Source organism: Drosophila mojavensis, unplaced genomic scaffold, assembly GCF_018153725.1.
Source record: "Drosophila mojavensis isolate 15081-1352.22 unplaced genomic scaffold, ASM1815372v1 contig_72, whole genome shotgun sequence".
Taxonomy (NCBI): domain Eukaryota; kingdom Metazoa; phylum Arthropoda; class Insecta; order Diptera; family Drosophilidae; genus Drosophila; species Drosophila mojavensis.
The window spans coordinates 2083745-2155833 of NW_025318897.1; the positions used below are offsets into that span (position 1 = coordinate 2083745).

The 72089-nt window shown below is 39.6% G+C and overlaps 2 protein-coding genes, 3 long non-coding RNA genes and 1 pseudogene across 13 annotated transcripts; 3 read left to right on the forward strand and 3 right to left on the reverse strand.

Annotated features, from left to right (window-relative positions):
• Positions 1–7932: 7932 nt before the first annotated feature.
• LOC26528548 lies at positions 7933–8975 on the forward strand. Of its 5 annotated transcripts, XR_001448871.3 has the most exons (4): positions 7933–8062; positions 8153–8563; positions 8631–8823; positions 8884–8975. It is a non-coding gene; the product is annotated as an uncharacterized LOC26528548 (long non-coding RNA). The 5 variants fall into 5 exon arrangements; XR_006357422.1 differs by having other exon boundaries at positions 8121–8563; positions 8631–8903; XR_006357419.1 differs by having other exon boundaries at positions 7935–8062; positions 8631–8903.
• A 15634-nt stretch (positions 8976–24609) lies between these two features.
• On the forward strand, positions 24610–52252 carry LOC6586716 (autophagy-related protein 101). 3 transcript variants are annotated; one of them, XM_002012290.4, is made up of 4 exons: positions 24610–24706; positions 24904–25095; positions 47561–47639; positions 51067–52252. In XM_002012290.4, the coding sequence occupies exon 4, from the start codon at positions 51402–51404 to the stop codon at positions 52056–52058; it is 657 nt and encodes a 218-aa protein (XP_002012326.1). In that variant the 5' UTR covers positions 24610–24706; positions 24904–25095; positions 47561–47639; positions 51067–51401; the 3' UTR covers positions 52059–52252. The 3 variants fall into 3 exon arrangements, 2 of the variants coding, with proteins under 2 accessions (XP_002012326.1, XP_032589270.1); XM_032733379.2 differs by having other exon boundaries at positions 24619–24706; positions 24830–25095; XR_006357454.1 differs by lacking the exon at positions 24610–24706 and having other exon boundaries at positions 24744–25095; positions 51067–51186; positions 51420–51469.
• On the reverse strand, positions 31013–32341 carry LOC122757431. Of its 2 annotated transcripts, none has more exons than XR_006357457.1 (2): positions 31745–32341; positions 31013–31688 (listed from the first exon to the last, which is right to left on the reverse strand). It is a non-coding gene; the product is annotated as an uncharacterized LOC122757431 (long non-coding RNA). The 2 variants fall into 2 exon arrangements; XR_006357458.1 differs by having other exon boundaries at positions 31013–31701.
• LOC116804700 lies at positions 36074–37653 on the reverse strand. The gene is made up of 2 exons (XM_032733378.2): positions 36257–37653; positions 36074–36201 (listed from the first exon to the last, which is right to left on the reverse strand). Exons 1-2 carry the CDS (start codon positions 37409–37411, stop codon positions 36190–36192), a joined length of 1167 nt encoding a protein of 388 aa, XP_032589269.1. The 5' UTR covers positions 37412–37653; the 3' UTR covers positions 36074–36189.
• LOC26527364 lies at positions 38401–40229 on the reverse strand. 2 transcript variants are annotated; one of them, XR_006357456.1, is made up of 3 exons: positions 39893–40229; positions 39691–39837; positions 38401–39310 (listed from the first exon to the last, which is right to left on the reverse strand). It is a non-coding gene; the product is annotated as an uncharacterized LOC26527364 (long non-coding RNA). The 2 variants fall into 2 exon arrangements; XR_006357455.1 differs by lacking the exons at positions 39691–39837; positions 39893–40229 and adding an exon at positions 39368–39498.
• Positions 52253–63211: 10959 nt separating the features above from the next.
• Positions 63212–65423, forward strand: LOC26528210 (annotated as a pseudogene).
• Positions 65424–72089: the final 6666 nt, after the last annotated feature.

The following is a 72089-nucleotide window of genomic DNA, read 5'->3' on the forward strand; positions in this document are numbered from 1 at the left end:
AAAATAATCTGAGTTTACAACCCGCAATCACTTAAACTCAACTTGACTAAAGCGAGAGCCCGAAAGTATGCACTACTTTTAATAACTGCTACTTCACTCCAGCAGCTAGGTTGCTGTCTTTGCTAAGGCTTAGCAACTCACCAAGGTTAGTGAGCAGCTGATTGCTCGATGCAATTTCCAGCACTACTAACAGCTGTTAGAGTGAATGCACCTGATTTTTCTTATTGCGCAAGTGTGACGCCTAAAGTAACAAAATTTACGCGCCCACAAAAAGACAAGGAAAGGAAAGAAGCCCTGACGCCAAAACACTGACGCTATCGCCCCCCCTCTCTTGCACCACCGAATTATACCGCTTGGGAATTCCACGAACCGCCGCGCAGTAAGTCTCTGGTAGTTTTTTGAGGTCGCTGGGTACGCCGCGCCCACAGCAAACACGTTGACTTCAGTTCTTTCCACTTTCACAGGGGAAAACACAGTTCAAGCTATTGTCTACGATGGACCACGATGACATCGACCGCACTCCGTGAAAACGCAACTCGAACTCCGCGCTTGAATGTGTGTGTATGTGTGTGTGTGAGTCCGTCGATTTGAATTTAGATGCCACACCGCTGCAGTTCGTGCGCCGTATTGTTGAAACTACTACCGGAAAGCAATGCGTTGCGTACATGAGCCAAGCGGAAGGATTACGCCACAAATACTAGTGTGTACGTGTGTGTGTGTGTGTGTCTGTGTGTGTTTTTTTATACTCATTCACGAAAGTGAATCAGTATATTGGTTTTGTGCAATGTCCGTCTTGCTGTCCGTCCGTCCGTCCGTCCGTCCGTCTGTCCGTCTGTCCGTATGAACGCAATCTATTTCGGTGCTATTGAAGCTAGAGACTTGAAATTTGGAACACATACTCGTGTATATCTCCGATTTATAAAGTGTTAAAATTTTCCCGATCCGCCCACTAGGGGCTTGGCAAATCAGAAAATGCATTTTCCGATATGCTAGAAATCATGTTAGTTGAAAAGCCAGAAAGCTGAAATTTTGTATGTAGGTCTGCGTCGACCACCCAAGATCACGAGCTATGGCGGATATATCTCCGCCCATTGGGGGCGTGGCAAATCGGATAAAACTGTATCTCCAAGATTTTTACAGCTAGAGCGCTGTAACGTCAGCTAATGTTATGATTCTATAAAGTCTAAAGACAAAATTATAAGTCTACGCCCATTAGGGGCGTGGCAAATCGGACCTGAAGATATAGTGTTTTTTTAAATTCTGCTATATTTTGGACACTATTGATGCCAGAGACCTCAAATTTTGTATATATACTCGGGCTGATCACCCAAGACCAAAATGCTCTTTCGGATATATGTCCGCCCACAGGGGGCGTGGTAAACCGCAAAAGTTTATATCTCCTAAAGTATAATAGCTAGAAGCTTCAAATTTAGATAGTTAAGTCACCAGTAGCCTCCTCTATCGATGACCCAAAAATAATTTATTCGGCGTGGCATATCGAAAAATACCTTGTAATTCTCACATTTTTTGAGGGTAAGCATTCCAACTTTGCAGTTAGGGTACCACATTACATTCTAAGAATTGACCACAAATGAGGTGTCTACGTCCAGTAGGGGCGTGGCAAATCGGAAAAACTGTATTTTCTACAGTATTAAAGCGAAACTTAACTACTAAATTGTTGATGGGATGTGAATGAGTATTCCGCAGTCGGTAACGTCCGACTGCAACGTTCTTAATTGTTTTATTTTAGCTTACTTTATATTTTTTAAATTTCAGTAAAATGTTTCTTTCCGTATTATGAATATCTATTAAGCTTCTTTATATGTACAAATACATAAATACTATCCAAATTTGAACCTTCACTTTCGTGAATGAGTATAAAAACTATAGACAACCTGTGCAGTGGTGATGTGGAAGAGTGCAAACTCTTAGCAAATGGATCGTACGAAATTAAAACAAAATCAATGTCAACTCATACAGCTCATCGCATTAGATACAACAATTACAATACAACAAATGTAGAAGTGTCTGAACACAATACACGAAACTATTCCAAAGGTGTCATATATTGCAACAATCTCCGCGAAGTTCAAGAAGTAGTACGGCAAGAACTCAAACAAGACAAAGTTATTGAAGTTAAAAAAATTCGAATACGACAACAAGATAAACTACAAGAAACCGGCTTACTTTTAGCACAATCGACCTACCAACAGACATTAAAATTGGCTATCAAAAAGTCAACATACACCCGTACATTCCACTACCCTACCGATGCCGCAATCGTGATCGAATTGGACACCCAAGTTGGGTGATCCAACTAAATTTTGTACAAGCGAAAAAATGTGCTCCAACAGCAAAACCTGTATAAACTGCAAAGAGGGCTATCTACAGAACCATCAGCACAGCAACTTTGACCCCAAATGCCCTACCTTTATTAAACATAAAACAAGTAAGAAAGCTCTAGTCGAGACTGCTCGACTACGAGATCCCCTGAACCCTTGGAGCAATAGATATTTCAATACTTTTTCGCGACTTTCAGCTTACACAAGAAACACGCACACACACACACACGTACGCAAACACAGGCATACATACACACACACGCATACAGACACACATACACACACACACGCATACATACACAAACGCATACACACACATACACACACATACACAAACACATACACACACAAGCAACCACGCATAAACACGCATGGGCTGCAGTGTGCGCTTACTATGAGAACTTAATTGTTTAATAACTTTTTTTATGGACGTACGATCTTCATGAAATTTTTAGATTATGATTATAACATGAATATGCATGTAATTACCAAAGCACAAGTCTCTAGTATTTGAAATACGCTTTTTACAAAAGTGAGGGTGAGGGGGAGAATTTAGAGGTGGGGGGTAAATTTTAACAAAAACCGAAATTGTATAAATTGCATATAGGCATACATTAAAAATTTGGAGTCTCTAGCAATAAAGGTGTAGAAGATATAATTTTATAACTGGGTTTCGATAAGGTTTTTTATCGATAAAAAAAGATCGAGATGAGTTATCGATTTTTAATGATAAACTTGATATGCGCGCTGTAATTACGGACATTTTAAAAAAAATTTGAAGTCTCTAGCTCTTATATCTTCTGAAATCGACGCGTTCATACATACGGACAGACGGACAGACGGACAGACAGACGGACAGGGCCAAATCAACTCAGCTCGTCACCCTGATCAAGAATATATATACTTTGTGGGGTCTGCCACGCCTCCTTCTCCCTGTTACATACATTTCAACAAAACCATTATACCCTGATTTCCCATTGAAAATGGGTTCAGGGTATAAAAATTCAAGCCATACGTACAATCGAAAAGACAACAATTAAAGAAGCTCTACAAATATACAATGAAAGACACAGACTCCCACAATCATCTTACGCCGCAACAGCTAAATTACCATCCCAACAAAACCATGCGCAGCAACCCAAAAGAAAACTCGTACAATACGAAGAAGACATCAACTTAAGCGCCTCAACATCAACAAAAACTCAAGCCACAAAATTAAACACACCATCTCAATTATCAACAAATCTAGAATTAGAATTAAAAAAAAATAAAATAAAAATAAAAAAAAATAAAAAAAACAATATCCCAACTGAACGGATACATTTGACTATGATGGTGTTTAGTTGCGTATTAATCTTTATTCTTCTGAGCCTGGGTTTATATACCCAGACTCATGCATAATTTCAACCCTTAAATCTAATGCGTCTATTGCTGAGTGTGTAAGGCTCAGCATTGGTCTATTACATATTCGTATCTTATCGCAGAGTTTGTAAGGCTCCGCGTGGGTCTATTAGCTATTCTTATCCTATCGCTGAGGTTGTAAGGCTCAGCGTTCGTCTCTTACATATCTGACTCTGGAGTTGCAAGGGTTGGTGTCCATTTATCTATTTATAGAGTCTGTACATGTGACCCTTTCTTTTCCCAGCGCACTACCTGCTAGTCGTAGAGTGCGTCGGAGGCATGTATACGATCTTCGTATATTCATATGCTCATGCGTGAACACCAACACTAGCAACTACCCTCAAACCTAAAACCCCAAAAAAAATTACAATAAGTCTATACACAATTCAACCAGTATAGATAACGATTCCGACATGATTACTGAAGACATCTTAGAATAACTTCTAATAATATCTTCTATCCTGGCATACTGTTGCGGGCTGAGGTGCGGGCGCCCAATGGACATCACGGATACCTCAACAACTACGATCAGTTACAACTATTAATTAAAATATTCTCCCCACAAATATTAAGCCTTCAAGAAACTCATTTTAAAACCACCTCAACAATCTCTACCCCAATCAACTACACCATCTACACCAAGAACACATTAACGATCGCTTCCGGAGGCGTAGCTCTACTCCTTCACAATAGTCTAGAACACAAAGTAATCCCACATAATCAAGATTTTGACTCTATCGAAGTTGAAATCCTATTTAAAACCCCATTCAAAATAATCTCGTGCTACATACCGCCCTAAACAAAATTTACCACATCCCAACTAGAACTTTTCCTTCAAAACACAAATAAGCCAAAAATAATAACTGGTGACTTCAACAGCTGGCACTAAATGTGGGGTTCAAAGACCAACCACAAAAGAGGCAAAACGCTAGCCAATTTTATAACTTCCTCCAACCTTATCCTTCTCAATGACGGCACCCCAACACACCTCAGTACACACGACATACTCACTCACCTAGACCTCACCCTCTGCTCCACCGAACTAAAGCTCGAAAGTAGCTGAGAAGTGTCAGAAGACCTCCACGGTAGCGATCACTCGCCCATAATTATTAAACTATTCATGTCAAACCCCACCGACAAACCCAATTACAGACCACGATTCAAAACTCACAGCGCAAACTGGCCACTATTTTCAAAATGCACTGCTGCAGTGTGGGCAACATTATAAGAATTTATTTGTTGAATAATTTAATTTCTAGACGTACAATCTTAATTAAACTTTCAGAGCGTAATTATGTGGAAAGATGTATGTACATTCCAAAGCACACGTCTCTAGTACTTGAAATACGCCTTTTACAAAGGTGAGGGTGACGGGGTGGATATAGGGGTGGGGGGTAAAATACAACAAAAATCAAAATTATATAAAATACATATGAGTCCACATTTAAAATTTGCAAGCTCTAGCTCTAAAGGTGTAGGAGATATAATTAAATAACTAGCTTTCAATAAGGTTTTTGACCGATAATAAAATATCGGAAGTTGTTATCGATATATAGAGAAAAACTCGATATGCGCGTGATATACACGGACCTTGGAAACAAAATTTCAATTCTTTAGCTCTTAATCTTCTGAAATCGACGCGTTCATACATACGGACAGACGGACAGACAGACGGACAGGGCCAAATCGACTCAGCTCGTCGCCCTGATCAAGAATATATATACTTTGTGGGGTCTGCCACGCCTCCTTCTTCCTGTTACAAACATTTCAACAAAACCATTATACCCTGATTTCCCATTGAAAATGGGTTCAGTGTATAAAAATTGTATCCCACAAGGGTACAAAACCAGCATAATTATCCCAATACTTAAACCATCCCCACCAAAATCCGAATTAAGCTTTTACCGACCAATTTCATTAAACTCCTGCTTATCTAAAGTTCTTGATAAAATTGTTGCAAAAAGACTGTGGTGGTTTGTCAACAGCAGCAAACTTATATACAACAGTCAAGTCGGTTTCAAAAAAGGCAAATCTACTGTAGATAGTCTACTCTTTCTAGACCATCTCATATGTAGAACGCTCTCAAAAAGAAAACACGCATCAATCGTCTCCCTTGACTTCACAAAAGCATTTGATAAAATAGGACTACACACGATACTCGACCAACTCAAAACATGGAACATCGGACCCAATATTTTCAACTACGTTAAAAATTTGACAAACTTTATGACAAACAGAAAAAAACATAACAAAACAAGTAAGAAAGCTCTAGTCGAGACTGCTCGACTACGAGATCCCTTGAACCCTTCTAGCCAGTGTTTAAAAAGCTGCGAACAGTTTTCGCAGCTCTGTTATTACTTGAACTGTTGCTGCGAGCATTTTCGACAGTCGCAGTCGCAGCAAAAGCAAAAACATTTCTTGATCAGCAGCGCAGCGCTTCGGGAATCGACAGCTTCGGCAGTTTTGAGAATGCTAGAACTGTTGCTTCGAGCATTTTCGACAGTCGCAGTCGCAGCAAAAGCAAAAAACAATTCTTGATCAGCAGCGCAGCGCTTCGAACTGCGTTCACTGGCGACAGTCGCAGTCGCAGCTAGAGAAAAACTGTCGACTGCCGAACAGCACAGCAGACAGCTTCCACAGTTTTTGCTTTGCTTTGTTTTGGTAACTTTTGTAACTGTAATTGCCGAAGTCACTTGCGGCATACTTTGTAGCAATGAAACAGATCGTAGGCGTAGTCTTGTATTAATGTGCATCCGAGCAACAGCAAAAATGTCGCGTAATAAACAATGTGATGTCTGGAAGTATTTTGATACCAATGAGGAATGGGACTTTGCTACATGTAAAACATGCAAAAGCAAACTTAAAACCAATCGAATTTCAAATTTAAAAGCTCATGTTGTCAATGTACATCATTTGAAAACGACTCCTCCTTCCGAACTGTCGGAAAACTCTTCTATTTGTTCGTCGTCTAAAATTATACGAAAAAAAATTAAATTTGAAATGAACAAAAAGCAACTAATAAGGTATGACCTTGTTGGACTCGTTCAATGTATTAAATTCTGATAATATGCGAAATATTTTAAACCCAATTTGTGACGCTCTTCCAAGAAGATGACGAATAAAAAAATAAATAATCGCCATTATAAATAAATAATTAAAATGTTGTTAATTTTCATTCATTTCGTTCATGACGCACAAAGCAAAAACTGTGGAAGCTGTCTGCTGTGCTGTTCGGCAGTCGACAGTTTTTCTCTAGCTGCGACTGCGACTGTCGCCAGTGAACGCAGTTCGAAGCGCTGCGCTGCTGATCAAGAATTGTTTTTTGCTTTTGCTGCGACTGCGACTGTCGAAAATGCTCGCAGCAACAGTTCAAGCAATAACGGAACTGCGGAAACTGTTGGCTGCAGAAGCACAGCACAGACAAAATTTGACGACTGTTGCTGCTGTGACTGTCAGCTTTTCAAACACTGCTTCTAGCAACTGATATATCAATAATTATTCGCATATGCACACATACATGCACACACACAGACATACGTACGCATAAACACGCATTGGCTGTAGTGGTGGCTTACTATGGGAGCTTAATTGTTTAATAACTTTTCTTGTGGATGTACTTCCTTAATGAAACTTTCAGATTATGATTATAACATGGATATGCATGTATTTGCCAAAGCACAAATGTGAGGGTGAGGGGGTGAATATAGGGGTGAAGGGTGAATTTTAACAAAAACCTAAATTGTATAAATTGCATATAAGCATACATTAAAAATTTGGAGACCCTAGCAATAAAGGTGTAGGATATATAATTTTATAACTGGTTTTCGATAAGTTTTTATCGATAAAAAAAGATCGGGATGAGTTATCGATTTTTAATGATAAACTCGATATCCGCGCTGTAATTACGAACATTTAAAAAAAAAATGAAGTCTCTAGCTCCTATATCTTCGGAAATCGACGCGTTCAAACATACGGACAGACGAACGGACGGACAGACGGACAGACAGACAGACGGACAGGGCCAAATCAACTCAGCTCGTCGCCCTGATCAAGAATATATATACTTTGTGGGGTCTGCCACGCCTCCTTCTCCCTGTTACATACATTTCAACAAAACCATTATACCCTGATTTCCCATTGAAAATGGGTTCAGGGTATAAAAATATTGAGGATCTTTGCATTGTCATTGAGAATTTACTCAGTAGGCTTGATAACAGTGACAGTTTTCGGTCATGCTCTCATGTAAAAAAATTATTCAAGCACATATTATTAATACGCGAACGTGATTAATAAATATACATGTTTTATTAGTATAAGAGGTAAGGCAAATAATGAGCAATCAAATACAATATTACTTTACTGCTTATCACCAAACAGTTTTTCAACTTGATTAATTTATGTTTGATTAGCAGACAACAATTTGAGTCGTCGAACACTCAAATCTAGAGACATGCAAGATAGAAGAGCACAAAGATCAGATGAAGAAAGGGAACAAATCAATGCAGATGTCCGTTTGAGCATGGAGCAGTTACGTGCATCACAATTGCAAGAGACACGAGATGACTGGAACCAGCAAAGACAATTAGAAAGAAGGGAAGCGCACAGATTCGTAGTCAACAGCCGTAGAGGAATTGACCGACAACGTCAACAAGTAAATCGAGCATTTACAGCACATTCATTTCTTCACCTAGCATTTCACTATGAGCCTGATGTTGAATATGACGCTCATTCCAAAGTGGTCATTGGACGAGGAATGCCCGCACTGCCATGCCTTTACATTAAAAAATGAGCTGATTGGGATATATTGCTCATCAGGAAAGGTAATACTCTCAGAAATTGAAACACCGCCGGAGCCACTGCACGGCTTCCTTATTGGTTCTGATCCAGATTCTTCGCTATTCTTGCAGTCAATTCGAAAATTAATTTCATGCTTTCAAATGACATCGTTTGGATCAACGGAAATAGTTAATAATACTGCTGCAAATGGTCAACAATTTAATTCCACATTCAAAATCAAAGGCCAAGTTTACCACAATGGGCGATTTTCCGTGATAGGCGGCATAAAGTCCAAAAATTTATGGTGAATAATATTTATATTAAGAAAAATTTGTTATTCCTAAGTTGTTAACACTCCAATTAGATGAAAACATTTGTTGTGAATTTTTGGGGTAAATTCTTACTTTGTGGGAACGCCTTAAAGTCAGCTGATCTGTTGAAGCTTCTAGGTATGTATAAAAATTGGCACAAAAAATTTACTTCTGTTACAAGTGCTCAAATTATTATTGTTTTCATTTAAAATGAAACAAGTAAGAAGACTCTAGTCGAGACTGCTCGACTAGGAGATACCCTGAACCCTCTAATCTGATATTTTAATCAGTCTGCACTTCTTTTCGACACACATACATACACACGCACGCACATACACTGGGCACAAAAAGTGCAAGCCAAATAAATCATCTAAAAATCTAAAAGTATATATCTATACATATATTTAAGAAAAAAAAGTGCAAGCTAAAGCAGATCGGTAGAATGGCGGAAATTAAACCATTTCTGTGCGCGAGCACAGAAAAATCGTTGTGGCGCAACGAGTGGGAAAAGTGGCTACGGTCATTTAACATCTATGAAGACACATAAGAAATTTCGTCAGTAGTCAAAAAGCGAAACAAATTACTTCATCTAGGGGACCACAGCTGCAAGAGGTAGTGTACAGTCTGCTAGGCGCGTTGGTGCCATACGATGCGAACATCGGAAATGACGTATTTACTCCACTGGTGGATAAATTGAGTGAATACTTTTCACCGCAACGTAACGCAGTTTTCGAGAGACACATGTTTCGCAGCATGACGCCTCGTCAAGGTGAGTGCTTCACCGAGTTCTTGTTGCGGCTAAGACAACAAGACAACAAGTAAGTGCTCGTTCGGAACAACCAAGATTGAAATCCAGGAGATAGAAAATCGCGATTCAGTCAAGGAGACAAGACAAAGTATGTGTATGGCATGCCTGGCAAGGAAATCGAAATGTAATAAGTGTTCCCGGTTCGGACATTATGCTCGTATGTGCAAAACCACAGTAAAGAGGCAGCGTAGCACACCATATGAGTATCAACGCAAGCGATCGCGAACCTCGCTGTCCCACGTGCACGCCATCGATGAGGAAGAGACTAAAAGTCAGGGCGGCCAGGGTTGGTCAAACTGGTCAAAGTAATTAGCGAACCAGGAGGAGATGAAACCGTGTCATGCCTAGTTGGGGGATCCCAGCTGCAAATGATCATTGACTCCAGATCGCGGTACAACCTGATAAGCCGCGGCGATTGGCTGCGATTGGATCGTGGACATGCGACGGTGTTTGATATTCGCACAACTTCGGCTACCCAGTTCAAAGCTTATGAGTCGGACGAGACGCTGAGAGTGGTTAACGTGTTTCTGTTTGAGTTAACGTGTTAGAGTTCAAGAAAGACCAGAGATGATTGATACATTTTATGTAATCGAAAATGGAAGACAATCGTTACCGGGTCGAGACACAGCCGTGCAACTCAACGTCCTAAAACTTGGCTTAAACGTAAATAGAGTGGAGGCTCACACACATTTTCCCAAATGGAAAGCTTCACCTGTGAGACTGGCCATTGACCACAATGTGCGACCAGTGCAGCAGCCAATGCGCAAATTCCCGACTGCGCTAGAAGACCAAATCGCAGAAAGGATAAACCAGGCGGTGCAGCAAGATATCATAGAACCAGTTCGTGGACCGAGCCCATGGATTTCGCCAGTGGTAGTTGCATTTAAAGGGAACGGAGAAATAAGGCTATGTCTGGATATGCGAAGAGCGAATCTAGCCATCTCAAGAGAGAATCACCCACTGCCAACATTCGACATGTTTATGACCAAGCTTCGAGAGGCAAAATACTTTTCTAGGCTGGATCTGAGAAATGCCTATCACCAATTGGAGCTCGACGAATCGAGTCGGCAGATCACTACATTTATTACACACAAGGGACTATTTCGTTACAAAAGATTATTCTTTGGGGTTAACTCGGCCCCAGAAATATTCCAGAGGCGGCTGGAAGAATTGCTAGCGGCTGTTCAAATGCTCTTAACTATATTGACGATGTCATCGTTTTTGGCAAAAACGAAGAGGAGCACGACAAGGCGCTAAAAGCAGTTCTGAAAATCTTTGATGCCCACAACGTGGTGCTGAATGAACAGAAATGTGTGTATAAAACTAATAAACTCAAATTCCTAGGTCACATTCTGTCGGACCATGGTATTAAAGCGGATCCAGAGATGGTCAAGGTGATCGCAGGCTTTCGGGCCCCGAAAGAGGAGACAAGAAATTTTCTAGGCCTCGTAACATACGTTGGGATATTAATACCGGATCTAGCCAACACGACTGAGCCATTGAGAAGATTAATAAAGGCAAACACCACATTCGAATGGAGCGACAAGGAACAACGAGCTTTCGATATCTTGAAGAAGCAAGTCGTCGAGGTAACAAATCTGTCATATTTTAATAAAAATTTTCGTACGTGTCACATAGCCGATGTAAGCCCTGTGGCATTGGGAGCTGTTCTAGTTCGCCAGTAAAAGCCTAACTGACGTGAAGAAAAGATATTCACAAATGGAGAAAGAAAGTTTGGGACTAGTGTGGGCAGTGGAGAAGTTCTACTACTACTTAGCGGGACTGGAACTTGATCTGATAACAGACCATAAGCCTTTGGAATCTATCTTCAAACCAACTTCGAAACCACCGGTACGAATCGAACGCTGGTTGCTACGTCTGCAGTCTTACCGATTTCGAGTCATTTATAAAGCCGGAAAAGAAAATATCGCAGATTCCGTGTCGCGTCTTTGCCAAATAACTAAAGCGGAAGCTTTTGATTGGCAAGATGTGCAGAATATCTTTCAAATTGTAGAAAAAGGGGTAACAAAGTCGCTAACCATATCGGAAATCATGGACAAAAGTATGCAGGACGAGGAAATAATTGCCTTAGCACCAACTCATGGGAGGCAAACGCATCCAGTCCATATTATCCATTCCTATGGGAGTTATCGACAGTTGGCAATGTACTTTTACGCGGAACCAAAATAGTCATACCAACAATGCTACGATCTCAAGTGCTCGAGCTAGCCCACGAGAGTCATCCGGGCGAATCTGCTATGAAACGGAGACTACGGTCATAGGTGTGGTGGCCAAGGATCGACCGAGAAGCAGAAAGTTTTGACAAGGCCTGTAGAGATTGCATCTCCGTATCGTTAGCGAATAAACCAGCACCCATGGATCGACATAAGTTCCCAGCTGGCCCTTGGCAATGTGTCGCATCCGACATACTGGGCCCTTTGCCAAGCAACGACCATGTACTGGTGTTAATCGACTACCTTTCCAGATACATGGAATTTAAATTTATTAAAACTATCTCTTCGAAAGTATTGATCGAACAAATGCAGGAGATATTTTCTCGTTTGGGAATACCACGAACGCTGAGAGCCGACTACGGTCAGCAATTTGTAAGTCTCGAATTTCAAGATTTTTGCCGTAACAACGGTATTACCCAAATAACGACTCCGCCATATTGGCCACAGGCGAATGGCGAAGTAGAAAATATGAACAGTTCTTTAGTAAAACGCCTAAAAATCGCGTGGTCGAAACGGAAAGGCTATAAACCCCCAGGTTCATTTATAAGAATATTTGTAAATTGCCGAGACCAGATAAAGGAGAGTGGATAGTGGGCCGAAATGGCCGATCTTTCCGTGATTGGGGCACCATAAACTTGAAAGCTTGAAAACGTGAAAACTCGAAACTTGAAAACTCGACAACTTGGAGGACGGAAGCAAACTACAGTCCCTCTCTGGCGTATAACGCTCAGAAACGGGAGAACTATGGCCACCATGACCCACTATGTGCCATGGCCGGTTGTCTCGACAGCTAACCCCAGCCTAGATTGCTTCCAGCCACACGGCTTGCCCACGAAACTACGCAACACCACCCCGTTCTCGTCCACAGCCAAACGGATTGATGGCCACGATGCGGCCCTGGCGTATAATGCTCAGAGCCAGTTCGCACAACGCCCGCCAGATCACGTAGAGATCTCTGGGTGCCGGCGGTGTCTTACGTCAGACTCTGGCGTATAATGCTCAGAGCCTTCGGCGCGATTCCGCTACACCGAACCCCGAATTGGCCAACCTCGTTCACGACAACACATTTTATACCTCCACTCTCGACATGTAATCAGACTGGCCATTGTCGCAATCCGGCCCTGGCGTATAATGCTCAGAGCCAGTTCGTACAACGCCCGCCAGATCGCGTAGAGATATCTGGGTGCAGACAGTGTCTTGCGTCAGACTCTGGCGTATAATGCTCAGAGCCTTCGGCGCGATTTCGCTGCACCGAACCCTGACGTTGGCCACTTTCTACACGGCGACACACGTGGCAATCCCTCTCTCGACGCGTACCCAAACCGGAGGCCGCCGCAACCCGGCTTTGGCGTATAATGCTCATAACCAGGTTGTGCAGTCCCGGAAGGCTACGGCGAGACACGAGTCCCCGAGTCAGGGAAGGCAGTAGGCCGGCGGCTTGCATTCCAGGCCCTGGCGTATAATGCTCAGAGTCCTTCATGCCAGCACCGTCGTCCACTGCCTCCCAAACGCGTCGACTCATTACTTTTCCGCACCACTAACAAGGCACTAATTTGTGTTATGTTTTTTTATACCCTGAACCCATTGATAATGGGAAATCAGGGTATAATGGTTTTGTTAAAAGTATGTAAAAGGCAGAAGGAGGCGTGACAGACCCCACAAAGTATATATATTCTTGATCAGGGCGACGAGCTGAGTTGATTTTGTTCGTCTGTCTGTCCGTCCGTCCGTCCGTATGTATGAACGCGTCGATCTCAGAAGATATAAGAGCTAGAGACTTGAAATTTTTTCCTAGGTATCAAGTTTTTCTTTATATATCGATAACTACTCCCGATATTTTATTATCGATTAAAAACCTTATCGAAAGCTAGTTATTTAATTATATCTCCTACACCTTTGAAGCTAGAGGTTCCAAATGTTAAATGTAGACTTATATGTATTTTATATAATTTCGATTTTTGTTGTATTTTACCCCCCACCCCTATATCCACCCCGTCACCCTCACCTTTGTAAAAGGCGTATTTCAAGTACTAGAGACGTGTGCTTTGGAATGTACATACATTTAATATAATATAATTATATAATATTTATAATTATGCTCTAAAAGTTTCAATAAGATTGTACGTATAGAAATTAAATTATTCAACAAATAAATTCTTATAATGTTGCCCACACTACAGCGCAGCCGAAGCGCAGTCGCTGCTTACTGCGCAGTTAGTAGAGCGCGTTCTAATACGTGCGTGTGTATGTATGTGTGTCGAAAAGAAGTGCAGACTGATTAAAATATCAGATTAGAGGGTTCAGGGTATCTCCTAGTCGAGCAGTCTCGACTAGAGTCTTCTTACTTGTTTATAATTGTTATTATTTTCCGCTGACGTCCGTCTGCTGCGTGGGTCCAAAGATAAGTCATCTAATTGCATTTTCGGCAATTAGCGCTAAGCCTTTGCTGCTCAGAGCTTTCACTTCTGCCTGCGGCGGCGTCGCTGTGTCTAGGCGCTGAGAACGAGCTATGCAATTGCGTTGCATTGGCATTCGTTATGTGTTGAAAAACCAGGCCCGAAATAAGATCACACAGTAGTTGTTATACTTTGTATTACGACTTATATTTTGATTTAAGCACGGCACAGCACATCGATCTACACAGCTCAAGAATCGCAACAAGACAGATCGCGACGCAGCAACATTCAATGCGTGCTAGTCAAATTCGTCAGACACATAATGTTTCTAGACTAGCGTCGCGACACTCAACATTACGATCGATGTTGCATTTGCATGAAAATGAATTTCACAATGTTGCAAACTATTGCTATATGCTGCAACATGAGTGTTTCTAAACATAGTGTTGAAATTCAATATTCAACATTATGTTTAAGCGGAGCTTTCGCTCTCGATCTTGCTTCGCTCTTTGTTCTTTGCTGCTGCTTTACGTTTAGCAGCGTAAGAGCTTTCAACTCTGCTCGCCGTGACGTCTCTTATTCTCTTTATTGCAAACGCGTCAACGACGACGCAAGAGATGCGCCGTTAGATTTCCAATGTTGCTTGCCGTTGTCGTCCGTTTTGTCATTGTTGTTGTAACTAGTGTTCTGCTGCTCTGTGTGCGTCGCGAGTTGCGTGGTGTAGACTGTACTCGATCGCCGTTTTGATTTTATATGTCGTTTTCTGTTGCTGTCCGTTTGTCATTGTTACTGTCCGATGCTATTGCTGCTGTTGCCATGCAGCTTGCGCGCTAGCTAGTCGCCGTTAGGTTTCCTCCGTTGCTCTCTGTCCTCGTCTGTGTTGTTGTTGTTATTCTCCGAAGTTATTGCTGCTGTTACCATACAGCCTGTGCGCTAGCTGATCGCCGTTAGATTTCCTCCATTGTTCTCTGTCCTCGTCCGTGTTGTCGTTGTTATTGTCCGATGTTGCGCCGCTCTACCGCTACCCTACACTAAACAAGTAAGAAAGCTCTAGTCGAGACTGCTCGACTACGAGATCCCCTGAACCGTTGGAGCAATAGATATTTCAATAATTTTTCGCGTCTTTCAGCTTACACAAGAAACACGCACACACACACACACGCACGTGCGCACACACAGGCATACATACACACACACGCATACACACACACACGCATACACACACACATACACACACGCATACACACAAACGCATACACACACACACATACACACACACACACACATACACACACAAGCACTCACGCATAAACACGCATGGGCTGCAGTGTGCGCTTACTATGAGAACAATTGCTTAATACCTTTTTTTGTGGACATATGATCTTCATGAAACTTTCAGATTATGATTATAACATGGATATGCATGTATTTGCCAAAGCACAAATGTGAGGGTGAGGGGGTGAATATAGGGGTGGAGGGTAAATTTTAACAAAAACCGAAATTGTATATAAGAATACATTAAAAATTTTTAGACCCTTGCAATAAAGGTGTAATATACAATATATAATTTTATAACTGGTTTTCGATAAGGGTTTTTATCGATAAAAAAAAGATCGGGATGAGTTATCGATTTTTAATGATAAACTCGATATCCGCGCTGTAATTACGGACATTTTTTAAAAAATTTGAAGTCTCTAGCTCTTATATCTTCTGAAATCGACGCGTTCATACATACGGACAGACGGACAGACGGACGGACGGACAGACGGACAGACAGACGGACAGGGCCAAATCAACTCAGCTCGTCGCCCTGATCAAGAATATATATACTTTGTGGGGTCTGCCACGCCTCCTTCTCCCTGTTACATACATTTCAACAAAACCATTATACCCTGATTTCCCATTGAAAATGGGTTCAGGGTATAAAAATGCCCATTAAGTATGGCTAAAATTTCAATTTCGATGTATTTAAATATATAAAAGAAGTACAAAACTCATTTAATAATATATATAAATATTTTTAAACAATTAAAAAAATTAATATACCTCGCACCGCTCGGGATTCGAACCGGCGACTTCTCGATCGAGCCTTACGCTACTCACTACGCCACCTCACTCTTGCTAGTGGCGCTGGCAAAACTCAAATAGATTCACTGCTACAGCGCCATATAGCAAAACTAAACCAAACTAACTGCTGATGTGATTCTAAGAATCTGCTAGAATAACCAAACTATTAAAAACGCACATTTAGTATGGTTAAAATTTCAATTTCGGTGTATTTAAAAATATAAATTAAATAGAAAACTCATTTATGAAAATATAAAAATATCTTGAAACAATTAAAAAAATTAACATCAGCTGCACCGATCGGGATTCGAGCCGCGACTTCTCGATCGAGCGTCATGCAGCTAACACACTACGCCACCCCACTCCTGCTAGTGGCGCTGGCAAAACTCAAATAGATTCACTGCTGCTGCGCCATCTACCAAAACTAAACGAAACTAACAGCTGATGTGATTCAACGAATGTTTCTAGAAGAAGTTTGAATATATGTGTGCACACGCATACGATGCTGTTGTAGCTGCTGCACGTGCGTTTGTTAATTGGCCAAATATTTGATGATTTTTAATTAATTTTTGACTGAACGGAATTTAATGAAACTTTCAGCATATGATCTACATATTATATTGAATATTTGAGAAATTTAAAAAAAAGAAAAATCGACGTCCGCGCTGTATATACGGTCATTTTAAAAAACAAAATTCAAGTCTCTAGCTCTTATATCTTCGGAAATCGACGCGTTCAAACATGCGGACAGACGGACGGACGGACTGACGGACAGACAGACAGACGGACAGGGCCAAATCAACTCAGCTCGTCGCCCTGATCAAGAATATATATACTTTGTGGGGTCTGCCACACCTCCTTCTCCCTGTTACATACATTTCAACAAAACCATTATACCCTGATTTCCCACTGAAAATGGGTTCAGGGTATAAAAATTTGGAGACTCTAGCAATAAAGGTGTAGAAGATATAATTTTATAACTGGTTTTCGATAAAGCTTTTTATCGATAAAAAAGAACGGGATAAGCTATCGATTTCTTATACCCTGAACCACTAACCAGAGAACACATAGACCGAACAAGTAGTGTAAAGCGTTTTGCACACTTTTTTTCGGGAGTTATCTCCCAGACACTTCATATTTGCTCGGCTCCTCACTTTTTGGGCTCGGGCTACGAAAAAATACGAAAGCACAATCATTTCGCTTCATGCGCTCGACCGAGATGGTCGACTGTTGAACAAAAGATCCCTCTGCGCTGAATGTTTCCCTTGCTCTCTCTCTCTCACGATGCTCTCTGCTCTCTCAAATATGTATATGTATGTATGCATGTGAGCACAAGCAGCGCTCACAAAAATTGAAATTTCTTCGCAGCGAGAACCTATGCCTTCCCTTCTGTGTGAAGAGTATACCGAACTTTTCAAACCGTTTGCCATTCGTTTTCGTTATTATGTGTGGGAAGTGTATGAAAGCGTTGGTGCGCATAATGAAAATGTTTTCGCGATGAGCATGCACACAAACTCTCGCTTGCTTCATGTATTATGAGCATTTGTATGCCTGTGTGCGAAGCTCTTGCCGCTGTAGCAATTTTACAGTTCAGCATTTGCATTTGGTCGATCTTGTGAATTGCTCACATACATATGTATGTATGTATGTATATACATTTGATTGTGTGACGCATGGGATGTGCTGTTCAGAATTATGGGATATCACTTGTAGAAGCATTTGTATGCCGATGTGCCTTTAGATGTGCGTGTGTGTATATCTTTGTTTGCATGTTTGGGAGATGAACATTGGCGTGTGCCTACCTCAACTTTTAATGGTGTGAACGATTTTGGGTTTTAATTGAAGAGGCGCTTTTATTTAAATGATTATAAGTTGTTAAAAATATATATATATCAATCAAATCAAAGCAAAAAACATCAGCTCTTTTCCGAATTTTTTCACAAATTTTCGGCTTTTTTTAAAGTATCTTCCCACTAAAAACAGATTTTTTTGCTCAACAAAAATTGGCAACACTGATGAGTATCAACACTGACCAGAGAACACATAGACTAGACATGTAGAACAAACTTTTTCAACACCGAAAAAATGCGCTGAGCGGACCAGACAACTTCGTATTTGGTCGGCTCGGTCTTCTGAGGCTCAAGCAGTGAAAATAAGGCAAGACAAAATCAGTGTGCTGCGACTGCTGCCACGAAATGCACGCATTACTAAATGAAGCACGGCTATGCGCTCTTTTTCCCTTACTCACTCTCTCCCTCTCTTTATGCTCTCTCTCTCTCTCTCTCTCTATATGGTCTCTCAAATAGCAGCAGCGCACAGAAATTGAATATTGTTCGCGACGATCGCAGCTCTTTCCTCTTGAGTGAAGAGTATATCGAAATCATAAAAGCATTTGTCACGCTCATGCAAACAAAATGTAAGCGTTTCGATGGTTATTCGTGGGAAGGGTATGAAAGCGTTGATACGCATAAACAATATTATTTCGCGCCGGGCAAGTACACACACACTTGTAGTCCCTTGCTACATGTATGAGCATTTGTGACCTGCGTGCGTTACTCTTGCTGCTTGTAGCAATTTTAAAGCCCAGCATTTGCATTTGGTCGGTCTTACGGACTGTCATAACCACTTTAAACAGATGTACTATGTATACATACATACATATGTACATAAGTACATTTATATATTATTATTGCTAATCATGTTTATAAATGTGTTTATATCCGTAAATAATTATATATAATTAAAATTATTTTATACACATTTTTAATCGAAAAAATTATCGTAAAACACTACTAACTTTATTAAATGCTTTGCAATATATGAAATACACATTTCATATTATACTCAAGCTTTACTCATTATTGTCAAAAATTTCTAATTAAGTCATAATGGCCCATTTGATAGTCACCCTACGATTCAAATCATACAAAATTTACAAACTACTAAATCCGGAGACAATTAGCTTGCCATCCCATACAAGCATACACATACACAAATGTATGTATGCATGTGCTCACTTCACAAGGCAGACCAACGGCAACTTTTGGGCTGATAAGAGACGAAAATACTGAGAAAGCATTGAGTTTCGCGACGCACGCACACAAAAGCACATACACGTAGCAAGGATGTAAATGTGTGTGTGCATGCTCGTCGCGAAAATGTTGTCTTTCTGTGCAGAACAGGCTGTGCAAATTGTAAAGCCCAAAATGTATGTATACATAGCAGAGCTTGCAAATGAGAGTTGAGCGTTTTTTCGTTTATTCTCTTTCTCGCATCATACCCAAAAAAAAATTGTGTAGACACGTCTCTCTCTGAGCGTCACTCTCTTTTTTCTTTAGCATCTGTTTCGCTCAGACGCAATGCGATCACTCATTCGTGTGACGCTCTCACATGAGTGTCGCGTAAAACTAACACGATTTTCCCTCACACAAAGCTTCTCAGCAAAAAACACTTTGACTAACAAACTCAGCAGAAAATGTTTTTGCCTTCGTGTGCATGTAAATACACGCATACATACATACAAAAAGAACGCAGCAATCGCGCGTGATTACCCATACAAACGCAACTTACCGTTACTTCTTTAACTCAAGCAAACGATCAGTGTTTGACTTGAGGAAACGAAAACAGAAACAACTATCTCCCTCAGAGCGCGAGAGAGCTAAGCCAGACGCGACAAAAACACTTTCTGTCTGAGTTTTTTTGACTGTGTCACTGAAAGACACTTTTTTGCAGACAACGAAAAAGTGTTAACAGTTTTTTGCAAGCTATGATACATAGTACATCTGTTTAAAGTGGTTATGACAGTCCGTAAGACCGACCAAATGCAAATGCTGGGCTTTAAAATTGCTACAAGCAGCAAGAGTAACGCACGCAGGTCACAAATGCTCATACATGTAGCAAGGGACTACAAGTGTGTGTGTACTTGCCCGTCGCGAAATAATATTGTTTATGCGTATCAACGCTTTCATACCCTTCCCACGAATAACCATCGAAACGCTTACATTTTGTTTGCATGAGCGTGACAAATGCTTTTATGATTTCGATATACTCTTCACTCAAGAGGAAAGAGCTGCGATCGTCGCGAACAATATTCAATTTCTGTGCGCTGCTGCTATTTGAGAGACCATATAGAGAGAGAGAGCATAAAGAGAGGGAGAGAGTGAGTAAGGGAAAAAGAGCGCATAGCCGTGCTTCATTTAGTAATGCGTGAATTTCGTGGCAGCAGTCGCAGCACACTGATTTTGTCTTGCCTTATTTTCACTGCTTGAGCCTCAGAAGACCGAGCCGACCAAATACGAAGTTGTCTGGTCCGCTCAGCGCATTTTTTCGGTGTTGAAAAAGTTTGTTCTACATGTCTAGTCTATGTGTTCTCTGGTCAGTGGTATCAACCAGGGACCGTAACGATTATAATTTTTATAGCAAAAAAATTAAAAAATAATTATTATTTTTTGATAAATTAAAAAAAAATATATTTAATTATTAAAATTGATTTTTATGATAAAAATCAAAAATAAGAGTTATGATTTGATTTTTATATAAAAGTTGTTCTGTAAGAATTATTTTTGATTTTTATCATAAAAATCAATTTTAATAATTAAATATAATTTTTTAATAAAAATTACGAATAGGAGTTTATCCCTTTTTTGAATTCGCCATAAAAAAAATCCTTATGTGTGATTTCCTCTCTCTTCTTGGTAGTTCTTTTTACCCTCAATTTTTTTAAATGCATTACTCTTATTTGCGGTCCCTGGTATCAACGCTTTCATACCCTTCCCACCACTGTTAAAAGACACAGTAGGTTGCGCAAAGATCAGTCCCGTTACTTTTAATATTAACTAACAGCAGTCTTGTGACGTCACATTATCAGATTTTCCTATGTTGTCCCGGCTGAAGCTTGGCAGGCGCTTCAGCACAGATCGGCTAAGTGGTCGAAAATAACCAAAATTAAGTATATATAAGGAAATGTCAATAACTTAAAAATGGTCAATTATTAATTTTATTACCATAAAATAAAGAAATTAAGTACACAATGGAATGAACTGGGAAGCCTCTCGAATGCAGCAATGATATGGCCAAAATGGCCAATAAGTCAGCAGGAATTGTTGATGGACATAGTTAACCGGATTTTCGCCATCAGTATTGTTTATTTATTCCAATTTACCTACACATTCAAATATAGTACACGCTGAAGCGGCATCAATAAAGGTGCTGCTCACACCTGCTGTCATGTCAGAAACATCCAGTGGAATAAAATAAAATTTGTGTAATAATTGTCAAGTCGAAAACTTGTATGATTATGAGTATTGAAACCTAAAGAAACACATAATCTGCCTGAATCAGCTCTTAAAACCTAGACAAAAGTTAACAATGCTGCGTATCATCTATGGCCATCGGATTTGTAATATAAAGAATGAAATTAGTACATATAATGATGCGGATTAATGGGAAATGCACAATACTTAGTAGTAACTCTTTAGTTTTACAAATTCAAGCCTTAGATAGTAAGGTTAAATCCATTATATGCAAAAGTAAAAGTGGTCAAGGGATTGCATGATCAATAACTGCTTAGAAAACGGCTAAGAGTATAAAAATTAGCAAAAACCTTTATATTTTCCGATTCGTGAATAAATGTATATAGAATATGTGATTAGCCGTCCAACTCGTTTTATTTAGTCTACTAGTTTTAAGACAAATAACAGTGTCAAAGTTGCTTGATTTTCATACAAATTAAAACGCGCGCCCAACATTTTCTGAAATAGTGACGTCACACTGTCAAATCAGCTGTTCGCTTTGCATAACGCTCGATCGAGAAGTCGCGGTTCAAATCCCGATCAATGCACCTGATGTTAATTATTTTAATTGTTTTAAAATATTTTTATCTATATACATATATAAATGAGAGTTGTGTAAAAGTGCTCCTCCACTTATAACTCGAGATCTGCTGGACCAATTTTCATGGTTTTTGATTTGTTGGATTTGTCTCCGCCACGAGTAGGATAGTAGATCTTAAAAATACTGAAAAAATTTGACGAATACTTGAAAAACGCGGTTTTTTCCCTAAAGATTCAAATTTCCATTTATACTCAGTAGGCTTGATAGCAGTGACAGTTTTCGGTCCTGCTCTCATATTATACAATAGTATAGAAGTAAATAAACAAATGTAGTCAGTCAGTCTACGGCACAGCCTCAGGCGAACCTGACTATTCATAAAAAAAAGCACATTTGATAAAAATAATACGCGTGCGTACAGAAGTTAAATATCAGGTATTTGTTTGTCTCAAACATAAATTTGTGTAAATTATTTATATTTATATTTCTCGATTGTTTTATGTGGTTTTGTGCGAGGGCATATTCAGTATTACTATTAATAAAAATTCCGCGTCCTAGAAGATCTAATCTTTCCCAGCGTACCCATAATGCAATTAGGCATCGGAACATCGCGAGTCAATTATCTGACGAAGAACGAGAAATCGCCCGAGAAAGGCGTCGCATTAGTTTTTTTTTTTATTTTTTATTTTTTCTTTTTTAAGTGTAGAACTGGTACATCAAAAATATAACCAAAACAACACAGGGAAGGTAAATTAATAATAGAGCCGAACCCCATACCGAGTTATGGGGATTTTAAGTGCCGAGTTAATACCCAGCAAAGAAGGGCCTTAATTCGTGCTTCTCAAATAGAGGCAGCCCGTGAAACGGCAATAAGAAATCACTAGAATCACATTTTCTAGCGAACACTCAAAAATACAATGCCTATTTCCAAATGACTTCATTTGGGGCGGAAATTATTGGAGACGGATATAATCCGACATTTAAGGTAATTTACGTTAAAATTTTTATTTTCCATGATTGGAGACGGATATAATCCGACATTTAAGGTAATTTACGTTAAAAATTTTATTTTGTATGATTGTAAAAAAAAAAAAAAATTGAATAATGTAGTTTGTTAGATTTTTGTAAAAAGTGTTTGTAAATCTAACTATACCTATGGCTTTGAATTTAAAGATTCAAGGCCAGATTTGCCATCGCATTGGATCATTGCAACCTATTGAAGATACACAGCACAAATTCTTGCAAATATACTTCATGAGCAATATGGAAGAACGACTTGACCGGCGTCAAGAAATCAACACAGCTATGAAAAGAGCAATTCTCCAAGCAAATGCTTCACGAACATCATGCATTGGTCAAGCTGTTCAAGACTGCTTTAGAGCGCATGCCAAGAGATGACTATAAAGTAGTAATCAGAGCAGATAAAAGACCAGCTGGAACACATGAACGCACATTTAATGCTCCAACAATCGGTAATCGCCGTATTCCTGTTGACGAATCGAGTGGCTTGATTTCATTTCCTCAAAATTTTTGCAATTTCGTCTCATCAAAAGATGAGCTTATCAACAAAGTATTTCCGAATATCATTGCTTTCCACAAAAATACTAAATGGTTAAGTGAGCGAGCAATTTTGGCTGCTAAAAATAAAGATGTGGATGATCTTAATTTTATAATTCAAAATAAAATCGTTGGTACTCTGTATTCATTCAAATCTATCGACTGTGTAACAAACAAAGAAGAAGCCACTAATTATCCAACTGAATTTTTGAACTCCTTGGATGTGCCTGGTTTACCACCGCACAATTTACAACTGAAGGTTGGCTCGGTAGTTATCATGCTTAGAAATTTAAACCAACCAAAACTGTGCAATGGAACGCGTTTGGTGATAAGAAAACTGATGAGCAATGTGATTCACGCGTCGATACTCAAAGGAAAATTTAAAGATGAGGAAGTTCTTATTCCTAGGATTCCGATGATTATAACAGATATGCCCTTTGAGTTTAAACGAATTCAATTCCCGATTTGTCTTGCCTTCGCCATGACGATCAACAAATCACAGGGCCAATCTTTGACGACCGTAGAGACATCTTTTATTCAACATTTGACCATCTCGTTCGAGCGCATGAAGCGAAATGATTGTGCTTTCGTATATTTTCGTAACCCGAATCTAAAAGTGAAGAGCCGAGCAAATACGAATTTGATAGGCCTTAGGAGACAGATTTTTCGGTGTTGAGAAACTTTGTACTACAAGTCTAGTCTATGTGTTCTGTGGTCAGTGCTTTAAAATAAAAGAAACACTTAGACTAGACATGTAGATCAAATTTTTTGCACGCCGAAAAATCAAGGTAAAAATTTGAAAGTAAAAATATTCGATGGAACCATCGATATAGTCGATAGTTTTTCCCATCAATGGGTAAACCATCAATGGTTGCCCAGCTCTAAAGGGATAGGATGATAATTGTCTCGCGATCCAGTAGTTTGTCAGGCTTTAATTGTAGAGTGCCTGTCAAATGGGCCTTTATGACTTCATAACACATCTTGAGTTAGTATACATACATATGTATATAACATGTGTATTTCATGATAACACGGAACTATTCTTTGCGTAACCTATTTAGTCTCTTAACAGTGGTTTATCGAACTTATACTTTTATATGCTATTTAGTTCGATATATTCTTACAATGTTCTTGATAATTTGTCGTATTTGTGACTAATAAATACAACACTAAATGTACTAGATGGACTTGGAAAAGAAATTAAGTTTTTTATGTTAAACTAAAATGTTGACTGCTCAAATTTCGGAAAGCGATACTGTATGATATTGTTCAATAAAATATATTACTAGATCAAAACAAAATAACACGAGTATCATCAATTAAAGATGATTTGGGCATTATCAGCATGAACAAGTTAAAAAAAAAAGAATCCAAGTAAGTAATGCCATATACATATGTATTTTTGCAATAAATAGTTGCTATGAATACGTTTAAAAAGCAAGAACTTCACATATGTACTTATAAAAATATGTACATACATACACATACATGCACATTTCAAAGTAAACACGCAGTTGATTAATTTATCTATACATACATATGTATGTATGTATAGCATCTTTAATATTAGTTTAAAAGCGAACTTTTTTTTACTACTATACTACTATAATAAAAAGATTCTTCATTAATATTAATCACATCAATGATTAGCGCTGTATATAGGCAATGTCAATTTATAAACACGAGCATGTGTACATACATATGTACATATGCATGTATATACATACGTGCAGTAAGTAAGTACATACATACATACAGTTTGACACAAAAGTGCTTTCACATGGGAAAAAAAAAAGCATTTTTGTTCTAAGACATTAAAAAAAACTACTAAATGTGATATTTCTATTTTTTTTTTTAAATTACATTATGTTTTTCAATTTGTTGTCTTACAAAAATAACTTTAAAAAAAATAAAAAACTATTAACATAGGCTTAAATAACAATAACAACATAAAAGATATTCAAATTCAACTGACACGAAAGTGTTTGCACACATGCTATTCTTTATTTCTTCTTACTGCTAAATTCGTATTTACCGTTGTTTTCGGCGATTTCAATGTGCACAGCTGTGGCTAATGCTATGTTCTGAACAATTTCGTCATATTTTGTAAGAATCGATTCAATCTTCAAAAAATTTAAACAAATTAAGAATGCCAAGGAAGCGATTGTCATTTGACATGATTCATTTGGTTTATTATAACCACTCCATAGGAAAATCAGTGGCGGAGATCGCAGAAATGTTTATAATATCGAAGAGGACCATTTACAGTATTTTAAGCCGCGTAGAAAACAATGAAACACTGGAGCCAAAGCATTTAACTGGACGACCTCGGGCGTTAACAGATAGGGCCAAGCGTATTCTGGCCAGGAAAGTTAATGATAACCCAACAATTTCGACCAGAACGCTTGCCAGGGAGCTGCAGGAAGAATGTCATATTGACATATCCCGCGAAAGTGTCCGCAGAGCCCTAAAAAGGAACGAGTTTGCATCCCGAGTTGCGCGGAAAAAACTATTGTTGTGGATTTTGTGACGAGACGAAGATGATGTTGTATTACCATGATGGACCCAGTCGTGTTTGGCGAAAGCCGTTGAAAGCCCTTGAACGGAAAAATATAATTCCCACTATTAAGTTCGGAAAACTTTCAGTGATGGTCTGGGAATGTATTTCTAGTAAAGGAGTTGGAGAATTGTGCTTTATCGAGAGTACAATGGATGCGAAACAGTATTTGGAGATTTTACGCACGAATCTAGTGTCCAGTGCCCGCAAGTTTGGATTTTTTAGGGATGGTAAACCAACATTTAGGTTTTACCAAGATAATGACCCCAAACACAAAGCTAACATAGTCAGGTGCTGGCTTCTCTACAATTGTGCAAAGGTGTTGGATACTCCTGCGCAAAGCCCCGACCTTAATCCCATAGAGAATCTGTGGGCTGATCTCAAAAAAAGGACAGCCAAGCGAGGTCCAACAAACAAAAGCGATTTGAAAGCCTGTATATTAGAGGAATGGGAGAAGCCTATGTTAAAAGTTTTTTAAATTTTTTTAAAGTTATTTTTGAAAGACAACAAATTGAAAAACATAATGTAATTTTAAAAAAATTAGAAATATCACATTTAGTAGTTTTTTTTAATGTCAAAGAACAAAAATGCTCTTTTTTCCCAAGCTTAAACACTTTCGTGTCAAACTGTATGTACATACAGTGACGAACTAAGTTATTGGCACAGCGATTTTTAAGTCTAAACTTTTTTATACTCATTCACGAAAGTGAATTAGTATATTGGTTTTGTGCAATGTCCGTCTTGCTGTCCGTCTGTCTGTCCGTATGAACGCAATCTATTTCGGCGCTATTGAAGCTAGAGATTTGAAATTTGGAACACATACACTCACATATAGTCTTAAAATTTTCCTGATCCGCCCACTAGGGGCGTGGTAAATCGGACCTGAAGTTATAGTGATTTTTCGAATTCGGCTATATTTTAGGCACTGTTGATGTTAGAGACCTGAAATTTGGTATATATACGTGGGTTGACCACCCAAGTCCAATGAGTTATGGTAGATATATGTCCGCCCAAAGGGGGCGTAGCAAACCGCAAAAGTTTATATCCCCTAAAGTATAATAGCTAGAAACTTCAAATTTGGACAGATGAGTTACTAGTATTCTCCTCTATCTATAAAGGTATTTGTTACGCCTCTTTGGGGGAATGGCATATCGAAAAATACCCTGTCATTTTCACATTTTTTGAGCGTAAGTATTCAAATTTAGCAGTTACGTTACCTTCAGCTCGTTCTAAGAGCTGGTTAAATATGAGGTGTCTACGCCCAGTGAGGGCGTGGCATTTTTAAAAACAGTATTAGAGCTAAACTTATCTACTAAATTGCTGATAAGATGTGAATGAATATTCTGCAGTTGGTAACGCCCGTCTGCAACGTTCTTGTTTTTATACCCTGAACCCATTTTCAATGGGAAATCAGGGTATAATGGTTTTGTTGAAATGTATGCAACAGGCAGAAGGAGGCGTGGCAGACAGACCCCACAAAGTATATATATTCTTGATCAGGGCAACGAGCTGAGTTGATTTGGCCCTGTCCGTCTGTCTGTCTGTCCGTATGTTTGAACGCGTCGATTTCAGAAGATATAAGAGTTGATTTTTTTTTTTTTTTTTTGAATGGCCGTATATACAGCGCGGAAAAATATTCAAGTTCAAGTCAGATGCCAGTATAGCTAATTTTGAATGATTCTATTTAAATTTGTCAAATATTCAATAGAATATGTAGATCATATGCTGAAAGTTTCATTAAATTCCGTTAAGTCAATCGACGTTAAAAAATAATAAAGTGTTTGCCCAATTAACAAACGCACGTGCAGCAGCTACAACTGTTTCGTATATGTGTGCACACATACATTCAAATTTCTTCTAGAACATTCTTAGAATCACATCAGCTGTTAGTTTGGTTTCGTTTTGCTAGATGACGCTGCAGCAGTGAATCTATTTCAGTTTTGGCAGCGCAGCTTCCAAAAGTGAGGTGGAGTAGTGAGTAGCGGCGTGGCGCTCGATCGAGAAGTCGCGGGTTCGAACCCCGAGCGCGCAACTGATGGTAATTTTGTTAATTGTTTCAAAATATTTTAATATTTTATTAAATGAGTTTTCTATTTCATTACTATTTTTAAATACATCGAAATTGGGACTTTAGCCATACTAAATGGGAATTTTTATTAGTTTGGTTCAGGGTAGTATCTAGCCGAAATATTAGCAGTCTTACTTGTTTTACTTAAATTACTTACGAATGTCACTTCCGACATGTGCATGTGAAGAAATTATTGAAATATCATCAGGGTGACCGCGCCGGACCAAACGAAAAATACCAATTTGGTCTCAAAAATATACTATAAAATACTATTTCATATTTTACAAAATACCACTATAAATACCATAACAAATAAATCGTCTGGAAATTCAAATTATAATAAAATAATAACTGACTTATTATATATAGAAAAAATAAGGGTTTTCCCATTGCAAAAAAAGTTTGTTGTTTATTTCATTTTAAAAAATTACTAATATTTCAGTCCAACATAAAACTAGAACATATGCATTCGTATTCAATTCCATATTCCAATATACAGAGGTGGTCAAAAGTAATTACACACCGAGCTTTTTTCTGCATGCTCAGCTTTAAAAGCTTGTTGTTGTTGTTGTTGTTCGCTGTTTTTGAAAAAAAGCTTTTGTGTCATAAAGCTTATTCTGTGTAGAAGCGATCGGCAAAAAGAAATTGCTAAAATAACGGTACAGGTTCGTAGATATAGCAAAAAGAACAGTTACCTAGAGGTTGTCAAAAGTATTTACACACATTTTTTTTGCGTCATAAGTATTTACACAATGTAAATTTGCCTTTAGTCTTTGATTTGCGTTGATCATGTGCGGTCTTTGACTAAGATCGGAATTCAATTTGTAGTTGAAATTGTAGATGTGCTGTAAAATGGTAAAAACAAAGGAACTATCAGTCGAAACAAGATCCGAGATCGTAACCAAGTTTAAGAGTGGTGTTGGGGCATCGGAGTTGGTAAAGATATTCAAAATATCTAGAAAAACGGTGTATAACTTGGTTAACAAAAGGGATACACTTGGAAATTTGAATAATTTACACCGAAGTGGGCGAAAGCCAGCATTGAACACCAGGGAATGCAGAAGACTTGTCAGCACATTCGTAGAAAACCCCGAGATAAGCCCAGTTAAAGTGTCTGCAGCATCACAACAGATAATTGGTAAACATGTCAGTGATGCTACTATTCGTAGAAGGTTAAAGGATGTTGACATAAACACCTATGTCGTCCGAAAAATCATTGATATCTCGGAAGCAAACAAAGCAAAACGTCTTGCTTTTGCTTTAGAGTACATTGAAAAGCCTTTGGAGTTTTGGTACAACATTTTGTGGACAGATGAGGTTGCATTTCAGTTTCAAGGCTCATTTCGAAAGACTTTTATGCATTTAAGTCGACAAAAATAAAAAAACTGCAGTGCAGCCTCTTAGCAGGTTTGGAGGTGGCACAGTAATGTTTTGGGGTTGCATGTCGTACTATGGTTTTGGAGATTTTGTGCCAATAGAGGGCACTCTGACCCAATCACGATATTTGCACATATTAAATGACAATGCTTTTACTTCGGCGAACAAACTATTTCCAACAATCGAATGGGTATTGCAGCAAGACAATGCTCCATGCCACAAAGGCTCAATACCCACCAAGTTTTTGGCGGACTTAGATCAAGCAATCCTGCCCTGGCCTGCGCAAAGTCCGGACCTTAACATTATTGAAAATGTTTGGGCTTTAATAAAATCCAAACGGCTATTCAAAAAGGACCGGAAACGGGATGATACCATTCAGGAAGTTACCGGAATATGGTCGGAGCTCACAGTTGACTTCGCCCGATCATTGGTAACATCAATTCCAGCCAGGCTTCAGGCTGTAATTGACGAAAAAGGGGGAATGACAAAATACTAAATTAAATAAATAAACCCTTTATTATGTTCAACAAAAATTAAAAATAAATAACATTAATTAATGCCATTAAAAAATGTTTAAATTTTGTGTAAATACTTATGACGCAAAAAAAATGTGTGTAAATACTTTTGACAACCTCTAGGTAACTGTTCTTTTTGCTATATCTACGAACCTGTACCGTTATTTTAGCAATTTCTTTTTGCCGATCGCTTCTACACAGAATAAGCTTTATGACACAAAAGCTTTTTTTCAAAAACAGCGAACAACAACAACAACAACAAGCTTTTAAAGCTGAGCATGCAGAAAAAAGCTCGGTGTGTAATTACTTTTGACCACCTCTGTATATTTAAAGTCTTAAAATTAATTAAACGCTTAAAATTCATTTTGTAACATTTTCTTAAAATAAAATAATAAAGGAACTTCTTTGTTCAGTCTTGCTAGTTTCTTTTAAGACCATTTAATTATATTTACTAGCCTTCTTCGTCAGAGCAGCTTAAATTCAATTTGTTGAAATCTTTACATAACACTTGTTCACTGGGCTTAAAATTATTGCACCCATTTTCGCGCAATGATTATTGTACATGTAATATATGTGATATATTTACATTTTTAAAGCGGTTTCGATTTTTCGTTTTGATTAAATTAATTTGAGAGAATATGCGTTCACACGACGGATTAGAAACGGGCAAAATTATTAAATCTTTGTTTTTGTGTAGCCGCATGCTGCTAAAGTGACGCCAGCCTACTCAAAATGTTAGTCTGGCACGCTGTGCAGTGCGCATCCATATTATTAGCGCTCCTTCCCAGCCATTTTTCATTTTCCGGCATAGTCTCCCACTCAGCTCTATATTTTTGCTTATTGCTCATGTTTTCTATTTATTTGTTTTAAAATTAAGCAAGTCTTAAGCATTAAGCATTCGATTCATTAAGACTTAAAGAGTGACCAAACCGAAAATACCATAAAATCGAAGAAAAATGCTACTACCTACCTATATACCATTAAAATACTTTTGAGCAAAATCGGAGCTGATAAAATACCAAAAAGTATTTAAAATACCATATTCGGTCACCCTGAATATCATTTGCTCAAAGGGTTCAGGATAGAGCTGTAAAACTATCGATGGTTGCAACATTCAATAGTTTCGATGGTTTTACAACAATTATTCAATAGCATCGATGGTACTATCGAAAATATTTTCAAGTTCAAAAACAAAAAATAAATGGATATTTAAAAATAAAAATAAATATTTGAATAAACAATAATGAGATCCTTCATGGACTATAACAAAGAAAAGTTTAGATAAAATTAAAATAAAATTAAAATTAAAATTAAATCCATGGCCTTTATTCTTCTGCCAAGATCCAAGAGTTATGATTAAGAAAGACAAGCATGTCCACATGCTTAGCTTTTAAGGCAGCTCGTCGTTCCGTGATAATCTGTCCAGCCACCAACACCAACGAAAATTTACCTACAAATAAATACTTATTTTTATACTTAATTGCTTCTTATAAATGTATTTCTGACCAAAAAGAGCCGCCGACTTGCGAAGTTGCGCCAGAGTAATTGATGTGCAACGCACGATATCATCTCTATCGATAGTATAAAAAACAATCGATATGGACGCAGAAATATCAATATTCGATAGATCGATAGTTCAATCGATAGTTTTACAGCACTACTTCAGGAGATCTCGTAGTTGAGCAGTGTCGACTAGAGCTTTCATACTTGTTTTGTTTATGACTTTTGAAAAGACAATTGTTTACAAAATTTACTTATTTTCACAAATATATACTGTAGTAGGCCTTTTCTTTAATTTCTTTATTTGTTAATCTCTTGATTTACACACGTCCTCTCTTGTTCACAATCAAGCTAAAAATGTATCGATCTACCTCCTCTTCTTCTATTACTCAAATTGGCATGTCCCATATCGACAGCCTCCTCAGCCACCGTGTATCTATCGATGGTTAACCATAGTGCTGTTACCTTATAGTATAACATAGGCCAGTATCCTGCTACAATTCGGTCATCCTGACTCTGAGATAGCCCTCTATCTCTGTTAATTTTGTATAACTATTTACATATTTGATACTTAACTTCTTAAAAATAATATTGTGCTTACATTATATATATAAAAGAGAGTTGTGTAAAAGTGTACAGAGACTTATAACTTGATATGTGCTGGACCAATTTTCATGGTTTTTGATATGTTGGATTTGTCTCCGCCACGAGTAGGATAGTAGATCTTAAAAATACTGAAAAAATTTTACGAATACTTGAAAAACGCGGTTTTTTCCCTAAAGATTCAAATTTCCATTTATACTCAGTAGGCTGGATAACAGTGACAGTTTTCGGTCCTGCTCTCATATTATACAATAGTATAGAAGTAAATAAACAAATGTAGTCAGTCAGGCGAACCTGACTATTCATAAAAAAAGCACATTTGATAAAAATAATACGCGTGCGTACAAAAGCTAAATATCTCGAAAGTTCAGGTATTTGTTTGTCTCAAACATAAATTTGTGTAAATTATTGGTATTTATATTTCTCGATTGTTTTATGTGGTTTTGTGCGAGGGCATGTTATGTGTTACTATTGATAAAAATGCCGCGTCCTATAAGATCTAATCTTTCCCGGCGGACCCATAATGCAATTAGGCATTGGAATATCGCGAATCTATTATCTGACGAAGAGCGAGAAATCGCCCGAGAAAGGCGCCGCGTTAGTACCCAGCAAAGAAGGGCCTTAATTCGTGCTTCTCAAAGAGAGGCAGCCCGTGAAACGGCAATAAGAAATGGTTCAAGGATTGATTTGAATCGAGCAGCGTTTCGATATGATTGCATCATTGACTACAGCTTGAATTGTTAAGTTTGCATTGGTCCAATGGACGTTGTTTGCCAGCATTGTGGCGCATTGAAGTTGCTGGTGAAACGCCCGGTTTGTGCTGCCTTAGTGGTAAAGTGACATTGCCATTAGTGGTCCGCCACCAGAGTCTGTTCTATGCCGAAACACTAGAATCACGTCATTTTCTAGAGAACACTCAAAAAAAAAAAAAAAAATGCCTGTTTCCAAATGCCTGTAACCAAAACAACACAGGGAAGGTAAATTAATAATAGAGCCGAACCCCATACCGAGTTATGGGGATTTTAAGTGCCGCGTTAATACCCAGCAAAGAAGGGCCTTAATTCGTGCTTCTCAAATAGAGGCAGCCCGTGAAACGGCAATAAGAAATCACTAGAATCACATTTTCTAGCGAACACTCAAAAATACAATGCCTGTTTCCAAATGACTTCATTTGGGGCGGAAATCATTGGAGACGGATATAATCCGACATTTAAGGTAATTTACGTTAAAAATTTTATATTCTATGATTGTAAAAAAAAATTTTTTTTTGGAATAATGTAGTTTGTTAGATTTCTGTAAAAAGTGTAAATCTAACTATAACTATGGCTTTGAATTTAAAGATTCAAGGCCAGATTTGCCATCGCATTGTATCATTGCAACCTATTGAAGATACACAGCACAAATTCTTGCAAATATACTTCTTGGGCAATATGGAAGAACAACTTGACCGGCGTCAAGAAATCAACACAGCTATGAAAAGAGAAATTCTCCAAGATTTGCAGCAAATGCTTCACGAGCATCATGCATTGGTCAAGCTGTTCGAGACTGCTTTAGAGCGCATGCCAAGAGATGACTATAAAGTAGTAATCAGAGCATATAAAACACCAGCTGGAACACATGAACGCACATTTAATGCTCCAACAATCGATGAAGTCGCAATCCTGATTGTTGGTGAATGCTTGGAAGCACGCGATATTGTGCTTACACGACGCAGTACTGGGCAACTACAAAGAATATCTGAAACGCACCGTTCATATGACGCTTTACAATACCCGCTGATGTTTTGGCAAGGAGACGATGGATATCACTTTAATATCAAAATGATTAATCCATTGAATGGTAAAATCAATCATTGTTTCATTTTAACTTTATATACATTTCATTCTGTTTGCTTTTGGTACACAAAAAAAGTTATCACTCTTAATTTAGTAAAATACAATTTTTACGATCAACAAATCACAGGGCCAATCTTTGACTATTTGTGGCCTCAATCTAGAAAATGCGTGTTTTTCTCATGGTCAATTGTACGTGGCATGCTCACGTGTTGGCAAACCATCCGCATTATTTGTTCTTGCACCTGACTAAAAAATGAAGAATGTCGTTTACCACAAGGTGCTTGAATGAAAATCCGATTAATAAATTTATCAGAGTGTATCCCAACCTGAACAACATAGCTTTCAACAATTTTTTACCTAGAAATAATGGATAGGGCAATGCAACGTTTGCCGGGCCAGCTAGTGTTTGATAAATATAATTCTTATAGATATTATATTTACATATTCTGAAAATTAAATTATTAATTAAATGTTGCACACTAGTTATGAAATTAATATTTACAATACAGATCATTATCTCTCTTATGCTTTTACCCAATGTCTTATATTGTTTGCACTCCAAACGCCCTGATAAGGATTCCTGGATAATTGAAAGCCGTCAATGTCTTTTATCAAATATCTATCGTCTTTCAGTACTTTATCTATGACATATGGTCCTTTGGATTTAGGTATTAATTTTCTTGATATTCCCACCGTGCTGTCGAAATTTTTAACCATTACATAATCTCCTGGCTTGTATACGTTTGCAGCTTTTCTAGCATTATTAAAGTTCTCTTCGTTCCGTGCTTGTGATGCAGATTGATAATGTTGTGCTTGTTCTCTAATATCTTCTAAATTCTGTGAACTGTATGTATCTAATCCCATTATTTTCTCTAATTGTCCTCCTAAACTATCACTAATTTCCCCTTTTTGCTCTATTCCGAATAACATTGCGCTTGGCAATTGCTTGGTGCTACAGTGTTGAGTGTTATTCAAAACGTATTCCACTCTTTCTTCCTAAATATAACACCATTTCTCATTTCAAATAATTTGTGCTCCTGTTTCTCTAATAATTTTCTAATTTCTTGTAACTTTGCATCTTTTGTTTGGCAAATAATTAAATTAGTCTCAAAACTATTTGCTTCTGTTACCATAATGTTATTATTGTATCTACTCAATGCATCTACATGCCACTTTCAGCAATCTAATTAGTTTTTCTCGTACATCATAACTAATGTTTTCACCGATAATATATGTCTCTTTTACATTGTCTCCTTCTACCATATTAATTTGAAGCATGCTGTTTTCAAAATTATCATCCAAAACGCTTTTGCTATTTATTTCCATTGACTTTTCTAAACACTCTTTTGAACTACCGTTCTCTTCTTTGCCTAATGATTTTTCTTCTAACTCTTTATTTTCTAACAATTTATCTAACAATTTATTTCTCTTCTAATTCTTCATTTTCTAACAATTTCTCTTCTAATTTTTCATTTTCTAACAATTTATCTAACAATTTCTCTTCTAATTCTTCATTTTCTAACAATGTATCTAACAATTTCTCTTCTAATTCTTCATTTTCTAACAATTTCTCTTCTAATTCTTCATTTTCTAACAATTTATCTAACAATTTCTCTTCTAATTCTTCATTTTCTAACAATTTATTCTTTACCGCACTTAATTTCCCTTTTGCCATATGGTCGTTTCCTCTAAGTTTTGCTATGATAGGCTTCGATTCGACCAACGTACCGGCTGTTCTTTCCACTGAAATCATCCTCAGAGCGTTTGGGTCAACATATAAATTGTAAGCTTCCATGAAATCCCTCCCTAAAATTACTTCCCACCTCATAGATTCATCAGCCACAGCTATTAACCAAAAATTAATTTTTTTAAACTTGAAAATATGAACAAACGTTTTTCCAATAACATTCAACTGACTTTCATTTAGCCCAAAGTAATTTTCTGTATGTGCTTTAAGTTTTATTCCAAATGGAACACACGATTTTTTAATAAACGAAATGGGACTTCCTGAATCTATGAGGCATTCTGCAATAACTGAAGCTTTATCTTTGGTCTTAAAATGTATATTGATTAACCTTACGAAATTGTTTCCAATATCATCCTTCCTCTTCGTGCATTGTGCCACCATATGATCCTTAGCGCCGCAGTGGTAACACGTACCCTTTTCCTTCTTGGGCTTCTGACAATCTCTTGCCCAATGTCCCTTATAGTTGCAATTGAAGCAACGCGTCTCCTTCATTGCATTATCGAGCCCTGGTCCCACTGCTGTTGTCTCTTTTCCTCCAGTAGATCGTTGCAGTGGCAAACGCACATCTGCAAAAGCCCTTACAAATTTGCTGGGGTCTTCAAAGCACTGTATCCTGGCCTGCGCGCGTAAAATTGCATTCAGGATTCCTTCAATGAGACCGTCCAGTAGCTCATCTACATATAAATGGATTTGCCTTGCTAAACGTGTATTTTCTTCATAATACAGGGTAAACTTCTCGTCGACATTCCATATACGTGCCCCAAACTTGCGACGTATTTCGGCCTTGGATATCTTGCTTTCGAATGCTGCTGCCAATCCATCCAGTAGTGTGCCCAACGGTTGTACAATCCTTGATGGATCCGCATGTATCAACTGCATGGCTTTCCCTTTTAACTTGGCCATGCACAGCAGTATTTTTTGCATGTCCGTTAGTTGATATAATTTAGATACATTACTCAATTGCGCTATCCAGTTGCTAATAGACTCCTCCCCGGTAAATTCCGCCATAATTTCTTTAGCTAATTTAAACATCATTGACATCACTTCATCATTGTTCGTTTCATTTAATACGCAATTTTCACCGGTGCCCTTTTGGCGCGCGTCAGTAGCGCGTTCCCCGAATTCAGCTTCTGCATCGACGCCATCTGCGTCAATTTCGTCATGCTTGCTGTTGCCGTCTCTGTCCAATTGTCGTGTGTGAAAATTTTTTAGCTGCTTCTTCGCTGCGTTGATCTGTTCGCTTAGCTCTCGCAAAACTTCTTCGTTCCTGTCTATTTCCTCTTGTTGCATTTGCAATGTCTGATATACTCCAGTTTGAGCTGACTCCTCTTCACTCTGTTCCAATTCGGGTGCGCTGCCGCGCAAATTTGCGGGCACGCCATTGAGGCGAGCGACAAGTTCAGTCTTGCACCCTTGAGTCGACAAGCCCAATGCAGCTAGCCAATTCTTTAACTGCACTACAGATACTTCGTCTATACTTAAATTCATTTTGCTTAACTTGAAAAATCTGTGTACTTTATCCCACTTCTGAGATTGTAGTAGGCCTTTTCTTTAATTTCTTTATTTGTTAATCTCTTGATTTACACACGTCTTCTCTTGTTCACAATCAAGCTTAAAATGTAAAATGTAAATTGGCATGTCCCATATCGACAGCCTCCTCAGCCACCGATATGGTTAACTATCGATAGATGTGTATCCATCGATGGTTAACCATAGTGCTGTTACCTTATAGTATAACCACTAACGAGAGAACACATAGACCAGACAAGTAGTGTAAAGCGTTGTCCACACTTTTTTTCGGGAGTTATCTCCCAGACACTTCGTATTTGCTCGGCTCCTCACTTTTTGGGCTCGGGCTACGAAAAAATACGAAAGCACAATCATTTCGCTTCATGCGTTCGACCGAGATGGTCGACTGTTGAACAAAAGATCCCTCTGCGCTGAATGTTTCCCTTGCTCTCTCTCTCTCTCACGATGCTCTCTGCTCTCTCAAATATATTTTAATTGAAGAGGCGCGCTTTTGTTTAAGTACCTGATTTGATTCAATAATCGTGGGTTTGCCTATCAGAATGAATGTTTTTTAAAAACATGGTACCTGATTAATCCAAATTTTTGTAAAAATGATCAATTTGACCTATTTACGTAGCCCGAGCCCAAAAAGTGAGGAGCCGAGCAAATACGAAGTGTCTGGGAGAATACTCCCGAAAAAAAGTGTGCAAAACGTTTTACACTACTTGTCCGGTCTATGTGTTCTCTGGTTAGTGGTATAACATAGGCTAGTATCCTGCTACAATACCTAATACAGAAACATCCATTAATAATTTTATGTTTAGGGCAGTTTACTACAGTAAACACAATATAGTTAATTTTTAAGGGGTATGCCTAGGGACACGATATCGAATGCAAAGTATCGATCATGTACTCATAAGAATCATCAAAAGAAAAGCATCGTACTTATAAAAATATCAAATCAAAAGTATCGATGTTGCAAGGTATCGGGTATTTATATTTGGATGAAATGTTTATTAAATCTAGGATATATTTCATGTTTTTTAAATTAAAAAGTAAAAGTTACAAGAAAATTTTCAATTATTACATAGTACAATGAAGTTATGTTAAGTTATATATTCCATTCCTCCTCTGCACAATCGCCTAAAAAAAGAAGTTTTTCAAGCCTTTTGGGTGACAGTCGGCTGCGAGTTTTGGTTATGGTACTTCCAGCTTTGGAGAAAAGGCGCTCAGAGGGCACGGACGTCGCGGGAATTCCCAAATACTTTTGAGCTAAGTTGTATAGTTTGGGATAAACTACTTTCATATCACCCCATTGTTTTAAAGGGTCGATGGAAAGTGGTAAAACATGGGTAGATAGGTAGCGACCTACTTCGTCATCGTTCATTGTAGATCTTGTTTTTTTGGTCTGCTTCCCTGCGTGCGTCCACTTCTTATAATCACTCCAAAGATTGTTTGCCGAGTCTATGGAAGTATCACTCTCATTCTCACTGGAGAGAGAATTAGGGCTGGATAATATACATTTTCTTAGCAAATTAATTGCTTTCGTACAAGCTTTAAAAGGGCTATTTTTGAATCTTGGATCCAGTAAACAAGCTATCGCAATTAGGTGGTTTTTTTCGATGGATCCGAATCGGCGTTCCAATTGTTTAATTATTTCTTTCCTTACGGCATGTATGACTGCCATATCACCGTCGTCCGCATCTACATCCACATGTACATTATTAATCTGGTTCTTCAAGGTATTCACCATCGGTAACATTCTCTAGTGGTCTCAAAATACTTATACAATACTTATGCGGCTCAGTTTCATGACTTGAACTTATTGGATCAAGATCTCTTGTAAAAGTTGATAGTTTTTTTCCAGTTTCTTTTGCACTAAAATATATAAAATATAAAATAAATACATATATATTTATGACAATATTTACTTACCTCACTTCGGGGTGGCTCTTTATATGCTTATGCATGTTTGAGGTGTTTCCTGATGATTTAAGAGTTTTGAAGCAAATCTTGCACTTCACCTCGTCGTTGCGTATTCTGGTGAAATACTGCCAAACACTGCTGCGGCTGCTTTTAAAGACATATATTTCAATAAACTGCATAGAGTAATTGCTTTATTACTTACTTTAAATACAAATCAAATTGACTTCGATAATAATTCACTGTTTTAACTTTTTTAATGATTCAACTAGCGGAGTCTCAAATTACGCGCAGATTGGCTGGCGAGCTTGACGTGATCCCGCTTATTTACTTACCTCACTTCGGGGTGGCTCTTTATATGCTTATGCATGTGTGAGGTGTTTCCTGATAATTTAAGAGTTTTGAAGCAAATTTTGCACTTCACCTTGTCTTTGCGTATTCTGGTGAAGTACTGCCAAACACTACTGCGGCTTTGTGGCATTCTTTTAAAGACATATATTTCAATAAACTGCATAGAATAATTGCTTTATTACTTACTTTAACTATAAATCAAATTTACTTCGATAATAATTCACTGTTTTAACTTTTTTTTAATGATTCAACTAACGGAGTCTCAAATTACGCGCAGATTGGCTGGCGAGCTTGACGTGATCCCGCTTATTTTTCTTTACTCGATATGGCTTTAGAGATACTTGATAAATACAAATATCGAAACCAAAACATCCAGTAAAAAGTATCGGTATCATCGCCCCAATGTATCCGATACCGAAAATATCTATACTTTTTTCGTGTCCCTAGGTATGCCTATTATTTTCACCATGAGTGTATATCAACGTATACCAGGAGAACTTATAACTGCTATAGATTTATATTGCAAATTGTGAGTCTTTGTTATCCTCTTTTGATGTACCATAAATTGAAAAAGGAAAAGCAGATTCAAATTTAAAATGTATTATTATTTAATTCATTTAATATTTAATTTTTTTTTCGTGACTCAGTATTATCACTTACACATCACATGGATTGGAAATTTGGTATAGTTTTTGCAAAGTGTGTGTGTGAGTGGGTAATTGAAAACGTATGTATAGCGTTTCTTTTTATACCCTGAACCCATTTTCAATGGGAAATCAGGGTATAATGGTTTTGTTAAATGTATGTAACAGGCAGAAGGAGGCCATAAAGTATATACATTCTTGATCAGGGCGACTAGTTGAGTCGATTTAGCTCTGTCCGTCTGTCCGTATGTTTGAACGCGTCGATCTCAGAAGATATAAGACTCTTATAATAAGAGTTAGAGACTTGAAATTTTTTTTCCTAGGTCCGTGTATAGCATGCGCATATCGAGTTTTGTTTTAAATATCGATACCTTGCCCCGTTATTTTGTTATCGATTAAAAACATTACCGCAAACCAGTAATAAATTTATATCTCCTACATTTTTAAACCTAGAGTCTCCAAATTTTATATGTATACTTATATAGTGACATAATCATACTGATTACGTCTACAATATTCAGAAGCTGTATGGTCGCGTCATTAGGCTGATTCGTCTTTGCAAGGCGCGCAGCTTCGTTGACCTAGGTCTAGTATTCGGATAATGTGTTGGAATTGTGTGGTGAAATGCCCAACACTGAATACTCATAAATAAATACTGCATAAATACGTGTCAATAGACATACAATTGTTAGTCTTAAGTTGATATTCAATAAAGCAAGTTGTCATAATCCAACCTTGACTTCGTCTTTTAAATCATATTAGCGTTGCTGTTAGTATATGTCGCAGCATTTATTCGACTCGTAACAGTTTTATCTTAGTGGCGCAGCCGGTAGGATAGTAATAAATTGTGGATCCTGATGCAATAACTAAGTTATTAATTCTTGTGTCCCGTTTACTGCTATCCGCTAAACAACAAACGCGAAGGCAACCCACGCGATGGTCAATATCGCGTCAAGTTTTAAAATAAAACCTCGACAGTGACGTGTATACCGAAATTCGCATATTGCCAAAGCCGCGGATTGTGCAAAAAACTTGAAAATAATTCAAGAAGACGCTATAGAATTCGAAGAGAATATAATTCCAGAAACATTTGGTTTTCTCGCAAACCTTCGAAAGTGCTATCAGTGCATACAAACCCCAACATACGTACTAAATAATCAATAAAAATAAAATAAACCGACAACAAATAATAAATAAAATATAATTATAATAAATTAAATAAATAAACAAAATGGAAGGCGACGCAACAACACCCCTTTCTGATACCAACATGACCCAAGTGATTAATCAACTTAAAAATGTTGAAAAGTTCACCGGAAATAAAAACGCTTTATACACGTTCATCAACCGGATCGATTATATACTGGCCCTGTACACCACCAACGATGCGAGGCAGAGATCAATACTCTTTGGACTTGTTGAAAGCTGCATCAGCAGTGAAGTCATGTTATCTCTTGGCATGACCAACCTAACTACATGGACGGATCTCCGAAAACAGCTAATCCTAAACTTCAAGACGCAGACCAAGAACCATATTCTACTGGAGGAATTCAGGAACACTCCGTTCAAAGGCAACGTACGAGCTTTTCTGGAAGAAGCAGAACACCGTAGGCAGACATTGATGAGTAAGCTAGAATTAGAAAATAATCAAGATGAAAAAATACTATATGATCGATTAATTAAAACAAGTATTGACGACCTAATTCAAAACTTCCTACCAATATTTGTATTCGAATCATAAATTGCGAAATTCCAGATTTAAGATCACTAATTAACATATTACAAGAAAAAAATCTTTTGATGAACCCTGTCAAAATTTAAATCAAAACAAAGTAAAGCAAGATAAAAATTTTAAGCCAACTTATCCAAATCCAAATATTCAAAAGTTTCCCACATTTCTTCAACCAAACCATCCTTATGTCCCATATCAACCTTATTTTCAACAACCATATCTTCCACCTAATCATTATTCACCTCGACCGATGCAACCAACGCCTAACCCAGTTAGACCATTTAACCCTACACTTAGACCAATTTTCAGACAAAATCAATTTGACAATAATCGTTTTGGACAACATACACAAACAACTCCACAACAAACTCCTTTCAATAGTTTTGGCGTAGCCAACCAACCAACAAAGCGTGTTAGACAAGCAGAAAGTGAACAAAGTAAAATGAGTATAGATGAAGAAACTAGAAATCAAGAAGAGATAAATTATCACGACTATATGCAGAAAGAATATTATAATCAATTAGCTTCTTATTCCCAATACTATCCTCAATATTACCAAGAACAAAGTTATCCACAAACCTCAGACTATACATACACACAACCAGCCACAACCGAACAGGAAACAGAACAACCAAATGAAATAGAAATCGAGAAAGCCGAAAATTTTCAGCTGCCAGCCTCGGAAACAAACAATACATAATTATCACCTATAAAGGAAAAAATATAAAATGTTTAATAGATACAGGATCTACTGTTAATATGATGACATACAATGTTTTTAATTTACCAATTTACGATACCGATTGTCTTATTCAAACCAGCAATGGACCTTTGACTATCACAAAAAAGGTGAATGTTCTTTCAAACAACTTGTTCAAAAGTAATAATGAATTTCTTTTACATCAATTTTCACCAGATTACGATCTACTAATTGGTAGAAAACTGCTTTCAGACGCACAAGCCGTTATAGATTATAAATCCCAAACTGTTAATTTATACAATAAAAAGTATAAATTAATCAATGATATTCCGATCACAAACCAAAATCATTTCGTAGCTCAACCAATTCTTGAAACTTATCAACACCTCAACAACCCAATCAGAGATAATTCTAAAAATCAAGAATCTATCAACTCAAGTCCTTACCGACTAGACCATTTAAATGAAGAAGAAAAATTTAATTTAATAAGTTTATTGAAACAATATCAACACATTCAGTTCAAAGAAGGCGATCAACTTAGTTTCAGTAATCAAGAAAAACATGTTATTAACACTACTCACAATTCACCTTTGTATACAAAACCATACAGTTATCCACAAGCATACGAACAAGAAGTTGAACACCAAATTCAAGACATGTTAGATCAAGGTATAATACGCCCCAGTAATTCCCCTTATTGTAGTCCTTTATGGATCGTACCGAAAAAACAAGACGCTTCAGGTAAACAAAAATTTAGAATCGTAATTGACTATAGAAAATTAAACGACGTAACTATAAATGACAGACACCCAATACCAAACATGGATGAGATTTTAGGAAAACTAGGCAAATGCAATTATTTCACAACAATCGACCTTGCAAAAGGTTTCCATCAACTTGAAATGCATACAGATTCCATCAAAAAAACAGCCTTTTCCACAAAAAATGGCCATTATGAATATCTTCGTATGCCATTTGGATTAAAGAATGCACCTGCAACCTTTCAACGTTGCATGAATAATGTTTTGCGACCGTTAATAAATAAACACTGTTTAGTATATCTTGACGATATAATTGTATATTCAACATCTTTAAAAGAACACCTACATTCACTGCAATTAGTTTTCGAGAAGCTTTCTGAAGCAAATCTCAAATTACAACTTGACAAATGTGAGTTTCTAAAACAAGAAACTTCCTTCCTAGGACACGTCATAACTAAGGATGGAATAAAACCCAATCCTGATAAAATCAAGGCAATTCTAAAATATCCTATTCCCACAAAAACTAAAGAAATAAAAGGTTTTCTCGGACTAACCGGTTATTATAGAAAGTTTATTCCAAATTTTGCAGACATAGCCAAACCAATGACAACAGTACTTCGAAAAGACGCAAAAATAGACACTAAAAATCCAGAATACATTAGAGCTTTTGAAAAGCTAAAACAACTTATTTCCAATGACCCAATTTTAAAAATTCCAGATTTCAAAAATAAATTCATTTTAACAACTGACGCAAGTAACGTAGCCCTTGGAGCTGTACTTTCTCAAGACGGACATCCTATCAGTTTTATTAGCAGAACCCTCAATGATCACGAAACCAATTATAGCGCTATAGAAAAAGAACTTTTAGCTATTGTATGGGCAACAAAAACCTTTCGACACTACCTTCTAGGTCGACATTTTGAAATCAATAGTGACCATCAACCATTATGTTGGTTGTATAAAATGAAAGAGCCAAATTCAAAATTAACCCGATGGAGAGTAAAATTATCAGAATACGATTTTGACATAAAATACATAAAAGGAAAAGAAAACCACATAGCTGACGCTCTATCGCGAGTAAAAATAGAACAGACTTATTTCGGAGAAGAAACACAACATAGCGCTGACGAAGATAACAGTAATTTAATTTGCATTACAGAGAAACCAATAAACACATTTAAAAGACAAATTATATTTTCCAAAGGCATTCCAAATATTACAAAACAGAATTACTTCAAAAAACTTATAATTCACATCACATACGACAACATGACTAAAGACAAAGCCGAAAAATATTTAATTGACTATTTTTGTACAAAAACTAGTGCAATGTTTATAGACAGTGATGCAGATTTCGAAATCATTCAAAACGCACATAAAGAAATTATCAACACTAGCCACACTAAAATTCTACGAAGCCTCATTCAATTAAAAAATATAAACTCATATGCCGAATTTAAAGAACTTATTTTGAAAACCCATGAAAAACTCTTACACCCCGGAATTCAAAAAACAAATAAACTCTTCAGTGAAACTTACTATTTCCCCAACAGCCAATTACTGACACAAAACATAGTAAACGAATGTAACATTTGCAATTTAGCAAAAACCGAACACAGAAACACAAACATGCCAATGAAAATTACTCCCAGACCCGAACATTGTCGCGATAAATTTGTAATAGACATTTATTCCTCTGAAGGCAAACATTATCTTAGTTGCATAGACATTTACTCAAAATTCGCTACTCTTGAAAATATTAAAGCAAAAGACTGGATAGAATGCAAGAATGCATTAATGCGTATATTCAATCAGTTAGGAAAGCCAAAATTATTAAAAGCTGACCGAGACGGCGCATTTACCAGCTTAGCACTCAAAAAATGGCTTGAAAATGAAGGAGTAGAATTACAATTAAATACTACAAAAACAGGAATAGCAGACATAGAACGACTACACAAAACAATAAACGAAAAAATTAGAATAATCAACACTTTAAATGACGAAGAAAATAAACTCAGCAAAATAGAAACCATACTTTACATTTACAATCACAAGACTAAGCATGACACAACTGGACAAACTCCTGCACACATATTCTTATATGCGGGACAACCAAAGTTAAACACTCAAGAAAATAAAGAAAAAGTAATAAATAAAATCAACAGTGACCGACAAGAATACGAAGTCGATACCAGATATCGAAAAGGACCATTACAAAAAGGAAAACTAGAAAACCCCTTTAAAGCCAATAAAAATGTTGAAAAAATAGATCCAGATCATTACCAAATTACTAACAGAAATAGAATTACACGTTACTATAAAACTCAGTTTAAAAAATTAAAGAAAATTAACCAAATTCAAATTCCACAGGTTTCTACTTCATAATCATACTATCATTTCCCATATCCCAATTGACTTTCAATCCATTAATACAATCAAAATTATCCCATATCCTGATCATAATGGCTATCAACTCGATTACATTAGCACAACTTCTTATTATGAGAAAGATAATAAAATCTTTAATTAAGCCAAATACCATTGTAACTTGGAACATAACTTCTACAATTGTAAAACAAAATTGCCAAAAAAAAAAAAAAAAAAAAAAAAAAAAATAATAATAATGTTAGTCTTAATATTCAGGGTAACAAAATTATAAATATCAATCAATGTAAACTGCAAATAAACGACATAATTGTAAGCGATAACTATTTTCAACTAGAAGTTGACCTTACACCATTGTATCCCCCAATAGAAATTATTAAAGTAAAACCTATAAAACATGATGACATTGTAAAAATTGTATCACAAAATAATACTTTAACATATACAATCATTGTAATCACAATAACCATATTCATAATTGTAATCCTATATTTTAAATATGTATCTTGTAACCCCATAAAATTATTTCGAACAAAATTTAAAAAAACAAATTCACGAGCCCAACAAGCAAACAACGCCATCAGTCCAAACAGAAGAGCAAAAACAGGAAAACACGATCATCGAGATGACACAATCAACTTTACCAAAACTTTACCCGTCTGTGTCACCTTGACTCGCAGGCTCGCCTCTTAAGGAGAGGGAAGTGACATAATCATACTGATTACGTCTACAATATTCAGAAGCTGTATGGTCGCGTCATTAAGCTGATTCGTCTTTGCAAGGCGCGCAGCTTCGTTGACCTAGGTCTAGTATTCGGATAATGTGTTGGAATTGTGTGGTGAAATGCCCAACACTGAATACTCATAAATAAATACTGCATAAATACGTGTCAATAGACATACAATTGTTAGTCTTAAGTTGATATTCAATAAAGCAAGTTGTCATAATCCAACCTTGACTTCGTCTTTTAAATCATATTAGCGTTGCTGTTAGTATATGTCGCAGCATTTATTCGACTCGTAACAGTTTTATCTTAGTATATGCATTTTATACAATTTCGGTTTTTGTCAAAATTTACCCCCCGTCTCTAATTCACCCCCTTACCCTCACATTTGTAAAGGGCGTATTTCAAATACTAGGGACTTGTGCTTTGGTAAATATATGCTTATCTATGTTATATTCATAATCTGTTTCATGAAAATAGTCCATCCAGAAGAAAAGTTATTAAGCATTAATGTTCCTATAGTAAGCCAACACTGCAGCCAATGCGTGTTTATGCGTGCGTACGTATTTCTGTGTGTATGCGTGTATGTGTGCATATGCGAATAATTATTGAAATATCAGTTGCTCGAAGGGTTCAGTGGATCTCGTAGTCGGGCAGTCTCGACTAGAGCTTTCTTACTTGTTTGAAAAACTTCGTATTATATGTCCCATCTATGTAATGTATGGTTGGTATGGTGGAATTCTGCATTATATAGTTATAATCCGCCTTTAACATAGCTAACTTGATTTTATGTATAAATTTCATGGCCATTAAGTTGTCCTGTAGAGATTTATAATTCTTAAAATATTTTATTGTGTTGATATTTTTAGCATAATAACATATATTATTTTATTTTTACATATTTTTAGGATTTGAGTATACGTTTAATACAAGCATATAAAATCAAAACCCTACAATTTGGGGTACAAATTTCCAAAATTGTTATTGGTGAGTATTATATAACTAGTCGGCACAATTATTTTTACAAACAAATTTTCGTGTAGTTTGAGCATAGCTTTTTAACGGCTTTAATCAGAATTTTGTATTTATATATATACAGTAGAATCCGGTTATAGCGACACTCAAGGGACCGTCGATTTTACGTCGCTATACCCGGAGAACGCTTTAACCAGAAAGAGTAAAAAATATTTTTTTTTTAAAATTTTTTTTACGGTTGCCATGTTCGTAATAGCTTTTACTGTAAAACAATTTAAATTTTTAATCAAAACAACCATTTTTTACAAACTTCTTTCAATAACATGGCTTACAAACATTTTTGTGACGTCGGCATTGTACTTTGTCTCTCTCCCTCTCTCTGTCTTAGCAGCATTTGTGGCGTTGCTACGCACACAAGCAAGGGTACTGATCACTGATCAATACATACATGTTACATTTCTAACAGAGTCTTTTTATGCTGAAATTTGTTGTCATTATTTCGCGATTTTTTTTTATCACGTCGTAATATCCGGTGATTGACTCAAAAATATGAAAAAATTATGGGGAAAAAAGTATGGGGACAAACCAAGACATCGAATTTTCGTCGACATAACCGGTTGAACGGTTAAGCGGAGTATTTAGGCGTGGGTGCTTGTGTGTGTATGTGTTTGTGTACGTGTGTGTGTAAATGCTTGTGTATGTGTGTATATGTGTAAATGCTTGTGTGTGTGTGTGTATGCGTGTGTGTGTGTCTTGTGTATGTAGAAAGACGGCAAAAATGATTGAAATAGCTATTTCTCGAAGGGTTCTGGGGATCTCGTAGTCGAGCAGTCTCGACTAGAGCTTTCTTACTTGTTTTATGAATGGCTGATAGAATTTAAAATGTAGGTCATGGCAAAAGTGTTTTACAAGTATGTAATATTAAGAAAATATGTTTAAACAAAAATATAGGAATTAAGACAAATTGAATCAAATGCATATGTCTTTAGGTCAATAGACTCTAGAAGTAGTATTTTATATTTAATTATAGATTAAACGGAATCTGATAAATGTATTAATATTAATATCACCGCAAATAGTATTATCCTCATCGATATGACTATCTTCGGAAGGAAAGACATGATAATTTAGGATTCTCAAAAATTGACCCAATTATATTGAGTCGGTAACAGGAATGAGGTTATCTAGCCCGTTAAATGCATTTCCTTATTTGTTTTCAATATGTTTTATACTCCAGGAAGAACTTCCAGAACTTCCTTGGCTTGCACTTATTCCTTACTAAAGGCCAGTCCGTTAAGCTTGTTTGGACTAGATGAGCGACACGTGCTTGAAACTATTTGTCCTAAACTTTATTATTTTATTTCAAGTTCAACTCACGTTCACAGATTATGTTCTTAGCCGTATAATTAGAAATATTTTAAACCTTTTGAGGCATCAGAAAAATATTTCTTATGTTTTTTTCAACATATTAATTTGATAGAGCAGTGCTTGGCGACAACGGAAATTCATTTGCAGTAAGTTTTATCCGTGCTAGGGCTAAAATTTACGACCATTGAAGGTCTGGTATCCTTACTCAAATTCGCTAATTTATTATACCCTGAACTCTTTGAAAATGGGAAATCAGGGTATATTGTATATATAATGAATCTCCAAAAATCGATAACTACTCCCGTTATTTTATTATCGATTAAAACTAATCGAAAATCAGGTTTAAAATGCTCAGTGTTGCCAAATTAGCTTTTTTCCCGTCAAATCTGGCATTTTGAAAAGACGATTGCGGGAAAAATTCCAAAACAGCGGGCAGCGGAAATTCTGTACTTTTTAAAGAATAATTTGCTTTATTTACGCTTTTTCATTTATTGAGCAAATTTTCGTATTTTGTAGGGATAATTGAAACCAAATAGTTCAGTTCAAGCGGTAATAATATGGAACTAACTAAACTAGGATATGATTTATATTTAATTCAGAACAACTTATTGTGAACCACAATATTGAACTTTTTATACCTTTTATACTTTTATTCCCTGATGGGAAATCAGGGTATAATGGTTTTGTTGAAATGTATGTAACAGGCAGAAGGAGGCGTGGCAGACCCCTCAAAGTATATACATTCTTGATCAGGGCGTCGAACTGAGTTGATTTGGCCCTGTCCGTCTGTCTGTCCGTCCGTCTGTCCGTCTGTCCGTATGTTTGAACGCGTCGATTTCAGAAAATATAAGAGCTAGAGACTTGAAATTTTTTTTCCTAGGTCCGTGTATATCACGTGCATATCAAGTTTTTCTTTATATATCGATAACTACTCCCGATGTTTTATTATCGATCAAAACCCTTATCGAAAGCTAGTTGTTTTATTATATCTCCTATACCTTTAGAGCTAGAGTCTCCAAATTTTAAATGTAGACTTATATGCATTTTATACAATTTCGGCTTTTGTTGAAATTTACCCCCACCTCTATATCCAGCCCCTCACCCACATATTTGTAAAAGACGTATTAAAATACTGGAGACTTGTGCTTTGGCAAATATATGTATGTATATCCATGTTATTATCATAATCTGAAGTTTCATGAAGTCGTCGTTTGTCCACAAAAAAAGTTATTAAACAATTAAGTTCTCATAGTAAGCGCACACTGCTGCCCATGCGTGTTTATGCGTGAGTGTTTGTGTGTGTGTGTGCGTCTGTATTGTGTGTGTGTGTGTGTGTGTGCAGAAAGACACGAAATGATTGCAATAGCTATTGATCGAAGGGTTCAGGGGATCTCGTAGTGTACTTGTTTTGTAAGTGGACTATTTATGAGACTTACAGATGTTGATTATAACCTTGGAATGTGCATGAGCACAAGTGTCCAGTATTTGAAAGACGCCTTTTAGAAGTTTAGAGAACAAAATAAGAGAAGTAGCTCTCGATTTTTAGAGAAAACTCCATATGCTTATATACTATACTTGATATACACGAAACTAGAAAATATTCAAGTCTAGCTCTTATATCTTCTTCGATCATATGAGCGAAAAGACAGAGAGACGGATTTCGTCAAAGTACTTATGCCAAGTAAAAATTCGATGCTTGTATGCATTCCTATCAGCAAAAAAGGAATGTAACAGGTAAACAGCAAGAAATTTTGCATGCATAGAGCTATCAATAGATTCTTTGCTTTGATAACTTCCACCATTTTATTTAACGGTACTGAGTAAAGCCAAATTCAATAGTCACAAAACGATTTCTTCAAAACACTTATGCCGACTAGTGTATGTATACAGTTACCCGGAAGACGCTATACCCATATAAGTCTTTTTGTGGACCAGAATTCATCGCAATAGCCGTACGGACGCTATAAACGGAGTCGATAGAACCGGACTCTGTATATACATTTATATTTATACATATATATAATTATACATATATATATTTTTAAATAATTCAATATTTTTTCCTGTCCAGATTTTCTCTTCAAGACTGTTGCAACGAATTATCATTTCAAGCTGAGGAACGCAATAATTTTACATTAAGTCAATCAATTATGGTTTAAACAGGTAGTGACACTTTCAAAAGTGTTATAAAGTAAGTGGTAACCACAACATTTGTTATTGAAATATTTTAGATCTTTACAAGCAAAAAAAAATATAACAATCGAACTAAGAGTAGAAATAAAGTTAACTTAGAAAAATAATATATAATATATATAATACGGTGTATAGATCAAGAATTATTTCCAGGGAGTGCTCCCGAAAAGATCTGCACAGTAAAACCCCTTAAATATAAGAGTTAATTGTAACATGAATGCACGTTCACAGATTTTTGATCTTACCATGGAAGGTCGGCAGGTGGATGAAGCGTTGGCTAGCATCTTTCATACAGTATTGTTTCATCGCTGTTCTGGTAAATATATGTATACTGGAGATGCACAGTATTCTATAGGAACCGTAGGTTATTCCGATGTTGATTGTGACTTTATTGACTTTACCTATGTTTGTTGTACTTCGGAAAGCCTGACACGCAAAGTGAAGCGTGCCATCAATGTTTTTAGCGAAAAATTGCGCTCTAATGATAGCTGTGGCTCCGGTCAGATAAGCTTAGAATTTTTTCAGAAAAAAAAAAATCGCTGGCTTTTCACACAGGAGTCTATTCCCTGGGAAGTGTGGACAGTACATTTGGATTTAATTAAACACGAGAACGAAGATGATCGGCAGCTTTCGCGCGAAAATGTATCTGATCTACTTACTGAGAAAGTTATATACATTACAGAATTAATGAACCGTCACGATTATGTACCCAAGACTCCCAGCCAAAGCGAGCTAGATCTAATTTTTGATACCTCGTTTCCAGATATTCAGCCTTATTTGTTTAAATTTGATTATTCGACCTCTGGGTCGACAGCACCTTCAATGGGAAATGCAGTGAAAAAGATAATTAAAGAAACACTTGCGATGTGACTACTAACAAAATTATGGGTGGAATGTGTAAATCAAGATTTAGCTTTGCAAAGAATGTAGGACTTACTTTTTAATGTGCTTGTTAATGTCCTGCGTTACTGCTCATCCTGCTCAACTGAACCTGATGACTTTTAAGCTTTTATTGGATTGTAAATAATTTTATAAGATGTTCATTATATTTGTAATTGAAATATGCAACAAATTATATGTACTTATAAAACCGTAGGCCTTACTGTTTATATAAAACATCTGTATACATTAAATGATTTATTAATTTTATTTTACATTTTTTAGATTTTATAAATTTAGTCAGATTATGTGGTCATATGCTTAGGTAGTCGAAATAGTTAATATAATTTGTTTCTTATACTTATGAATAAAATACAATTATTATACAGTCGGGTCTCGATAATTTGTACCCCGCTAAATCGAAAATCGCGATAAACTGAACAAATTCGTTCTCGATAATTTGAATTTCGATGTAAATAAAAAAAAAAAAAAAAAAAAAAAACTGATCCCCTTGGCGTTTCAAAATTATAGGGACTCAGCTGTATATAAGTTGTTAGTTTTGTGTATATGAAACTCAATTATAATATTTCAAAGATAATTATCTCTTATTAGACGATTTTAGACGATAAATCATATGTGACACCAATTTCATAGAATTTTAAAATATATTAACCAAATTTTGTGAGTGAATTATATGTTAAATCGATGTTGAAAACCAAAAATATTCCGCTTGTACAAAAAACCACGAAAGAAGATCGATATGGAAGGCTTTCGCCATATTTCTTGCAGAACACTATATTAGATTACGCAATGTAAATAAAACATTATTTATCATATAACTCTATACTGAAATATGTTTATATTTTATATATATATATGTCGTGTCAGTGCGATATTACACTGTTATAATTGCAATTAGTTATCTTGATATCGTGTTAATCGATTGATTTGGTATTGTGGTGCAATTAAAGGATGCACTGTCACTAAGAGAGAGACAACAGCTGTTGCTGAACGTAGTCTCGGGTGTCGCTGGATGAGAGCGAGACGGCTAGTCATGTCGTTCGCAGCAGGGTCGCTGTGCTTTCGATGAACAAGAATATGCGACCATGATTAGAACTTTCGAGAGTAGAAAAGAAGACACACTTGGTCAATGACTATTGAACGAGAAAGAGCATTTAAAAGAGTTTAGCGACGCACCGGGAATTCGTTGTTACGCGCAGCTATGATGGAAAACCAGAATGAGAAACGCAACGCCCCGACATCAGAAGTGGGATCGGCACCACCTCCTACGTTCTCGGAGGAGCAGTGGCGTACGACTTTGGACCTACAAAATCGAAATTCGATGGAATTTGTCAATGCTATCAATACTTGAAGTGAGCAGCAGAAACGTGACGTCATTCTACGAAAATTTAACGCTGACGTGCAGACGTTGACGCTGAAAATTGATGTGCGACTGTAGCTGAGATATGTGTGGTAGATGAATCGAAGATAAGTATACCGATCCGAGGTGAGAGCTTTCCAATTATCTTTGATCCTGGTGTATTATTCCTTGGTTAAAGATAGCTTTGCACAAAAGGCTATATGAAACAAGTGAGAGTACTCGGGTCGAGACTGCTCGACTGGGTGATGCCCTTGGCTCCTGGGGCTGCGCATTTTTGTGTGCGCATACGGTGGCGCATGCACGCGTTTGCTGGCTGCGTGGTGGGCGGCGCCTGCGCTGCGGTGAGGCCGGTGTTGTCAGAGATTTATGTAATTAAAATGAGATTTTGAAATAACAGGAGTATGTTATGATAACAACATGAACGTGAAATGTTGATAATATAGCAATGTATTGGTGCACTGTTGCGTCAGTCAGTCTGACACAATCTTGCGATGCTTCTTTGCGATGTTGTAAAACTTCATAGTGACGAGACTGTGTCGATACATAGACAATGCAAGATGAGCTATCCGACGATGAGTTATCAGTCTATGAAAGACGATGAGTTATCCGTCTAAGAGAGACGATGTGGTAGCCGTCAGCTGTGACGATGAGTTATCCGTCTAAGAGAGACGATGAGTTATCCGTCTAAGAGAGACGATATGGTAGCCGTCAGGTGTGACGGTGAGTTATCCGTCTAAGAGAGACGATATGGTATCCGTCAGGTGTGACGATGAGTTAACCGTCTAAGAGAGACGATGTGGTATCCGTCAGGTGTGACGATGAGTTAACCGTCTAAGAGAGACGATGTGGTATCCGTCAGGTGTGACGATGAGTTAACCGTCTAAGAGAGACGATGTGGTATCCGTCAGGTGTGACGATGTGTTATCCGCCTAAGAGAGGCGATGTGCTATCCGTCAGTTAAGACGATGAGCTTGAAATAACAGCGAAAATGATATAATGGTGAATAAGGAATGATAGAAAGAATTGTTGCATCCGTCTTGGCAGGACAAAGTTTGTAGGATCGAGAATAACAGAAAAGTAATGATAATATTGATAGATACCGAATTCTAAGAAAATGCGAATTTAAAATCGAACTGTAATAACTATTAAGAGTAAACAATAAAAATAAAAATAAATAAATAAAAATTAAATTAAATCAAAATAATAAAAATATCTTTAACTGAAATAAAAAAAAAAAAAATAAAAAAAATAATAATAATACTAATAAATAAATAAAATAAATAATAAATACAATAAAGAAATAAATAAACAAAACAAAATAAATAAATAAATAAAATAAAATAAATAAATAAATAAAAATGATAAATGAATAAATAAAATAAAAGTAGATATGAATAAATAAAATAGAATAAATAATAAAGCTTAGAAGGTAATGTAGAATGATGCCTTATATAACACAGGGACGTGTAAGGGTCAGTATGGCCGTGTCGGAATAATATTATGACACAATAATTACACAGAGACGTGTAAGGGTCAGCATGGCCGTGTCGGAATGACATTATGAGAAATGAATTACACAGGGACGTGTAACTGTCAGTATGGCCGTGTCGTGTCAGTGCGATATTACACTGTTGAAATTGCAATTAGATATCTTGATATCGTGTTAATCGATTGATTTGGTATTGTGGTGCAATTAAAGGATGCACTGTCACTAAGAGAGAGACAACAATAGCTGTTGCTGAACGTAGTCCCGGGTGTCGCTGGGAGAGAGCGAGATGGCTAGTCATGTCGTTCGCAGCAGGGTCGCTGTGCTTTCGATGAACAAGAATATGCTACCATGATTAGAACTTTCGAGAGTAGAAGAGAAGACACACTTGGTCAATGACTATTGAACGAGAAAGAGCATTAAAAAGAGTTTAGCGACACACCGGGAATTCGTTGTTACGCGCAGCTATGATGGAAAACCAGAATGAGAAACGCAACGCCCCGACATATATATATATATATATATATATATAAAGTTAATTGTATTATATATATATATATGTAAATTGTGAGGGTAAGGTTGAATAAATCAATAAATAAATACAATTTATATATGAAAATTTTAAATAAATGAAATAAGAGCTTTGTTACCATATTTTGTTCTGGCTGATCGCTTAATCGTCCGAAGGACTCTGTCGCTTGGCAACAACAAAATACATACAGTGGCTCACAGCTTATTTCCTGCAGGCAGGGGTATACTAAAATTTTAAAACCGTATTCCCGCTAAATTAGTAAAGATATCCAAAAAATTTAAAAGGGGTTTTATTTATCAGTCATTAAGTATTCGTTATGTTCCTGTTTTAACAAATAACATTTAAAACTAAAAAAAACTAAAACAACTGGCTTATTGTATGTCACAGTTCATTTCGTGCACTGCGCTTTCATTGACTTTATTCACAAACCAGACAACACAGTTGGTGCCAGCAACTTAATATTTTCTGCTGTAAAACAAGTAAGAAAGCTCAAGACTGCTCGACCACGAGATCCCCTGAACCCCTCAAGCAACTGATATTTCAATAATTATTCGCATATGCACACACACACGCAGACACACACACACACACACGCATACACACACATACACATACACGCACACAAGCACCCACGCGTAAGCACACATGGACTGCAGTGTGCGCTCCACGGCCGGACGGGATCCCAAATCTTGCGCTAAAGCTAGCCCTTGCCTTGCACCCTAGTACGTTTGCCGAATTATACAACGAATGTTTAATTCAGGAGACGTTCCCTGCAGCCTGGAAAACCCAGAACTTGGTATTGCTACCCAAGGCTGGCAGACCACCGGAAGAGCCATCGTCGTATAAACCAATCTGTCTCTTAGACACCATGGGAAAGGTGTTTGAGAAACTGATTTGCTCTAGACTGGAGACTTCTATTGCTAGCGCCGGAGGCCTGTCACCTAATCAATTTGGTTTACGGAAGGCCCGGTCATCCACTGATGCGCTTGCAAAAGTTGTTGGCCTGGTAACTTCCGCCATCCAAGGCACCAGATGGAGGCACGGAACGAAGCAATACTGCATCATCGCGACCCTGGATGTAAAGAATGCCTTTAACACAGCTAGTTGGGATATGATACTGGATGCGCTATCACAATATAATATCCCTAAATATCTAAAAGAGATAATAAAGAGCTACTTCAGAGGAAGAACACTGGTATACAACACGAGTGAGGGTCCCCAAACTCATACAGTGTCAGCTGGAGTACCCCAAGGCTCAGTGCTGGGGCCTCTCCTATGGAATATTATGTACGACGGCGTATTGCGCTTGGAAAGAAATTGGTTGACAGGAGCTGGGCTCGAGCTAGCGGCACACAAAACCGAAGTCGTCTTAGTAAGACGTCGCAAAAGAGTGGAAACTGCCAATATAAGGATAGGCAGCGTCACCATTGCGTTAAAGAGGGCGATAAAGTATCTTGGCGTCATGATAGACACAAGATTAACTTTCCGCGAGCAGTTAGGTCCGTCATCCTCTATGCTGCGCCAATATGGGCAACAGTGATGGCAACGCCGAGCTACAGTCGGGGCATTTGCGCCACCTACAGACTGTGCGCAATCAGAGTCTGCTGCGCGTTCAGAACAGTCTCTGACGACGCGGCGCTCGTTATAGCCGGCTGGTGCCTCTGGAGTCGCTGAAGCCGTGGAACGGAATGCACACGAGCCTCTACGACGCAACGATATCAGAGCGAACAGCATTGCACGATGGCAAAGAAGGTGGAGCAGCTCAACTAAAGGGTGGTGGACACATACTCTCATCCCGGAGCTTGAGCCATGGGTAAACCGCAAACACGTTGAGGCTAATTTTTATCTTTCACAGATTCTTTCGGGACATGAGTGCTTTCGGAGCTACTTAAAGCGCTTTGGCCACAAAAAAACCAACGAATGCTCTTGGTGCGGACGAGGTCTGGTGGAGGACGCCAACCACGTCTTATTCGAATGTGGACGCTTCCTAGAAGAGAGGCGTTGTCTGGAAGAAGCAGTGGGTCGCTCCCTTAGAGCGGACAACATGGTCAACGTTATGCTGGAATCGGAGGCAGCTTGGAAACTTATAACCACTTTCGCGGCCACAATTATGATGGAGCTTCGCAGAATCGAGCGAAAACGAGCTGTCCCAGGCGAAGGGAGTGTAAAGTGCTTGCCAAGTAATGGTTTACGACCGTCCCGCAAGCATCGTGCGCTATCCTTAGCCTTCTAAATACATGATGTATTATATAAATAAAGTTGTAAATAAACGAATATAAAAAGAAAATAAAAAAAAAAAAAAAAAAAAAAACACACACTGGTTGGAGTTGCGTTTTCGTGGGGTGTGGTTGATGTTATTGTAAACCACCGTTGACTATAGCTTGTTCCGAGGTTTTCCCTGCGAAAGTGGAAAAAACTAAAGAAACGTGTATGCTGTGGGCGAGACGTACCCAGCGACTTCAAAAACTACCAGAGACTTACTGCGCGGCGGCTCGTGGAGTGCCCCAGTGGTGGAATCCATTGGTGCAAGAGAGGGGGGCAATAGCGTCATTGTTTTGGCGTCAGGGCTTTCCTCTTTCCTTTTCTTTTAAGCGCGAAAAAATTTGTAACTTTGGGCGTCACACTTGTGCAAATAATAGCACTTGTGCAATAACAGCTGTTAGAAGTGCTGGAAAATGCAGCGGACTATCAGCTGCTCACTAACTTTGGTGAGTTGCTAAGTCTTAGCAAAGACGGCAACCTAGCTGCTGGAGTGAAGTATCAGTTATTAGAAGTAGTGCATACTTTCGGGCTCTGACACTAGCTAAGCTGAGTTTAAGATACTGCGGTCTGTAAACTCAAATTATATTAGTAGCCATTGTCCACTACAGGCTTCACGTCGTTGTAGTCGGAGCAAAAATGGATGTCATGATGGAGGACGAGCTGCGCGCTTTCGCGCGCCGTTCCCCTTTGCAGCGATCACCGCAGTAACAACACAGGGCGTTGCCGCAGCCGTTGACTTCTAATTAGTCCCCAATAGTTGAGTGCCTAGCACACAACTCACTAAAAGAAGCGTTATCCCAAATAGGAGTTACTCTAGAGGGTTTGTCTGCCTTATTTAGGGATCAGCGGCATATTAATGCCTTAATGAGAGAGGAGCTGACTAGGCTGGTCAATCTCCATAAGACGGCTGAAGCGTTCTGTAACCGACCGGTTAAAAACTGCGAGGTACAGACCACGCCGGTCAAGAAAGTTGTGGAGAAAGCTAGCACTAGAGCGATTACAGGTGGCAATACGCCCAAGTGGCCGAGGGAAGCTGCCTCCGATCAGAGGAAAACACCCTCAAAAAAGCCGAGGCCCAATAAAAGCGCAGCCAACCCAAAATAACCAATGACTCTACGGGCTACAGCTGAAAATTCAAATCAGGCAGGTCAATAGACAAATCCGAAAAGCTGGACAGTTGTTAAAAGACGCAAGCCTATGCAAAAACGTTCCAGAACTGACGCAATTGCGATTTCAGGCGTGGGTGGTTGTAGCTATGCAGACATGCTTCGTGTAGTCAAGAGCGACCCAAATTTAAAGCATCTGAGCGGCGACGTTTAAGGCATTAGGAAAACAGCTAAGGGGGACCTTTTGTTGCAACTGATTAGGAAGCCGGAGCATAGCGCTGAGGCTCTGCACGAAGCTGTAGGGAAGGCCTTGGATGACCGAGCGGTAGTTAAGACACTTACCTTATCGGCTCAAATTGAGATTCGTGACCTAGATGAGTTAGCGAGCAAAGAGGAGATCTTGGAGGCAATTTGGGTTGAGTTGAAGTATAGCTCAGTCCCTATTGAGGCTATCAAATCACTTCGACCAGCTTTTGGTGGACAGCAAAGAGTTACGGTTGCTCTTCCAATTGCGAAAGCTAAAACTCTGCTCGAGCTGTCCAAAATCAGAATAGTATGCCGTTTCCGAGCCGTGGATCAGTCGAAACGCTGTTTCAAGTGCCTCGATTACGGTCATATTGCAGCCAACTGCGTCAGCGACTGTGACCTAAAGGGTGCCTGTTTCAGGTGTGGAGAGATGGGTCACAGTGCAAAAGCATGCACCAAGCCACCAAAATGTAGCCTCTGCATCCGGAAAGGTGAAAATCAGACGGACCACTCAGCAGGCAGCTTTAAGTGTCCATCCTACCGTGAAGCTGCGCGTACACTGGCCAGAGTTCACCTTCAGTCAGGCTGGATACGGATCTGTAATTGACATTACTTTTGTCCCTTCATCCCTCTTTCGGGAAGCAACATGGATCCCATGCGATAGCTATACGGGCACTTCTGTTCACAATAGGTGAGCCACCTGCCAGGGCGTCAACCTTGCGGAGAGAATCGTATCGGTTGGATACTTTTGATCCCGCGGTCTTTTCAGAGGCCATTCAGTCTCTGGGCACAATTGGTAATGCTGAGGCCAGTGCATGCCAAATGGTAGCCCAAATTCAGAGTGCCTGCAATAGCAGCATGTTACTTCGCAAACAGTTCACGCGACAGCATTAGCCTATGTATTGGTGGAATGTACAAATAGGTGAAATTTGACGCAAATGCATCCAGGCGAGAAGAGGCTACCAACGGGCTCGCGGTAGGTCTACGTTTTTTGAGAAACAATTAGCTTACTAGGCAGCTAGAAATGAGTTGAAGAAGGCCATTCGGACAAGTAAAAGAGAATGCTTCTTAGAGTTGTGTGAATCAGCCGAATATTACCCTTGGGGCAGGGTATATAAGATAGTAGTTAAAACACTATTCTCAGGTAAACAGGTGCAGCCTACGGATCGCTGGGAGCTTAAATCGATTGTGGAAACGCTCTTTCCAGAACGATTAAGCTCCATTCATGCCCCTGTGTCCGAGGTTGCTGATCAGAGCTCAACGAGCACTCAAACTGTTTTAGTTACAGACGAGGAAATCTTAGTAGCTCTTAGAGGTTGTAACGAAACTTCGGTTTATCCCGAGTCTAAGCTGGGCTAGTTTCAGCTGACTGTGGATTCGTGCCAACAAATTTATTTGTTGAAGCCCCTGCGATATTAATTAGTCACTTGTGAATTTAGGTTTTTTTTAGCGTAAATGTATATTCTCTTAAATAAGTTTGAAATGTACACGTCACTTAAATTTATGCTGGTTCGCTGGTTGGCTTTAGCGAAGCACGCCTACTGAGCGCTGGTTCAACGCACTCCGGCTGGGAGAGTGTTGTGCTAAAACACGCTAGTTCACCGGGACGATTCGGGAAACGCCAGGATTTCGATCTGTAAGCTCTGGCGGTTCGCTCAGATATACAGGTCTCTCCTGCTATCCCACTCGCTCACAGCACAACACTAGCTACGTTTCACTCACAAACACTTCTCTTGCGCACGGCTACGTGAACTTACTCAGATGTGCAGGCCTCGCTTAAGCCGCTGTTATGCACCGATGTCCTGATCGGTGCCGCTGATGATCCGCGAACCCATTGCTGAATCTGTAGGAGCGAAAGAGACCGCCTCTAACAGGACTTTGATCCCCTTTCCAGTGCGAGGGTCGCTCCTACAGTATTCGCGTCGCTGTGTGGAGCAACATGTATATGCCCGTATATGCATATAAACGCACAGCAAATACGTACGTTCATACGTGCATACCTCGATGCTCCATTCTGCGCTGATCGCTGCTGTTAACGCTCTGTTAATGTTATCAGCTGCATTTCCCCCTTACCGCTGGCAATGCTGTATTCTGCCGGTAAGTGAATGGGGTTAATACTTTTATGTCTCAATAAAATTTTAATAAAAATATTGTTTTCAGGCTGGGCATCTTTTCCTCCATGCCCCTTGACCTGATGGCCTGCCGCTGCCAATGCCCACGCCGGGCGCTGCTGCAAAACTCGCCTTTCGTTTTTGCAGCCCCCGGTGGAATTGGCGCACGCGTGCACGGCAATGGCCATTTCATGCATTTGGCGCAAGTTGTCCCTCGCCGCTGGAGACGTCTCTCTGCTGGTTGCTGCTGCTCTTTGGACCCTTGAGGATGCTCCGGTGGGGCACTGCAGTCATTCCATGTACTGCTGCTAGGAGATCGGGCCACAGACGTCGTTCGCAAATGGACACCGGTGTCAAGTCTTTGGTGTTGGCCCCTCCTCTTTCGCGCACAGCTCCAGCAAAGTCGCTGGCCAGTGCGCGAGGATCGGTTGTCAAGCTTTTCCGACACCTGAAGACCCACAGCCGGTGGAGCCATCCGCGTGGCAGGCGTCTGTAGCCACACTCTCCGAGCAAGCAGCCACACGCGACTGCCCCGCATACATGATGGGCCGCCGCTGCCTATGCCCACGCCGGACGCTCCTGCACAACTCACCTGTCGGTTCTGCAGTCCTCGGTGGCTTTGGCATCCGTGCGGCGGCACCTGCCACGCCCGTTCCCTCGTCGTCCTCTCCGCTGCTGATGCAAGCGTCTACAATAGCAGCTGCTCTCCTAGTTGGTGCAGTGTCTCCGTTGCTGATGCAACCAAATTTTGGATGGTTGTTGAGAGCTGCCCACCTCGATGTCGTTCGCAACGGCCACCGGTGTCGAACTTTGACGCCGGCTGGCATTTTGCGGCCACTCCTCATTCGCGCACAGCTCACAGCAAAACGCTGGCCAGTGCGCGAGGATTCGGGCGGCAAAACGCGCCTACGTCTCAGCACGAACCACCGGATGGACTCGTCGCGTGGCAGGCATCGATGGTGACCCACTCTCAACGGGCAACCCAAACTTGTTGTATATATGTGTTATTTTTTTTGTTTTCTTTTTATTATTATCTCTCAATATAATAGTTACATTGTTGAGGATTGATCTCGAAAAACTCATCATCAAGTGGGCATTTGAGCTAACGGTAAACACAGTCGTCGGCTGATCGCACATTTGTGTCTAGAATAAGAAACCGAATGTTCTGGATTATGAAATAGACGCAAACATAGAAGCATAAGGAGACATCCAGAACATTCGATATGCAGTAGAAGTAGGTATATAAGCGTGCTGTAAGTCGAGCCAAAGTTCATTCAGTAAGTTCATTGTGTAAGATTAATGTCAGTGTGTCGGCTCGGTTAGTTAAGTTCAAATCGTCGCGGTACGTGAAGAAGTGTACTTGTTACTGAATATTGTGTTAAATAAACTTTTTGCGTTGCGCCTACATATACCGTGTTTCATTTAAGAAAAACCTTCAACAGGTTATGGGCCCAGACAGTGCTAAACGTGTAATGTAGTGTGAAATCGAGTGCAAGTACAAAAGTGAATTAGTGGCAAATTTGTAACTAAATAAAGACAATGAAAATGGAGCCATTAAATATGAGAATTAAACGATTACGCGACAAAGACAATTGGCATTTGTGGTGTTTTATGATTCGTACGCTATTGGAAGAAGACGACGATGTTCTTGCCGTTTGTGAAGGTAGTTTGACGTGTCCGACACAGGAGTCTGCAACATACGAGAGAGACTCGAAAAGGTTCTTGAAAGCTGATAAGACTGCAAGGAAAATAATTATTCATTCTATCGAGAGAAGACCGATGGAATTGATTGTGAGCTGCAAAACAGCAAGAGAAATGTGGATAAAATTGAACTCAGTGTATGATATGAAATCAGGAGAAAATTTATCGGCTATTCAGAAACAGTTTTTTGATTTCAAATGGATTGAAAGTGAGAGTGTGGACTACAATATTTCAAAGTTGGAAGTTTTGTGGAGCAAGATGAAAAATCTTGGAAGTGCTGTGCCTGAAACAATGTTAATGTCGCGAATCCTGTCATCTTTGCCTCAAAAGTTTAACTATTTTCATGGTGCGTGGGATTCGGTCGAAGACAGCAAAAGAACATTGAACAATTTGACGACTCGTTTAATGACAGAAGAAATGCGGTCAAAAGAACAAGAAGTGGTACCTGAAGAGTCAACAGCGTTAGTTGCCGACAACGGAAAAAATAAAAGAGAACATGAAAATAAGAAGAAAATTATGAAGTGCTATAACTGCGGCGTGATGGGACATCTGAAGAAGGACTGCTACAGGTGTTATATATGCAAGAAGAAAGGCCACAAGAGCAACACCTGTCACCAAAGGAGAAATGCAGGAAGTCAAGCGGAAAATAATCAAGGAGAATTGGGTGAATCATCGAGGAAAGGATTGATTGCGAGCAGGGACGGCAGAGAAGATGACGTGTGGGTGATCGACTCAGGAGCTTCTGATCACATGTCAAGGCGTCGAGATTGGTATTCTACTTATGAAGAATTTTTGGAGCCCCAGAGGATAGGCGTAGGTAACGTTCCAGCGCCACCGCCGCTGCCCTCGTTGGTGCCAAAGGCTCCACCACCGCCATTGGCGCCCGGCGAGAAGCGGGTGCTCAGCGAAACGCAAAAGCAAACGCTCGAGAAGCTCAAGTCACGACCACGCAGACGGCCCGACTGGTCCGAGATGATGAAGGAGGTGGAGAGCGGCAAGAAGCTGCGCCACGTGGCATGCAACGACAGATCTCAGCCCATATTGACATGCAAATCGATGACCAAAGTGGACGATAAATTCATCTATGAAACAGAGAAGGACAACTCGCACAACAAACTGCTCAAGCAAATCCAGGGCGGCGTTCGACTGAGGCCCACGCAGACAAACGATCGCAGCAAGCCCATATTGGAGGGTCTGCGCAAGTTCGGACGCCAGATGACCATCGAGGAGCAGCTGCACAAGTCCCTGTCCAAGGTCAATATGCTGAGCGAGGCGCCCAGCAGCCATGCGCTGAACAGTGCGAACAGTGGGTCGGCGAGTGGTGCGGGCAGCTCCAGGCCCAGCATTGTCTTGACCATGTCCATCGATGAGGAGAGTCCCGATGAACTGGACGATATCGACAAGTTGCGTGACGATTTGCAGAGCACCAAGCAGATGCTGGCACCACCAGAAGCTCTTGGCCAAAATACGTACGCTCGAGACGGAATTGGAGCGTGAGAAGTCGCGCGAAAAGAATCTGGAGTATGGCTCCAATGTTATTGTAGCCACCATATGTCAACTCACTGAAACGTGAAGTCGAGGACGCGCGCAAGGTCTCCAAGGAGGTGGAGAAGAACTATCACGACACGGGCAAACTGCTAGTCGAGGCGAAAACAGAAATCGAGGAACAAAAGCGACAGATACAATTGCTCGAGCGCAAATTGGCAGCTGCTTTGCAGGCAAATACGACACCAAGCACTAACAGACCGCGCATTAGTTTTCGCTTTGCTTACGACGACGAGGACGAGGACGATGATTACTACGGTGAGAAGGGGAGCAATCATAAGGGCGGCACATTTGATGGCTCGAGAAGACCGAGCGATCCACTTTTCGGACGCGACAGCTCACCCGAACTGGAGCTGGAGTTGAGCGAGAGCGATCCCGATGAGCCGGAGGAGAAGAAGACAGAGCGACGCGAGCGACGAATGGGCAAGGAGGTGAAGGTGCTAAGCAGCAAGCTAACCAAACTGAAGGTCAAGGAGGAGGCGGCCAAGAAGGAGAAGGATGCGCTGAAGCAAGCCATGAAGAAGAATCATGTTATACTCAAAGAGGAGAACAAAAAGTTCAAGAAACTGGAGAAAGAGGTGCAAAAGATGGCCGCATCGATGAAGCTGGACGAGGACGAGATCGATGCCGAGGACAAAGAAGAAGAGGAGGCAGCCGAAGAGGAACAGGAGGAGGAAGAGGAAGAGTCCGAGGAGGAGTCAGAAGAATCCGAATCAGAGGAGAGCGAAGCAGAACCGGACAGTGAATCCGAGGCAGAAGATGCTCCCAATTCCGCCAAGAAGAGCAACTTGGAGCCGCGCGTGAAGAAGCACGAGAGTCGCTTTGCAGCAATGAAGAAGTGCAATGTGCTGCTGCAGGCGAACGTGGATAATTTGCAGGACCAAATTCACAGGTGCGCTCCAGAGCTACCAATCTGCAGGATGAACTGGATGCGGTGATTGCCGATTTGGGTTTCTAGGCCCATGAGTCACAATATGAAGGAGATGTTGAGTTTTAGGGAGGGTGTTGAGGATTGATCTCGAAAAACTCATCATCAAGTGGGCATTTGAGCTAACGGTAAACACAGTCGTCGGCTGATCGCACATTTGTCTCTAGAATAAGAAACCGAATGTTCTGGATTATGAAATAGACGCAAACATAGAAGCATAAGGAGACATCCAGAACATTCGATATGTAGTAGAAGTAGGTATATAAGCGTGCTGTAAGTCGAGCCAAAGTTCATTCAGTAAGTTCATTGTGTAAGATCAATGTCAGTGTGTCGGCTCGGTTAGTTAAGTTCAAATCGTCGCGGTACGTGAAGAAGTGTACTTGTTACTGAATATTGTGTTAAATAAACTTTTTGCGTTGCGCCTACATATACCGTGTTTCATTTAAGAAAAACCTTCATGGTATGGTTTTTAGGCGTATTGAAATACTCTGCATCCGGTACGTGCCCGCCGCACCCGATACTTTATGCCCCTTGCCCAGACGATGCGGGCGGTGCGCCCACTGCCTTGGGCCTCCATCCGGGCGGCGCAGCTCCAGCCACTGCGCTGCTCCCGCGTCGGGCAACGACATCTGCCGTTGTAACACTGGCCTCGTAGGTGGTGGCGGTGCTGGTTCCGACGTGTGGCGTTGCAGTGTCGGCCGGGCGGGCAACCGAATAGGCCGCCACGCCTCGTCAATGCTCGCCGTTGCCTCCAGTGGTGCGGGCGGCGATGGTGTCGCCTGCTGTGGCGTCTGCGGCCTTGCTGGTGTTGTAATTTCTTCGAGTGTAAACCCCGCGGGCTTCGGGGTGAGGGGCAAGCTTCAAGTTATGATCACCTCGGCGCGGTGCTCCAGGCGACCCCCCACCACCTTTCCAGCATAACTGGCACTTACCCGAGGGGGTTCAGGCGCCTCTTCGTCTTCCGAGTCTGAGATGACGATGGTTTCGATCAACTCTTCCTCTTCGTCCTCGTCGCTGTCCACTATTAAGATGGGCTCGCCGTCCTCTTCGTACTCCTCGTCGCCGGTCGGCATCGCCCGGTGCGGCGTGGGTGGCCGTGGTGGGCGCCACAACGGTCGCGTCGGCGAGTATCTGCCGTTGCGCACGTAACTGCTCACCAGCGTCTCGTCCCACCGCTCCTCTTCCAGCCACTCCCAGGTTGGCGCCGTCGCGACACCGGGCGAGCCCACGGGCGACCATGACCCGCCCACGTCCTCGGCATCGCTGGTCGGCGTTCCTTCGCTCGATCCCACGCTGGTCGAGCTGTCCGGCGACCACGAGCTTGATGTGGCCACGCTCGTCTCCTCGCTGGATGACGGCTCCAGCTCCAGGTAGGGCCGATGGCGTCGTAGCCGTCTCTTCGGCTGCGTGTACGGGTGAAATGGCAGCCTCACCGGCGGCAGCCGCGCTCTACCGCGTCGTGTGCGTCGACTGGACACCGGTGTGTCCACCCTGCTTGCTCCTCGTGCCGCTCCAGCGTAGTCGAACTTGTTGATCACGGTGCGTCTACTCTCCATAATTACTTTCACAACATAGGCCGAGCCAAAGCTCTCCTGCCCATTTTATACCCTTAGGCTGCCGCGTCGCCGTTGCGTGGGCGGCAGCATAACGGATCCTCGGATCGACCGACTCTAGCCTTCCCTGCCTTATGGCTGAATTCCAGGCAAGCTACGGTATCGTCCAGATACCGTTTTTTCCACACTCCCATCGGCGCACGCATACATAGCCATTCGGTGGCTCTTCTGCTGCGTTGCATTGTTTTTGGCCCTTTTATGTATCTCTTCGGTAGTGATTGTTTTATATGTCGCTGTGTGGTTTGTTGTTGGCTGTTTTAGTTGTTTCTGTCGCTTTGTTGTTGGCTGTTTTAGTTGTCTCTGTACGTTTTGTTGTTGGCGGTTTTATATGTCGCTCACTTTGACATCTTCGTGCCGCTTCGTGCGCTAGCGATCGCTGAGCAGCCGACGTAGGCACTTGACCCTTGCCTACGCTCGCTTGCTCTCGATTCGCTGTGTGGGTGTGTGCAGAAATTCTTTCGCCTGGAATGCGTGCGGTTTGTTGTTGTTTTTCAGCTGCGCGCATTGTTGTTGCGCATGTACCGTATATGAGTGCTGCTTGCGCATGCACTGCTTTGTTGTTGTATCTGTGCATTGTGCATTGCGCATGCACTGGCAGCTAAGTTTTTCGGTGCAGTTCTGTACACTGCTTGCTGTCGTGCGCGCGCAGTTAAAAATTACCGTAATTTTCCTGGTGGCAACTGTAGTTTTCCAGCCTCAGATGCGTTTCGCAGCCGAAATTATGCATTTTTGAGCAACATTTTTGCCGGCTTTTTTTTCTTCTTCTTTTTATTTTAAACTAGTTGTCCCGGCGAACTTCGTACCGCCTAACAGTCTCTATATATATAAAACAAAGTCGAGTTTGTTAGAAAACTTATAATTCGAGATCTGCTGCACCAATTTTCATGGTTTTTGATTTGTTGGATTTGTCTCCGCCCCGAATAGCAGTATGTATTTTTAAAATACTGAAAAATTTGGGAATACTTGAAAAATACGTTATTTTCCCTAAAAGTTCTTTAATTTCGGAGCTGTCAAATTTTTGTATTAAAACCAGTAAGTAATGTCGTGTTACCTTTTAGCTGAACTAATTTAGGCTTCTATGAACGTAATACAATAATACAAAAAATATTAATATAGATAATTGTAAGAATTTTCACGAATTATCAAACAATATGCGTAATAATTCATCGAACTAACCTTCTTGGTAGTTTCCCCACCTGAAACAAATACAGTAAAAATTGTATTTTAGAACCCCTAATAAGCTACTCTACTAAATTAAGAGTGACAACTTTTTTGTGTACCAAAAGCAAACAGAATGAAATGTATATAAAGTTAAAATGAAAACAATGATTGATTTTACCATTCAATGGATTAATCATTTTGATATAAAAGTGATATCGTCTCCTTGCCAAAACATCAGCGGGTATTGTAACGCGTCATATGAACGGTGCGTTTCATATATTCTTTGTAGTTGCCCAGTATTGCGTCGTGTAAGCACAATATCACGTGCTTCCAAGCTTTCAGCAACAATTAGGATTGCCACATCATCGATTTTTGGATTATATTCGTGTTCTTCAATAATTTTCGCCCCAAATGAAGTCATTTGGAAACAGGCATTGTATTTTTGAGTGCTCGCTAGAAAAGTAGGGAACGCAATGGTTCTGGTGGCGGGACCACTAATGGTAATGTCAGTTTACAACAAAGGCAGGGGCGTTTCACCAGCAAATTTTATTGCGCCACAATGCTGGTAAACAACGTCCATTGGACCAATGCAAACTAAACGATGCAAGCTGTAGTCAATGGTGCAATCATATCGAAGCGCTGCTCGATTCAAATCAATCCTTGAACCATTTCTTAATGCCGTTTCACGGGCTGTCTCTCTTTGAGAAGCACGAATTAAGGCCCTTCTTTGCTGGGTACTAACGCGGCGCTCTTCTCGGGCGATTTCTCGTTCTTCGTCGGATAATTGACTCACTCTATTCCGTTGCCTAATTGCATTATGGGTCCGCCGGGAAAGATTAGATCTTCTAGTACGCGGCATTTTTATTAATAGTAATACTGAATATGCCCTCGCACAAAACCATATAAAACAAGTAAGAAAGCTCTAGTCGAGACTACTCGACTACGAGATCCCCTGAACCCTTGGAGTAATAGCTATTTCAATAATTTTTCGCGTCTTTCAGCTTACCCAAGAAACATGCACACACACACACACACACACACGCACGCACGCACACACTGGCATACATACACACACATACATACACACACATACACACACACACACACACATACACAAACGATTACATACATATACACACACAAGCATAAACACGCATGGGCGGCAGTGAGCGCTTACTATGAGAACTTAATTGCTTAATAACTTTTTTTGTAGACGTACGATCTTCATGAAACTTTCAGATTATGATTATAACATGGATATGCATTTACATGCATATCCATGTTATAAATGCTAAAGCACAAGTCTCTAGTATTTGAAATACGCTTTTTACAAAAGTGAGGGTGAGCGGGTGAATTTAAGGGTTTACCCCCCACCCTTAAATTCACCCGCTCACCCTCACTTTTGTAAAACAATAACAAAAACCGAAATTGTATAAATTGCATATAAGCATACATTAAAAATTTGGAGACTCTAGCAATAAAGGTGTAGAAGATATAATTTTATAACTGGTTTTCGATCGATTAAAAAAGATCCCATTTACAATGAGAAATCAGGGTATAATGGTTTTGTTAAAAGTATGTAACAGGCAGAAGGAGGCGTGGCAGACCCCACAAAGTATATATATTCTTGATCAGGGCGACGAGCTGAGTCGATTTGGCCCTGCCCGTCTGTCTGTCCGTCCGTCCGTCCGTCCGTCCGTCCGTATGTATGAACGCGTCGATCTCAGAAGATATAAGAGCTAGAGACTTGAAATTTTTTTTCCTAGGTCCGTGTATATCACGCGCATATCAAGTTTTTCCTTTTATATCGATAACTACTCCCGATATTTTATTATCGATTAAAAACCTTATCGAAAGCTAGTTATTTAATTATATCTCCTACACCTTTAGAGCTAAAGCTTGCAAATTTTAAATGTAGATTTATATGTATTTTATATAATTTCGATTTTTATTGTTATTTACCCCCCACCCCTATATCCACCCCCTCACCCTCACCTTTGTACAAGGCGTATTTCAAGTACTAGAGACTTGTGCTTTGGAATGTACATACATTTTGACCATATGATTACGCCCTGAAAGTTTCATTAAGATTGTACGTCTAAAAATTAAATTATTCAACAAATAAATTCTTATAATGTTTCCCACACTACAGCGCAGCCCAAGCGCAGTCGCAGCTTACTGCGCAGTTAGCAGAGCGCGTTCTAATACGTGCGTGTGTATGTATGTGTGTCGAAAAGAAGTGCAGACTGATTAGAATATCAGATTAGAGGGTTCAGGGTATATCCTAGTCGAGCAGTCTCGACTAGAGTCTTCTTACTTTTTTTTTTTTTTTTCCAAAACAAAAAAACAAACAGCTCTATTGCTCACCCGTGTCTCCTCTCCACGGCTTGAGATCCGCCACATGTGCCGTCCTGGTCCGCTTCTCTGCCTCCGACCTGATCCGGCAGATGACTGGGGACACAAAACTGGCCACTATATATGGGCCTCCATAGCGTGGTGCCAGTTTCGCTGCGAATCCCTCTGCGGCATTAGACAAGTGACGCTCCTTTGCCCACACCTTGTCACCTACGGCCGGCTTCCACTGCCGCCTCCGTAGGTTGTAATGCCGCGCCTGATTCTGTCCAGCTCTCTCCAGGTTCCGACGCACTATCTCGAACACCTCGCGCATCTTGTTGGCTCTCTCGACTGGGCTCTGTGCCTCCTGGCCGGTGCCGATAGTTTGCGCGTCGAACAGTGATTTGGGCAGCCTTGGCTCTCGCCCTTGCGTGATAAAGGCTGCCGAATACCCTGTAGATGCTGACACGCTGCTGTTGACCGCTAACGTCAACTCCGGCAATGTGTCATCCAAGCATCTCTGGTCACCTCCAGCGAACTGCGCAATCATCGTTTTCACTGTCCTGTTGGGATTCTCTTGAGGTGTGTATGGTGCTGTCAGCTGGTAGCGCACCCCAAGCTCCTCTAGAGCCACCTTGAATGCCCGACTGGTGAATTGGGTACCATTATCCGTAATGAGCACCTTTGGCGTGCCGAACCGTGCCAAGATCCGCTCTCGAAATGCCTTTTGGAGAGCCGGGCTATTCGCACTCCGCAGCGGCACCATCTCCGTCCATTTCGAAAAGCGATCTATGAAAACCAAAAGCATAGTGTTCCCATGCTTTGATCTCGGCAGTGGGCCAACAAAATCGGCACAAACTGTTGCCCATGGCTCCTCGGGCACTTGCGTCAGCATTTGCCCAGCAGCTTGCAGCTGACTGGGCTTATATCGCTGACACACTTCGCAGCGCTGTACGTATGTTCTCACCTTCCGGTACATACCTGGCCAGTAATACCGCGCTGCCACCCGAGCGATTGTTTTTCGGCTCCCAAGGTGGCCAGCGGTGGCTGCGTCGTGATTCTCCTCCAGTACTTGTTTGTGCCGGTCCGCCGGCACGCACAACTTCCATGCAGCCACATCCTCGTGGCCGGCTTGATGTGGGATGTGCCGAAATAGGTTTCCAGACTCTTCCCTATAGTCTAGAAACTTATGTGGCGCCTTCTTTATGTCCTGTCGAAGTTTGGTGAGCCAGCGACATCCTGTCCCAGCTGGCATCTCCTTGCTCTTGACCAAACGGCACGCCTCCTCTCCCAGAGGCTGCCGTGAGAGCGCATCTGCTTGCCCTTCCTGTAGCGAATCTCGAAGTCATACTGCTGCAGCTCAAGTGCCCATCTGGCAATCCTTCCCGTTGGGCTCTCGATCGAATTGATCAACTTTAGAGCCATATGGTCAGTGACCACTACAAATTAGTAGCCTTCCAGGTATGGCCTGAGCTTTCGTATGCCCCAGATTATGGCCAGACACTCTTTCTCAGTAGCTGAATAGTTCTTTTCAGCACTGTTCAGTGTCCGGCTGGAATACGAAATGACGCACTCTCCGTCCTCCGAGGTCTGCGTCAGGATTGCCCCAAGCCCAT

Excerpts from the sequence above, each read along its gene's own strand:
- LOC116804700 (XM_032733378.2), bottom strand. The coding sequence starts at position 37,411 with ATGAATTTAAGTATAGACGAAGTATCTGTAGTGCAGTTAAAGAATTGG.
- LOC6586716 (XM_002012290.4), top strand. The coding sequence starts at position 51,402 with ATGAATGCACGTTCACAGATTTTTGATCTTACCATGGAAGGTCGGCAG.